The sequence below is a fragment of the Crocuta crocuta genome, unplaced genomic scaffold, assembly GCF_008692635.1.
Source record: "Crocuta crocuta isolate KB4526 unplaced genomic scaffold, BGI_CrCroc_1.0 scaffold102, whole genome shotgun sequence".
NCBI classification, from domain to species: Eukaryota; Metazoa; Chordata; class Mammalia; order Carnivora; family Hyaenidae; genus Crocuta; species Crocuta crocuta.
Genome location: NW_027530019.1, coordinates 2,629,837 through 2,687,438, shown reverse-complemented (window position 1 = coordinate 2,687,438; position 57,602 = coordinate 2,629,837). Strand labels below are relative to the sequence as shown.

The following is a 57,602-nucleotide window of genomic DNA, read 5'->3' as shown; positions in this document are numbered from 1 at the left end:
TGCCACAAAAACTTCTTTAGAACATTTTGGATCTCAACTGCAACTTTAGTCTTGATGAAGCCCAAAACAAACCTGTTTTATCAATGGCTGTAACGTCGGAGCCTTGAGAAATTCTCTGTCCCATGGGCATGTGAGGTTGGAAAACGGAATGATCAGGAATAGCTCATGACTTCCCTGCCTCACCATGAATGGGTCAGTGTGGTCTGGAATGCACACAGGGCCCACCAACACCCTTGAGCCTTTGTCCCCAAGGCTGAGAGCACGCCCTTGGATGCCTGCCTGCCCACAAGGCAGCCGGCAAGAGGCCACCACTTAGTAAGTATGCTGGTCTTGCTCTTGTGGCCTGGATCCCTGTCTCCAGCGACTTCCTGGACTTTGGAGTCAGCCAGCCCTGTTGGGCCTACCTCTTTCCTGCACCTCCCTGCGTTCACATTCTTCTCAGAACCCCTACTTGGTCTTTTAATGCACATCAGTGTCCACCACTCCCTTCGCACTTGGGAATAGTGAGAGCCCTGTTTTCTGCTTCCTTACAGATCCCGGACACTGACTATACTAATCAGCAGCTCTCTCCTTCTCTAATACATGCCTCTGCTTATCCCTGAACTCCTCATTCTGACCTCTCTGCCCTGACTCATCCCACAATTGCTCATGACTCGGCAGGAATATGCTCACTGAGCTATGACACTAGAGCTATGACCCTGGACTCTGGATCCTCACCTCTCCCCTGATACTGTCATGTAGGGGTGTGTGATGCCAGGGGAATAATGGGGTGGTTGAGAGCAAGAGCCGATGGGGAGAATGAAGTGAGCAGGGCCTTGCCAAACACCTCTCAGAGGCCAGACCCTCAGAGGAGCAGCCAGCGTGGGAGCTGGAAAAAGTGACTAGAGAGACAGATGGGAAATCAGGAGAACTTGGTGACTGAGAAGGCAGGAGACTGCTCCAGGGTGGAGGGAGAAGGCAGCAGCACCAAATACCACAGAGAGAGTTCTTGGAAAATGCAGGCTCAAAAGTGCCCAGTGGATTTGGCAACACAAAGCTCAGCAGTGACTTTTGCAAACTGTCAATGGTCAGGTAGACTGTTTAAAACCCTCAAGGCTTCCCAGCGCCCTCCGGATAAAGCAGCCTCCGTTCCCTCATTGCCTCTCACCACTTTCAGGTGTTGGCCCCCAGGCTTCAGCCATGCCCAGCTGCTTGTAGGGAGGGACACAGGCCACATGCTCTCTCACCGCTATGCGGTTCCCTCAGCCTGCAAGCCTTTCCTCCTCTCAAACTCCCCTCTGTCCTTGCCCACTAGCTCAAGTATCATCTCAGCCAGGAAGCCTTCCGAGACCACCGGGTTGCGCTGGGTGGGCCTTTTCTCTTTTCTCCTTCCCATCACACGCTCGCTCGCTGGGGCGAGAAAGGCACAGTTCCTCTTTGTCTCTGTCTTCCGGGGCCGGGCTGCAGCACTCAGTTTCTGAGCAAGCTGGAAAGCAAGCCTTGGCGATGGAAGTGGGGGGAGGCATCCAGCTTCCTGCTGACCAGGTAAGTAAACACCTGCAAGCCAAATTGGCAGGCCGCAACAGACGGACTGCGTCAGCGCCTTGAGCTACGGACGGTCTCTTTGCTCTTTGGTTTCATGGAGGTCAGGTTTGCTAAGAGATTGGGGTCAGGAGTACAATTTCTGATAACTGTGTGTGTGTGGGGGGGGTGTCATTAGGTTGCAAAATCTCCGGTACCCTCCAGGTCAGAGGCTTTTCACAGCGTTACCCTTGCCTCTGCTTCTTTTGCCCTCTCCCCCTGCCCCCCCCCCCCCTTGGGGACTCTTTCCATCTCTCTGCACCTGTATTTCCAGCATGGGAGAGCACCCCGCTGATTCACATTCCCTTCCGCACTGATTGATCTCTGTCAGATCCTCCCTTGCTCTCCAATCAGTCTTCCTTTTCTCTCCCAGCAATTGCTCCCGGGAAAACGGAACTGAGTTCTTGCTCTCTGGTTTGATGTAAAGTACCCTCGACTGAGAAGACACGTTGAGAGTGAAAAACAATACCAGCCACTCCTTGCCATTTACACCGAGTTTTATTCAGGGCAACTTACTGACAGGGGCAGGCGCAGGATCCAGGACACAATGCCGCTATTCTTCCCCCGCTAATCCCTCAACGGACCTCAACCCCCAGGTGTTACGGAGTGAGGGGCAGGGTGGTGCGGTTACTGGGTAGTTATCTCAAGTGGAGCCTTCCTTCTGTGCGCCGCTCTGGGCCAGAGCAGAGCAAGCCTTCCCTCTCTGGATCAGCTCAGACGTTAAACTCCCCCGCCGCCGGAACGCTTAGCCCCTGAGGTAGGTCACTGTGTGGGCGTGCAGGGACAATGATGGGGTCAGTGGCGTCAGCACGCCTACATTTGGTTAGTAACTCCCCCAGGGCAAGGAGCGTGCTCTTCCCACTTGCACTTGCTGAGCCCAAGTCTTGCTAACCTGTACGTACTGATTTCAGGGAAAGCAGACTGTAAGTTATTAGTGACCGAGGAGGCAGGCCTTAGAGTGCCAGAAGCTTTTGAAGCACTGTGTGCGCGGTTCCTAGGCGTGGAGGTGGAAATATGCACGATACAGCTTTCCACGTGGCTTCCTTAAAATCCGACCCCAACTCAGTACTCCGCTTGCTCTGTACTTGAAGGTCAGGCGCCCTCTTGTGGAAAAACGCTGTCTCTTCAGAAAGGTCAGACCCCTCACCACCTTTATTTTTTTTATGTTTGTTTGNCCTTTGCTGTGCAGAAGCTTTTAATCTTGATGAGGTCCCAATAGTTTATTTTTGCTCTTGATTCCCTTGCCTTTGGGGATGTGTCAAGTAAGAAGTTGCTGTGGTGGAAGACCCCTCACCACCTTTAAACCACACCTTGCTCCCTTCAGAAAATCCTTCCTGGGGTGAATGGGTAGATGAGCTGTGCTTTTTAAAACATATAATATCATATATTGTTTTATTCTTGACGATGAAACTGGGCCTGCTCATGTTAGCAGATACCGGAAACTATAAAAAAAGATAATATAAAAAATCACTACCACAATCCCATCGTCTCCACAGACAGCCACTGTTGACATTTTGTTTTTGTAGCGTTTTCCTTTTTAATATATGAGTTATGTAAAGAATCTACCTGAGTATACATATATAATATGGGTGTTAGAATATAAATTTAATAGGTGAGGTCATAGATGTACTCCTCTCTTTTGTACATAGGTATATTCCTCTGGCTATCAGTGTGGCTAAACCTTATGCCTTCTTTGTGTCCCTCTTATCCTGCTCTTATTTTGTGCCTTCAGCGCATCCCTGCTTTTTAAAAATTTATTCTTTAAATTTACATCCAAGTTAGCATATAGTGCAACAGTGATTTCAGGAGTAGAGTCCTTAATGTCCCTCACCCATTTAGCCCACGCCCCCTCCCACAACCCCTCCAGCACCCCCTGTTCTCCATATTTAAGAGTCTCTTATGTTTTGTCCCCCTCCCTGTTTTTATATTATTTTTGCTTCCCTTCCCTTATGTTCATCTGTTTTGTATCTTACGGTCTTCATATGAGTGAAGTCCTATGATGTTTGTCTTTCTCTGACTGGCTAATTTCGCTTAGCATGACACCCTCTAGTTCCATCCATGTAGTTGCGAACGGCAAGATTTCATTCTTTTTGATTGCCAAATAATACTCCATTGTACATATATACCACATCTTCTTTATCCATTCTTCCATCGATGGACATTTGGGCCCTTTCCATACTATGGCTATTGTTAATAGTGCTGCTAGAAACAGTGTGGTGCATGTGTCCCTTCGAAACAGCACACCTGTATCCCTGCAGCCTCGCCAACATCTCTTGTTGCCTGAGTTGTTAATGTCAGCCATTCTGACAGGAATGAGGTGGTTTCTCATTGTGCTTTTGATTTGTGTATCTCTGATGATGGGTGATGTTGAGCATTGTTTCATATCCCAGTTGGCCATCTGGATGTCTTCTTTGGAGAAGTGTCTATTCATGTTTTTTGTCCATTTCTTCACTGGAATGTTTTTTGGGTGTTGAGTCTGGTAAGCTCTTTATAGATTTAGATACTAACCCTTTATCTGATATGTCATTTGCAAATATCTTCTCCCATTCCGTCGGTTGCCTTTTAGTTTTGCTGATTGTTTCCTTTGTTGTGCAGAAGCTTTTTATTTTGATGACGTATCAATAGTTCATTTTTGCTTTTGTTTCCCTTGCCTTCAGAGATGTGTTGAGTAAGAAGTTGCTGCAGCCAAGGTCAAGGAGGTTCTTGCCTGCTTTTTCCTCCAGGATTTTGATAGCTTCCTGTCTTAAGTTTAGGTCTTTCATCCATTTTGAGTTTATTTTTGTGTATTGTGTAAGAAAGTGGTCCAGGTTCATTTTTCTGCATGTTGCTGTCCAGTTTTCCCAGCACCAGTTGCTGAAGACACTGTTTTTATTCCACGCACATTCTTTCCTGCTTTGTCAAAGGTGAGTTGGCCATTCGTTTGTGGGTCCATTTCTGGGTTCTCTGTTCTGTTCCATTGATCTAAGTGTCTGTTTTTGTGCCAGGACCATACTGTCTTGATGATTACAGCTTTGTAATACAGCTTGAAGTCAGGGATTGTGATGCCTTCAGCTTTGGTTTTCTTTTTCAAGATTGCTTTGGCTATTCGGGATCTTTTCTGGTTCCATACAAATTTTAGGATTGTTTGTTCTAGCTCTGTGAAGAATGCTGGTGTTATTCTGATAGAGATTGCATTGAATGTGTAGGTTGCTTTGGGTAGTATTGAATTTTAACAATTTGTTCTTCCTATCCAGGAACATGTAATATTTTTCCTTTTTTTGTGTGTCTTCTTCAATTTCTTTAATAAGCTTTCTACAGTTCTCAGTGTATAGATTTCTCACCTTTTTGGTCAGATTTTTTTCCTAGGTATTTTATGGTTTTAGGTGCAATTGTAATTGGGATTGATTTCTTGATTTCTCTTTCTGTTGCTTCATTTTTATATAGGAATGCAACTGATTTCTGTGCATTGATTTTATATCCTGTGACTTGGTTGAATTCACGGATCAGGTCTAGCAGTTTTTGGTGGAATCTTTTGGGTTTTCCATATAGAGTATCATGTCATCTGCGAAGAGTGAAAGTTTGACCTCCTCCTGGCCAGTTTGGATGCCTTTTATTTCTTTGTGTTGTCTGAGGCTAAGACTTTCAATCTATGTTGAATAACAGTGGCAAGAGTGGACGTCCCTGTCTGGTTCCTGACCTTAGGGGGAAAGCTCTCAGTATTTCCCCATTGAGGATGACATTAGCATTGGGTCTTTCATATACGGCTCTTACGATCTTGAGGTATGCTCCTTCTATCCCTACTTTTTTAAGGATTTTAATCAAGAAAGGATGCTATATTTCATCAAATGCTTTCTCTGCAGCTATTGAGAGGATCATGTGGTTCTTGTCCTTTCTTTTAGTGATGTGATGAATCACATTGATGTTTTGTGGATATTGAACCAGCTCTGCATCCCAGATGTAAATCCCACTTGGTCATGGTGAATAATTTTTGCAACGTATTGTTGGATCCAGTTGGCTAATATCTTGTTGAATATTTTTGCATCCATGTTCATCAGGGAAATTGGTCTATAGTTTTCCTTTTTAGTGGGGTCTTTGTCTGGTTTTGGAATCAAGGTAATGCTGGCTTCATAGAAAGAGTTTCAAAGTTTTCCTTCCACTTCTATTTTTTGGAACAGTTTCAAGAGAATAGGTGTTAACTCTTCCTTAAATGTTTGGTAGAATTCCCCTAGAAAGCCATCTGACCCTGGACCCTTGTTTTTTTGGGAGATTTTTGATTACTAATTTGATTTCTTTACTGGCTATGGGTCTGTTCAAATTCTATTTCTTTATTTTTCAGTTTTTATAGTCATATGGTTCTGGGAATTTGTCCCTTTCTTCCAGATTGCCCATTTTATTGGGATATAATTGCGCATAATATTCTCTTATTGTTTTTATTTCTGCTGCTTTGGTTGTGATCTCTCCTCTTTCATTCTTGATTTTATTTATTTTGTTCCTTTCCCTTTGCTTTTTGATCAAACTGGTTAGTGATTTATCAATTTTGTTAAATCTTTGAAAGAACCAGCTTCTCATTTCATTGATCTGTTCTCCTGTTTTTTGTTTGTTTTTTGGTTTCGATAGCATTGATTTCTGCTCTAATCTTCATTATTTCTTGTCTCTGCTGGTTTTGGGTTTTATTTGTTGTACTTTTTCCAGCTCTTTGAGGTGTAAGATTAGGTTGTGTATCTGAGACATTTCTCTCTTCTGTAGAAAGGCCTGGATTGCTGTATATTTCACTCTTATGACTGCCTTTACTGTGTCCCAGTAAGGGGATGTGGTGTCATCATTTCCATTGTCTTACATCTACTTTTTAATTTCTTCCTTAACTTCTTGGTTAGCTCATTCTTTCTTTAGCAGGATGTTCTTTAGTCTCCAACTATTTGTTACTGTTCCATTTTTTTTTCTTGTGGTTGATTTCAAGCTTCATAGCATTGTGACTTAAAAATATGCATGATATGGTCTCCATCTTTCGGTACTTGTTGAGGGCTGATATGTGTCCCAGTATGTGACCTATTCTGGAGAACATTCCATGTGCACTAGAGAAGAATGTATATGCTGCTGCTTTAGGATAATATGTTCTGAATATATCTGGTCCAGTGTATCATTCAAAGCCAAGATTTCCTTGTTGATTTTCTGTTTAGATGATCTGTCCATTGCTATATCTGGGGTGTGGAAGTCTCCTACTATTTTGGTATTATCATCAATGAATTTCTTTATGTTTGTGATAAATTGATTTATACATTTGGGTGTTTCCACTTTTGGAGCATAAATGTTTATAATTGTTAGGTCTTCTTGGAGGATAGACCCCTTAATTATGATATAATGCCCTTCTTCATTTCTTGATACAGTCTTTATTTTATAAAGTCTAGATTGTCTGATATAAGTATGGCTACTCTGGCTTTCTTTTGTTGACCATTAGCATGATAGACGGTTCTCCATCCCCTTACTTCCAATCTGAAGGTGTCTTTAGGTCTAAAGTGGGTCTCTTGTAAACAGCATATACATGGGTCTTATTTTTTTATCCAATCTGTTACCCTATGTCTTTTGATTGAAGCATTTAGTTAGTCCATTGATGTTTAGAGTGAGTACTGAAAGATACGAGTTTATTCCCATTATGTTTCTTGTAGAGTTGCAGTTTCTTGTGGTGGTTTCTGATCTTTTCTAGTCTTTGTTGCTTTTGGCCTTTCCCCCTCATCTTTTCTCTCCTCAGAGAGTCCCCCTTAAAATTTCTTTCAGAGCTAGTTTAGTGGTCACAAACTATTTAATTTTTGTCTGGGAAACGTTTTATCTCTCCTATTTTGAATGACAGCCTTGCTAGATAAAGAATTCTTGGCTGCATATTTTTTCTGATTCAGCACATTGAATATATCCTGCCACTCCTTTCAGACTGCCACATTTCTGTGGATAAGTCTGCTGTAAACCTGATCTGTCTTCCTTTGTAGGTTAGGGACTCTTTTCTTCTTGCTACTTTCATGATACTTTCCTTGCCTGAGCATTTTGTGAATTTAATTTTGATATGCCTTTTTGATGGTCAGTTTTTGTTGAATCTTCTGAGAGTCCTGTGCTTCCTGGATTTTGATGTCTATGTCTTTTCCCAGGTTAAGAAAGTTTTCCACTATGATTTGCTCACATAACCCTTCTACCCCTTTTTCTCTCTTTCCATCTTCTAGGACCCCTATGATTCTGATATTGTTCCTTTTTAATGAGTTACTGATTTCTCTTATTCTCAAATCTTGCTCTTTTGCCTTAGTCTCCCTCTTTTTTTTTTTTTTTTGGTTTCATAATTCTCCATAAGTTTATCCTCTATATTGCTGATTCGCTGGTCTGTTTCATCCTTTCTTGCTGCTATGGCATCCATTTGAGATTGCCGCTCAGTTACAGCATTTTTTATTTCATCCCGATTAGTTTTTACTTCTTTTATCTCCATAGAGAGGGATTCTAATCTATTTTTGACCCCAGCTAGTATTCTTATTATTGTGATTCTAAATTCTAGTTCAGACATCTTGCTTGTATCTGTGTTGGTTAAGTCCCTGGCTGTTGTTTCTTCCTGCTTTTCCTTTAGGGGTGAATTCCTTTGTTTTTTCACTTTGAAGGAAGAAAAGGAATTAATAAGGAAAAAAAATTTAAATTAAAAAACTGGAAACAACACACACACAGAAAATCAAATAAGTGATGCTAGATCCTAGGTGTGTTTTGGTCTGGTTACTGAAAGGTGCTTGATTGACTAGAGAAAACGTGGGAAAAATTAAAATTAAAGAATTAAAAACAACACAACACACACACACACACACACACACATACACACACACACACACAATCAAATAAGTTATGCTAGATCCTACCTATGTTTTGGTCTGGTTATTGAAAGGAGCTTGATTGATTAGGAAAAAAAGAGGGGGAAAGAAAGGAAAAAAAAGTTTGAAAACTAAAAAAAATGAATATGATGAAATAGAATAACTTGAAATGATGGAAGTAAAATAGAATTTGAAAAATTTATTTAAAAAAGTAAAAAAGTTTGTCAAAAAATAAAGAATATTTTTAATAAAATTGTAAATAAAAATATTTTTCAAATCTTTCTGTATTCAAATAAAATAAAAGAAACGAAAAAGAAAGAAAAAGAAAGAAAAACAAAAATTGAATAAATGGGCCAGTGAACAGACTGAAAAGGATTGATATTACATTGTCAAACCCAGTTGGTGGGGCTTAGTGTAACAGCTCTGTTCTCCACTAGATGGCGATGCTTAGCTTACTGGGGTGGATTGTTGTGGGACCTGTAGGTGTGTACGGACATGCCCAGGTGGGGTGAAAATGTCATCACCCAGTCTAGTATCAGTACTCTGTGGTCTCCCTGACCAGGAATCACACACCTGTCCTTTGTGTCTGGTTTCGGTCCACTCCCTGCCTTTACACTGTCCATGACCATGCTGTCAGGTTGCCAGGTGGCACCTCCCTCCTGAATTTTATCTGAGATGCATCTGTGTTTCCCGACCCCTCACTTCTGAGGGACTGTGGTTTTGACCCACTCAGATCCTCTGGAGGACGGTCTCACCAAGCAATGGCCAGGTGCTGGCTGCACCAAGGAAAGTTCATGGGATCTTGCTGCTGCCGATGTCCAGAGACTTGTGGCTGGGTGCCAGACCATTCCAGAAAAAGTTCACGCGTTCATGTAGCAGCAGCATTTCCAAGATTATGGAAAATCATGCGTGGTCCGATGACCTCCTGGACCCACTCTTCTCCTGGTAATTTGCCCTTCCACCAGAGCACCACTAGGTATTTGAGCTGTGGAGTTTCAAACTCTGTGCTTCCCTTGTTTATAGAGTCTTAAACAGAATTTAAACCCTCTCCTTTCTCCCTTTTTAGTTCAGTCCCTGAGGCTATTTCCACTTTTTCCACTTTCTCTCCATCTCCTTTTGTGGGGGGTGCTTTTCCCATATTCACCACCACCCCCTCCACCTCCTCTCAGCAAGCAGAAAAAGCTCCCTGCCTTCCACAGCTCCTCTCTCCCCCAGTTCACCTCTCTGTGCCATGTACTGGCTGAGTCTGTGGTTCAGGTTGTGCAAATTATTTTGTTAATCCTCAAATCTGTTTTCTAAGTGTGCAGGATGGTTTAATGTTGATCTGGCTGCATTTCATGTAGCGAGACAGAAAAAAGACTTCCATGCTGTCCTGCCATCTTGGCTACTCTTTCTGTTCTCTCCTTTTTAAAAATGAGGGAGGAAAAGTGAAGTAGCATCAGGCTGTAGCTCCAGGAGTGTCCTCTTAAGCTACTGGGAATTGAATGGTGGGTAGGCAGGTGGGAGAATTGGCCTTCCTAAGCCACAGGTGTGCTTCTGGTTGTGGAAGGGGCCATGAACTTGGACACACCCTCATGGGTTTCCTGAGTCAAATCTTCAGTTAGGTCAATTCCCTTAATTTTCTGTTTTTACAGAGAGGTTTGGATACAACTTCCAAACACATTTGTAAGACTTGGGAAGAAATCAGAAAATTTCACATAAAAAATCTCGATTTTCGACTTTTCTTGAAAATAACAACAGAGCATGAGAGAAAGAAGGTAGAAATAAACATCAATATAATTAAATAACAGACTTATAATCCTGTGTTGAAATTGGAAGTATCACTATAAACCCATAATGTGTTTTATTTATCCATCTTTATCCATATCAATCTCTATTTATGCATTATCTCTCTTGCTCTCTCTCTTTGATGCTGTGTTTTATAAGAAATAGCTATTGGGTCTTTGTCCCCATTTCTGGCAAAGAGCTTCTAGAGCTCTTGAGATTTCCTAAGCGATGAGAGGGTTAAAGATGTCTTTTAATGTCATGTTATGTTAAAGGGATGACTTTTGGACCCCCATAAGTCATGAAGACCAAAGGATGGGGCCCGGGGGAACCAACCATGTGATAAGGGGGTTAGAACTTTCAGGCCCACCCCCCTGACCACAGGAGAGGGGAGAGAGGCTGGATATTGAATTAATCGCCAGTGACCAGTGATTTAATCAGTCATGCCTATGTAATGAAGCCTCCATTAAACCCCAAAAGAATGGGGATCTCCACTATGTGGAGAGGTAGAGGGAAGGAGCATTCCAAGAGGACACAGAAGCTCCCCACCCCTTCTCCAGTACAACGTTAGTGTCTCTTCCATCTGGCAGTGCCTGAGTTACATCCTTTCATGATAAACCAGTAATCTAGTAAGTAAAATGTTTCTCTGAGATGATGCAGCGCATGAATCGAATCCAAAGAGGGGGTCATTCGAACCTCTGATCTTATTGGAACCAGCCCATTTATAGGTTGGTCAGGAGGTGATAACCAACTTGGTCTTGTGACTGGCATTGAAGTGTGTGTGTGTGTATGTGTGTGTGTATGGGATGGGAAGATAATCTTACGGGATGGAGCCCTTACCTGTGGGATCTGACACTGTCATCAAGTAGATCGTGTCAGAATTGAGTTGAATTGTGTGACACCCAGTTTGTGTTGCAGAGAATTGCATGGTATGCGGAAGTGTCAGGAGTGAAGTGTTTTGTGTGAGTAGTAATGAAGACTCAAGGAAAGAAAGATATAGTAAGGAAGAACTGGGTTTTCTCTCCACAGGGGGAAAACTGAGTCTTTCCTTTACACTATCTGTCATCTGTCATCTATTATCTGTCTATCTGTATATTGTCCTACACTGTATATATAAAGGGCTAAAAAAATATTTCTTAGGGAACCTGGCTGGCTCTGTCGGTACAGCATGCAACTCTTGATCTTGGGGTTGTAAGTTCGAGGACCACGTTAAGTGTAGAGGTTACTTAATAAAATCTTAAAGTTATTTCTCATTCTCCATGGAGTTTACTTTCTGTAGCTCTGTTCTCTGCTAAGAGTGGGATGCCGGCTGTGTTACTAGGCAACATTGCTTGTGGTAAAACTGGCCCAGCGTATCTGGACAGTGAGGACAGTGAGTGAATTAGAAAGACGTGATAGGAAGCTATGGTTTGGGAGTTCCCTGAGAATTATGACTTGGAACTGGACATGTCCATCATAGGGTCATGGAAGCAAACGAGTCCCATAACACTGTTACTAGAGATATTGGCTCCCAGTTGGGACAGGAGGTTTTTATTCATTGTTTATCTGAAAATGAGGTTTAACTGGGCATCCTGCATTTTAGCTGTCAACCTATGGTGGGAATGGGGGCGGGGGCGTTGGTTTGCAAACTGGCTCCTGTACATGGAGTGCCAGGAGATACTGAAGAAAGAGGCAGATCACTCCCGGTCAGTAGGGGGCAAGTTTAATAAGCAAGGGAACTTACTTGTGAGGCCTGTCTTGTGTGGCTGCAAGATGAGCACATCTCTGTCTGGCAGAAAAGTTTATACAGTGGCCTTAATTGGGTTCAGTTATATGCACAGTCCAGATGGTCTCCATAACACCTTGCACTCTCAAGGCTACGTCCTTGGAATAGCTTCCTTTGTGGGAAAGGTAGGCAGAGTGCACATCCCAAGGACTGGGGTGAAGGCAGGGGAATGGGGGAAGGGGATGTAAGGGGTGAGTGGTGGTGAGGAGCCTCTGATTTCCCCAGTCTAGCGCATGGCTCAATAAGCAGTCCACCCTCTCTCAATGACCTCCTCCAATGGGGGCAGAGAGTGTGGTGCCTAGAGAGATTCCTGCCACTGCCTGGCTGGTATGTTGTGTTTCCTGTCCTTTAATTCTTATTTTAGGCGAGGTCAATGCCAAGTGTGGCCTAGTGTAGTTATGCGAGACCACATGTTTAAAAGAGCCTGAAAAGAATGCCAAAGTAGCAATAGCAACCTGAGAACCCAGATTGGGGTCTCTAAATACTATCTAACTATCTATCTATCTATCTATCTATCTATCTATCTATCTTTCTAAAATTTTTAATGTTTGTTTCTTTTTGAGAGAGACAGAGCATGAGCAGGGCAGGAGCAGACAGAGAGGCAGACACAGAATCCAAAGCAGGCTCCCGGCTCTGATCTGTCAGCACAGAGCCTGACATGGGGCTCGAACTCACAAACTGCGAGATCATGACCTGAGCTGAAGTCGGATGCTTAACTGACTGAGCCACCCAGGCACTCTTAAATACTATATATTTAAAGGAAGTGGCTGAGTCCATTGGGACAGCAAAAGTACAGGATGAACCTGGGACCTCTTGTCATACAAGAAAGCAAGACCATGTGAAGACCACTATAGCATATTCATGTCAAAGAACTCAGGAGCTTGTATAGAGAGGCTAGGATTTGCTTATGTGAAGAGATAGGATATAAGGGAGGTATTAGGTATGTGAGGATATATTATGTCATTTCCTCCAAATTTTTATTTTTGGAATTGTCCGTAATAGAAATCTAAAAATAAAAAAATAAAAAGTGGCTGTGCCAGTTTCTATCCAGGAGCTGTAGAATCATAATTGTAGTAAAATGGCTACATGGAGTTGAAGTAGTATAAACTACTTATATGTCCTTCTATTATTTTAAATATACTTTAAAGATAAGTTGTGATTTAGGTTGGGAGTTTGAAAACTTCAAGTATAAAAAGGACCAAGTTGTAAAAAATCGCACAGACCTAATTGTCCATAAAGTTAAATGCATAAGTAGTCGAAAAACTAGCTTTAACAAGTAAAGAGCAAAGACTGAGAGAGAATTTCAATTCTATTCAACAGAAGAAGCCAGAGGAACCACACTGGCAGTCATGGGATGTGTGCACCTCTGAACTCCCTATTCTCTCCTCTGGGAGCAGAGATGGGGCAAACTGACGACCTGCATCCCCAGAAGACCAATTCAGTGAGTCTAGAGGTAAGGCAACCTTCCTGCTTCCGCATATACAGAGCTTCTAGGGTAAGTCATCACTCAGCCTCACCACAAGGGCACCCTCTGAAACAGTAGCCTGGGAGGGTTATGTGACCCCTATGAAGGAAGGTATTTCTTCATAGAGGAGCCAGGCTGACAAACTCATCTGTTTAGTGCCCATGAGGGAGGTGTGCTGGGACACAGGTGGAGAGCAGAACTGTTTCTGAGTGCCAGCTGCAGGCAGTGTAGATGCTGGCAAGCCCCATGCTGCACCAGGTCACCCAGCTGCCCTGAGCTCACAGGGTAGCCACCGCCTCAGTCCCTACAATGTCACTTGCCATCCTTTGTCCCCCTCTTTTATCCACCCCCTGCCTTCCATCTCCTTATGGAGCAGGCCCTGGACCTCAGCAGAAGGGACTCTGTGGTCAAAAACCTTCTGGACAGCTGCCAACTTTGAGGTCTGCTCACAGTTACTGGAAAGCAGCTTTAAAAATAGAAATAGCTGTGGTAAAAACTGTGGTCAGAGCTGTCAAACCACAGTAAAGCCAACTTCTGAAGACTCATTTCTGAGAAATGGTCTGTCTCCAGTGGGGGAAAAAACTCTAGTCCCTAAAGGTACAGGAGAATCCTTTGGTAGATGATGGCCCCTCTTTCTCTGACCCTACCTGACTTGTCAGCAGGAAATCAATTTCATAGCCAAATGGAATGTTTCTGGGCACATACATATCTTTTAAATCCCATTTTATCTTGCTTTAGCTCTTTGGTTTCTTAGGTAATGGAAACATACAATTACAATCATGCTGAAAAGCATTTGTTTCTCGAAGACTTCAATGTCTGGTTTTTAGAATGAAATAAGCTTTACTTTTTCTGCCATTCTTTTTCTCTCTGTTAAAACACTGGATGGCCTACCTTGGGAGCACAGATTACAGAGTAATTATTATTTTGGTTCAACACATATAACAGGCAAGAAGCACAAATGGATATGAATGTATTTTAGATAAAGTGATGTTCTGCCATACTTTTTAGGTCTTTTTCCTCCCTTGATGCTTAATAAATGCCATCCCTATTACCCAAATACTGTGGCTCTCTAAGCCTGTGAGAGAAAATTTGGTTTTGTGTGCAGTGGGGTCTTACATGCTCTTTCCCTGCCATGACATTGAGCTCTCATCATTCTCCCCAAACTCCTCTGGTATCTTTCTCTGCCCCTCCTTTTTTTGAGAGAGAGAGAGGGAGAGGGCACAAGTGAGCAAAGGGTGGGGGAGAGAGAGAGAGGAAAAGAGAGAGGGGAGAGAGGAGGGCGGCTCACTGGAAGTACGGCTCCAGCTCACCTGAAGCGGGGCTCAAATTCATATATGTGAGATTATGACCTGAGCTGATCTCACATGCTTAACCTAATAACCCACCCAGATGCCCGTCTCTGCCTACTTTGAAGAAAAGTTCCTCCTGGTCTTCCTAACCTTTTTCTACAATATTCTAAAGATACCAAGAGAGACATGAGTGCTTTCCTTTTTTTTTTTTTAGTTTTGTCCCTTGGAGAGGAGAGATTTTTACATCTGACATCCATAGGCTCACGTCTCTCATGCCTTCTATAAAATTCATCCAGACAAATATTTATCACATATCTACAGTCAGCAGGAATCTATCATGAATAAATTTGGCTGCATGTAACAGAAAAACTAAAAGAGACTTAAAAAATAGAGATTAATTTTTCTCATGTAACAAAAATTCAGGAGACATACATCTGGAATTGGTTCATTGGCTGATAAAAGAAATATTATGGATAACATCTATAATTGTTTTGGCATTTCATTATGAGTTCAAGATAACTATTTATAGCTCCATATTCATCTATTCATCCATATGAATTCATATTCCAGTTAGGGAGAAGGAAGAAAGGACCATGCTAGCATTGTCTGTGCCTTGATGTTAGGAATGCTCAAGATTTTCCAGACTCTTCCTACAGACTTTTGGTAACACCACATTGGCCAGAACTCTGTCACATGGCCACTTCCAGCTCCAAGGGTACCTGGGAAAGCAACTATTTAGCTCTTCTGATTCCAAATGTGGAGTCCATAGAAGAAGAAAGTTGGGAGTGGGCATTGGGTTAGCCAAACTACAGTGTCTATAATCAGACCTTTCCAACTGTATTTGGAAAAGTAAATGGCACAAAGGAAATAGCTGAGAGGATGATATCATCCATAAAATGATTCAAGAAAATCTTTGAGAACTGAAGGACATAAGTTTCCAGGTTGAAAGGCTCACGTAAATGCCTAGCACAATGGATGAATAGTATGTATCATACTACTGGGGTCAAAGAGAAAATCCTACAGGCTTCTGGAGAGAAAACAGACTGAAGAAAAAAAAAAAAGGATCAGGAATCAACATTGGAAGCTAAGAGAACAATGGAACAATGTCTTTAACAATGGAAGGTAGGGAGGCTGGGGGGCTCAGCCAGTTAAGCATCTGACTTCAGCTTAGGTCATGGTTTCATGGTTTGTGAATTTGAGTCCTGCTTTGAGTGAGCTCCAGCCCCACTTCAGGTGAACACAAGCCCCACTTTGGGATCTGAACACTGTTAGGAAATTTGGGGTGCCCCAAGATCTCTGTTGGTTGATATTGGCCATCAGGGAAACACAATCTCAGATAATTGTTGATGCATAAACCATCTACTTTAGGTGATGGTGGAGTCTCCTGAAACTTGATCTTAGGTGATTGTCAAGGGTGGGGGATGGTTGGGTAAGGGACAGGTATCTCTACATTTTCTGACTGTTGGGGTCAGGAAACAATGCCTTATATGATTGTAAGTACTCAGGAAACTCTCCTTAGCTGATTGTGCTACCCATGAACTCTACATTCGGTAACTGTGGGGAGGGTTGAGTCCATGAACTCTACCACTTGGTGATGATGGGGCCAGGGTACGTTTTCTTAGGTGATTGTGGATATCAAGGTTACTGTGACTTTGGTGATAGTGGGAGCCTAGGATTCTCTACTTAGGTGGTTGTGATTGTTCATAGATCTCTACATTAGGTGTCCTGGAACTCAGGAAACTAGAGCTTGGATGATTTTTGGGATGAATGATTATAACCTTAAGTGATTAAAGGGGGTCAAACAAACTCTGGCTTCAGTGATTGTGGGGGACCCAGGAAAATACAGCTTGGATGATTGCAAAGGGTCCCATAAAGTCTAGCTGAGGTGATGGTAGAGGTCCAGAAACACTCCCTAGGTTGATTTGGGGTTCCAGGTAACTTACCTCAGGTGATTCTGGATGCCCAGGAAATATTACCTTAGACAATGATGGGAAACATTAATGGAAACCTTTATGTGATTGTGTGGTCCCAGGAATCTTCTGTAGGTGAATGTGGGGGTCCAGGAAAGTCTAGCTTTTGTGAGTGTGGGGCACAGGAAGATGTACCTTATGTGTCTGTGGGAACTGGCAAAATCTACCTCAGTGAAATTTGAGGGGCCAGGATAGTACACCTGAGAAGATTGTGTAGGGCCAGTATCATGTGCCCTAGATAACAATGTGGGCCCTGAAAACCTGACCTTGTGTCTCTGAATGAGACACTAAGCTTTAGTGATTTTTACATTTGGAAAATATTGAGGGCCCTGGAAATTCTAGGTGATTGCAGAGCCTAGAATTTGTATCTAAGATGACTTGAGGAGACCAGAAAACTGTATCTTTAGGGGTTTTTGGGTTGCCCATATTTCTACCTTAGAGGATTGTGGTGTTCCGGAAGCAATACCAAAGTTGATTGTATGTGTGGGCTAGGAATATATCCCCTAGTGATTTGGGACCCCAGGAAATTCTGCCTTGGGTAATCTCGGGGGTCCATGATACTTTATCTTAGTTGATTATGGAAGGCTCAAGGCTCACAATATCTGTCTGAGGTGATTATGGGAGCCCAGGATCCTCCATGCTTAGTCAACTAAGGGTAGGTGTCCTAGGTCCCCCAGATCACCCAAGGGAGAACACTTCTGGCCCACAAATCACTAGGGGAGACATTCATAGCTTCCACTCATAATGAACTAAGATGTGTTTTCCTGGCATCCACAATTCTCTAATTGAGAGTTTCCTGGGCTCCTCTAATTACATAAGGCACACATTCCTGGTGCCCCTAAACACCCAAGGTATAGTTTCCAGGGCCCTCCATATTTCTGAAAGTAGAATTTGAGGCAATCTCAAAATCACAAAGGTTTATCCTGTGTGCCTCAAATAATTAAGGCTGAGTTGAGTTTCCTGGGCACCCATGACTACCTAAGGTCAATATTTCTGGCACCCTGGTAGCATCCTAAGCTACATTTTCCTGGCTCTCCCACAGTTGCCTAAGGTGAATTTCTTGGGTCCCAAACAATCACTTAAGGAGAGTATGTCCTGAGGTGACTGGGTGGCTCATTTCATTAAGTGCCTGACTTTGGTCCAGGTCATGATCTCATGGTTTGTGGGTTTGAGCCCCACATTGGGCTCTGTGCTGACAGTTGAGAGCCTGGAGCCTGCTTTAGATTTTGTGTCTCCCTCACTCTGCCCTTCCCCTGCTCATTATTTTCTATCTCTTAAAAATAAACACGAAAATTAAAAAAAGTATGTCCTGGCTTTCCTTAATCACCTAAGGTAGAATTTTATAAGCCCCCAACATTCTTCTAAAGTAGTATATCTTTTTTCTAATGTTTTATTTTTATTTTATTTATTTATTNTCTGACCGGCGTGAGGTGGTATCTCAGTGTGGTTTTGATTTGTATTTCCCTGATGATGAGGGACTCTGAGCATTATTTTCATGTGTCTATTGGCCATCTGGATGTCCTCTTTGGAGAAGTGTCTGTTCATATCTCCTGCCCATTTCTTCACTGATTGTTTGTTTTTTGGGTGTGGAGTTAGGTGAGTTTCTTATAGATTTTGGATACTAGCCCTTTATCTGATATGTCATTTGCACCTATCTTTCCCCATTCTGTCAGTTGCCTATCAGTTTTATTGATGGTTTCNTGTTGGCAGATAATTTTTCATAGTATTCCCTGATGATTGCTTGTATTTCTGAGGGATTGGTTGTGGTAAGTCTATTTTCATTCATGATTTTGTCTCTTTGAGTGCTCTCTCTCNCCTCAGGATGTAGAGTTCTAAATATATCTGTCAAATCCATCTGGTCCAATGTGTCCTTCAAGTCCATTGTTTCTTTGATGATTTTCTGTCTGGTTGTTCTATCCATTGCTGTAAGGGGAGTATTAAAGTCCCCTGCCTTTAGCACATTCTTATCCATAAGATAGTTTCTGTGATTGTTTTATGTATTTGGGTGCTCCCGTATTNATTTACCTCAGAGAGTCCCCCTCAGGATTTCTGTAGGGCCGGGTTAGTGGTGACGAATTTCTTTCAACTTTAAAAAAAAAATTTCTCTCTCCTATTCTGAATGACAGGCTTGCTGGATAGAGGATTCTTGGGTGCATATTTTTTCTGTTCATCACATTGAAGATTTCCTGCCATTCCTTTCTGGCCTGCCAAGTTTCAGTAGATAGGTCTGTCACCACTCTGATAGGTTTCCCTTTGTCTGTTAGGGCCCTTTTATCCCTAGCTGCTTTCAAAATTCTCTCTTTGTCCTTATCCTAGTGAAACTGGCAAAATATATGTCTTGCAGAATATTGATTCAAGCTACGTCTGAGGGGAGTTCTCTGTGCCTCTTGGATTTCAATGTCTGTTCCCTTCCCCAGATTGGGGAAGTTCCTGCTAAAATTTGTTCAAGGACTCCTTCAGCGCCTTTCCCTCTCTTTTTCTTCTGGGAGTCCTATGATATGGATATGGTTCCATTTGATTTTGTCACTGAGCTGTTGAACTCTCCTTTCGTGTTCCTGGATCAGTTTCTCTCTCTTTTTCTCAGTTTCCTCTTTTTCTATAATTGTGTCTTCTAATTCACCTATTCTCCTTTCTGCCTCTTCAATCCATTCATTGGAAGCCTCCATTTTATGTTTCTAGGAATTTGTCCATTAGTTCCAGATTGCTCATTTTACTGGTGAATAATTGCTCGTAATTCTTTTATTATTTTTTGTATTTTTGCAGTGTTCGTTGTGATCTCTTCTCTTTCATTCTTGATTTTATTCATTTGGGTCCTTTTTCTTCTTGATCAAACTGGCTAGGGGTTTATAAATTTTGTTAATTCTTTCTAAGAACCAGCTCCTGGCTCCTGTTTCTTTGGTTTTGTAAGCATTGATTTTTGCTCTAATCTTTGTTATTTTGCATCTTCTGCTGGTTTGGGGTTTTGAGTTTCATTTGGTCTTCTTTTTCCAGTTCTTCAAGGTGTAAGGTTAGGTTGTGTATCTGAGACCTTTCTTCCTTCTTAGGTAGGCCTGAATTGCTATGTACTTCCCTCTTATGACTGCCTTTGCTGTGTCCCAGAGGTTTTGGGCTGTGGTATTGTTATTTCATTGGCTTCCATAAACTTTTTAATTTCTTGGTTAGCACATTCATTAAGTAGGATGTTCTTTAGTCTTCAAGTATTTAACTTTCCAATTTTTTTTTTCTTGTGGTTGATTTCAAGTTATATAGCATTGTGGTCTGAAAATATGCATGGTATGATCTTGAGGTTTTGTACTTGTTGAGGGCTGGTTTGGGTCTCAGTATGTGATCTATTCTGGAGAATGTTCCATATGCACTCAAAAAGAATGTGTATTCTGCCTTAGGATGAAGTGTTCTGAATATATTAAGTCCATCCAGTTCAATGTGTCATTCAAAGCCATTGTTTTCTTGTTGATTTTCTGTTTAGATGATCTTTCCATTGTTTTAAGTGGTGTGTTGAAGTCCCCTACTATAATGGTGTTATCAAGGGGTTTCTGTATGTTTGTGATTGATTTATATATTTGGGGGCTTGCACCTTTGGAGGATAAATGTTTACAATTGTTAGGTTTTCTTGGTGGATAGACCCCTTAATTATGATATAATTCCCTTCTTCTTCTCTTGTTACAGTCTTTGTTTTAAAGTCTAGATTGTCTGGTATAGTGATTCTACTCTGGCTTTCTGTTGGCAACTATTAACATGATGGATGGTTCTCCATCTCCTTACTTACTTTCAATCTGAAGGTGTTTTTAGGTCTAAAATGGGTCTCTTGTAACAGCATATAGATGGATCTTGTTTTCTTATCCATTCTGTTATCCTATTGTCTTTTGTTTGGAGCATGTAGTCCATTGACATTTAGAGTCCTGAAAGATAGGAATTTATTGCCATTATGTTCCCTGTAGAGTTGGAGTTTCTTGTGGTGGTCTCTTATACTTTCTAGTCTTGGTTGCTTTTTTTTTTTTTTTTTTGTCTATTCTCCCCTCAGAGTCCCCCTTAAAATTGCTTGCAGGGCTGGTTTAGTGGTCACGAACTCATTTAGTTTCTGTTTGTCTGAGAAAGTTTTTATCTCTCTTTCTATTTTGAATGACCACCTTGCTGGATGAAGAGTTCTTGACTACATATTTTTTTTCCCTTTTCAGCACATTGAATATATCCTGCCACTCCTTTCTGGCCTGCCAAGTTTCTGTGGATAGGTCTGCTGTGAACCTGATCTCTCTTCCCTTATAGGTTAAGGATTTTTTTCTCTTGCTGTTTTCATGCTTCTTTACTTGCCTGAGTATTTTGTGAATTTGATTATGATATGCCTTGTTGATGGTTGGTGTTCGTTGAATCTAATGGGTGTCCTCTGTGCTTCCTGGATTTTGAGGTGTCTTTACACAAGTTAGGAAAGTTTTCCACTACAATTTGCTCACATAACCCTTCTACGCCTTTTTCTCTCTCTTCATCTTATGGGACCCCTATGATTCGAGTATTATTCCTTTTTAATGAGTCACCGAGTTCTCTAATTCTTGTGTTATGCTCTTTTGCCTTAGTTTCCCTCTTTTTTTCTGCTTCATTATTCTCTGTAAATTTGTCATCTTTATTGCTGATTCACTGTTCTATGTCATCCACCTTCGCCACTGTGGCATCCAATTTAGATTACAGCTCAGTTATAGCATTTTTAATCTTGTCCTGACTAGATTTTAATTCTTTTATCTCTGCAGAAATGGATTCTATACTTTTTTCAACCCCTGCTATTATTCTTATTACCATGATTCTAAATTCTGGTTCAGACATCTTGCTTGTATCAGTGTTGTTTAAGTTCCTGGCTGTCATTTCTTCCTGTTGTTTTGGGGTGTATTCCTTCATTTTGTCATTTTTGAGGAAGAAAAAGTTAGTAAAATCAAAATATAAAAATAAAAAAAACTAAAAACCTAAAAACACCACAGGAATAATTAAATAAGTGATGCTTGCTCCTAAGTATGTTTTGGTCTGGTTTTTGAAAGAAGCTTGATAGAATGGGGAAAAAAGGGAAAGAAGAGGGGAAAAAATGAAAATTAAAAAAATGAATACACTAAAATAGAATTTAAAAATTTACAAAAAAGTAAAAAATAGAAAAAAATTGAGTAAGAAAAAATTGAATAGATGGGCAGTAAACAGAATGAAATATGATTGAAACTACATCCAGTTTCCCCTAGAAGTCAAACTATGAAGTATTTTATAGTCCGTAAAGTAAGTAGGCGGAAAGATATGGGGTGTTCCTCTAGAGCACAGTGGCCCAGTTGGCTTGGGTTTGGTGTAGCGTCTCTGTTTTCCACTAGATAGCAATGCTTAGTTTCTTGGGGTGGATCATTGTGGTGTGTGTAGGTGGTGTGTGTAGGTGTGTATCTGCATGCATGGGATGGGTGACAATGGTATCACCCAGCTACCCAGTCTGTAGTATCAGAACTTTGTCCTCTCTGTGATCAGCAATTAAGCCACCCCTCCTCTGTCCCTTGCTTCTGTCCACTCCCAGCTTCTACAGTCCCTGACTCAGCTTTCAGCCTGTTAGGTGGCACCTGCCTCTTGAGGTTTACCTCAGATGGGGCTGTGTTTCCAAACCTCTCATTTCTGAGGTCCCTGCAGCTTTGACCCACTCAGACCCTCTAGGGGAGGGTCTCCCTGAACAATGTCCAGGTGCCTGCCCACCCCCTGGAGCATTCACATGACCGTGCTGCTACAGATGCTCAGAGACTGTGGCTAGGTGCCAGCCAACCCCAGAAAAATTCACGCGATTGTGTAGCAGTAGTGTTTCAGGGATTATGGTAAATCACAGCACACATCTGGCACCAGGCTTCACCCTTAACATTCTGTTCCAACACCACCAAATGTGGCTGTTCTCTGGCATCTGCTGGATTGTTTGCCTGTGGGGAGGCCACTGAGCCTCTACCACCTGTTATCCCAGCAGGGAAGCCACCTCTTCCCATGTGGTCTGAGGACCCCTTGGACCTCCCTGTCTGCTCCTGGGGATTTACCCTTCCCACCACAACTATGCCGGGCATTAAGCTGTAGAGTTTCGGACTCTACACTCCCCTTTTTATAGCATCTTAATGGAAGTTAAACCCTCTCCTTTCTCCAATTTTTTTTCTAGTCTATTCTTTCTCTTTCTCTCCAGCTGCTTTCAGGGGGTTGGGGGGAGTGCTTTTCCTGTACCCCCCCATCTCTGTCCTCTCTACAGCAGCAAAAATGACTCCATACCTTCTGTGGCTTCTCTCTGCCCCAGTTCACCTCTCCACACTGCATACCTGCCAAGTTCTGTGGTTCAAGTTGTGTAGTGCAGATTGTTGTGTTAATCCTCAAAGCAGTTTTCTAGGTGTGCAAGATGGTTTGGTGTTGATCTAGCTACATTTTAGGGATGAGAGAGGCAAAAAAAAAAAAAAGTTCCATGCTGCTCCGCTATCTTGGCCCCTCCAGGAGATGTCTCTGAAGTGACATTCTTAAATCACCTGGTAAGGCTGCTATGAACTCTGTAAGCAAGGTATCAAGCCAACATTTCCAACAGACTCCATTGGCTCCATAAAGTCAACCTTAATTCCTTAGAGATGTCTGGTCATATCTAAGTCTTTGCATGTCTCTCTCAAATATGACATTCCAATCAAAGCCTTGGTAATATAACCAAGGTTTCCAAATGGTGTCCTTTACAAGGAGAACAGGTTCTTATTGAACTTATGCACATATCTGTAATTGCCATGGAAGATAGAATACTCACTGATAGTTTCTAGATTCTGAAGAGTTCAGGTAGGGAAAAAAGTTAAACGTTTCAATTTGTTCACAAAGGAATATTTTATCCTTTTCAATTCATTCAGTCCTATGCTATTAATTTGTTCTCTTTGTGTTTTTAGCATTATTTCTGGAAATTCTTACCTAGTTTTGCTTTTAAAGATACCAAAAAGTATTTGACAAATGCCCTTTTTATGAACCTCCTTGAAGATGAAACACATTTTGCATGAGCGTCAGTACCATAACTATACAGGACAAAAAACTTAAAAATGGACATGGTTAAAGATCTGAGAGTTCATTATAATGCAGTTGATGAGGAAATCTGTTTATTTAATGTGTATTTCAATAATTAATGGCCATATACTAGGACATATTAAAACTTCAGGAATTTCATATATTTTCTTCAATAGTTATAGTATTTACCCATAGAATACAATCTAAGGCTTATTGTTGGGTTGACAGTGCTTTCCAAGTAACTTAACATACCAAATAACCCTAAGTCACAAAGACGTCATTTACCATTTCAAATCTCAAGGGAGTCTGTTAAACACCTCAGAAAGTTTTAAACATATGCCTAAACAGGATTACAGATTGTTATAAATTTAGCAATTATCTACTTACCCAAGCTGGCAATAAGAGATTCTACAGAAGGTTATATATACAGTTGTTAGCAAAACTTATCTCCTTTAACATTGAGAAATTTCAGTTCTCTTACATAATCAAAGACCTGGTAAAGACAAAACGTAGAAACTTCATGGAGTTTTTTTTTGGCAGATAAAAAATTTTGTTTACATTTTTTAAAAGTTTACTTACGTTTGAGAGACAGACAGAGAGTGAGAGAGGGCACATGTTCAAAGAGGGGCAGGAAAGAAGAAGATCAAGAATCCCAAGCAGGCTCCATGGTGTCAGTGCAGAGCCTGTCGTAGGACTCAGTCTCACAAACTGTGTGATCATGACCTAAGCTGAAGTTGGACATTTAACCAACTGAGCCACCCAGGCCCCTTACATTTTCTTATCAAGAGCAGACCAACAATCCAAGAAAATTTTGTCCTCTGAAGAGAGAGAAAAGCAGAATCTTATACCAATGTGCTTTTAAAACAAATTTTATTAATGTTTATTTTTGAGAGAGGAAGAAAGAGAATCCAAAGCAGGTTCCAGGTTCTAAGCTGTCAGAGCAGAGCCTGACATGATGCTCAAACTCAGAAACCATGAAATCATGACCTAAGCTGAAGCTGGGCCCTTAGCTGACTGAGCCACCCAGGTTCCCCTACAGGAGTGTACTTTTATTATTTTTTTTAAAAATTTTTTGTATTTATTATATTTTGAGATAGAGAAACCACGTGGGCAGAGAAGGGACAGACAGGGGGAGAGAGGATCCAAAGCAAATTCCATACTGACAGAGAGCCCAATGTGGAGTTCAGCCTCACAGCAGAGAGCCCAATGCAGGGCTTGAACTCACCAACTGTGAGATCATGATCTGGGCCAAAGATGGGAGGCTTAACCAACTGAGCAATCCAGGGACCCCTACCAGTGTACTTTTAAAATCAATCCTTTTCAATCTTTATCTGTCCTGACCACACATAAAATTCTTCTTTAAAACTTTCCCTTCACAAACTTTCTACAACTTTCTTCTGCATTCAGATTTTGTCATAAGTCTTTTCTTTCCAAACAAACAACCGGTTTCATTTTAGGACAAAATTATATTCCCATTCCTTATCTTTCTTCTTAAAAACATATCTTTTCTTATATATGGAAAAGATCTTTTCTTGCTTTCCTTATTTTCAGTCTTAATTACATTAGAATTTTCACTTGTAGAAGCCTTACTCTCCAGTGAAAATTGTGAACTCTTTTACATCAGAATTCTTTAGATCAGCAAATTTATAAATACATTTCACACTTTCTAAAAATGTTTTTCCATGCCACAATATTTCAGTTAAGCATAAAGTATGTTTACCAACAGACCCAAGTATCTCTGCAACAGGAAGCCAAAAGCAGATAAGCCTTATCTCATTTGCAAGACTTAGATAGCCAATGAATTTAACCCAGTTTTTCATCTAACCTAGCAAAACTTCAAATTTTCAGGTTACCAAAGATACTGAAAGCTAGCTTAAAAATTGCCGATGAGAACTTTGGCAGAATAAAAGTATATATTAAAATTTTTAAAAAATATTTCTGGGAGAGCATAAGCAGGGGGTGGGGGGTGGGGTGGGGAACAGAGAATGTGAAGGAGGCTCTGCCCTTGCAGGCTGACAGTGAACCCGGTGTGGAGCTCGAACTCAGGAACTGTGACATTATGACCTGAGCTGAAGTTGGGCACTCAACCAACTGAACCACTCAGGTGCTCCAGAATAAAAGTATATGTAATGTGAATAACTCTAAAGTCAGGTCTATATTAATTAAGCTAAATTAAATTAGCTTAAATAACCATTTTGTTGCACCTGGGTCCACTTAAGTCAATCAGTTTGTTCCCCATTGTCATTTTTTACCTGGGGCATCATTGGGGAAGTCTGAAGTGGATGGTTCCAGTCCAGGGAGGGGTTCTCCTTGCTCCTTGATAGCGTAGGAGCAGAAGCTGATGGTGCTTGAGGCACAGAGGATGGTATAGGAGCTGGTGATATAGGCTGCACCCATGATGGTGCAGAAATGGGAGGAGGAGGAGGTGGAGGCAAAAGAGGTGAGGTGCCACCACCAAGGCTGGAGGATGATAAAAGCCCAGAGGGCAGAGAAAGGGGACTCCCTGTTGTACAGCTCATCAGCTTAGACAGATGAGCAGGCACATTTTTTGACCACCAACAAAAAGTGAAACTAGGCAGTCCACATCATGCCAGAAAAGATTTAATATTCCTTAAGGTCCCCGTCCGGAGGTAGACTAATCACATACAATTGGGTCCAATTATCAAAGCTATTAACCCAAGAAATGAATGAGGGAGAAGTCCCCACATACAACAAGAGTAACCTGGGCCTATCAGAAGAATGGACAGTGAGAAAATCAGCATCCCCTTCACTGGATAATCATCACTCAGTATGTCAGGAGAGGGTTTATTAGCTCGGTTAGTGGCCAAACATGTTCTGCAAGAGGCCCTTAGGTCAGGGTCCTGATTTAAGGCCATGAAGGCCTCAGTCCATTTGCCCTGTTTCTTGTAGCAGAGATCTGATAAATGTATTCAAATTTAATGTCTCATTAATGGGTCATTTTCCCTCATCTCTTAACGAGTACTGAGGCCACGTAGTGTTATAGAAGATCAGTCTCTTCTTTCTTAAATCTTAAAATTTGAATTGTTTCCGCTGGATTTAAGGGAATTCCAAGGGAGAGTCCATGGGGACTGAGAGAAGAAGGTCCATTAGCAAGGAAATCCCCTCTGTGACTTCGGGGTGGTGTCCCATGCTGGGTATGTCAGAGGTTCCTAGTGTCAAAGTGACTGAAAAGGACTATGGGCATAGCCTTACACTATAAGAAGGATGCCTGCATCCTGCCCCCCTCCCCCACTTCCCCATTGCATCCTAGGCTACAAATGGGTGGTAGTGAATATACCAAAATCTCATGCCATGAAGAACCCACTATTTTGAACCTATGGAAAACGATAGAAAAATTTTACAAGGGGAAATTACCCAATGTTGTCATTTAAGTAGTTGGGAGGGGACACTGATGAAAAAACAGTAAAGACAGATATCCATCATGATGTAAGTAACATTCCAATACATGCAGTCTTTAAAGCTGACTTCCCTAGAAAATGGTCCCCAGTTTTTTTGTTTTTGTTTTTGAGAGAGGGATAGAGAGAGTGAAGCAGGCCCTGGACTGACAGCAGAGAACCTGATACAGGGCTTCACCACAGAAACTGAGATCATGACCTGAGTTGGTCAAATGCTNGTTGTTGCAGCTAGTTCCAAGCAGAGCCCTGGCCAGAAGTCGCTAGACCAGGGATGTGGAAGGGATCACATTAGAACATGAGGAAGAAACCTAACCCGGAACTCTTAATATTGGCAGCTGTCCCAGTGACGTAAGTGGCTCTCCTGTGCCCAAGACAGCTTTGTCAAAGGATAGGAGTAAAGAGAAGGTGTTCAGTTTCTGGGTCTCATTATCATTCTGGCCAGCATACTAGCTTCTAGTCAAAAGGTAGGCTTTCTCCTCCCCATAAAGCAGCCACAGGCTAGAGGATTGCAGCCTGAGCAATGGACATGAAAGTATTTCCGTAAGACCATATTCCTTGAAAAGCCCCTGAAATCAAAGTAAAAGAGGAAGAAATACTCACCAAGTTTAACTCAAGCTTATAGTACAGATGAGAAGACAGGCCCCATGTTCGGTGCCAAAATGATGTGGGGTCAGGAATCAATGATCAAGAAAGAATCCTGGAGACATTCTCAGTGCAATAAGGTATTATAGCCTGGGGATAAGACCCATGGGCAGAAAGAACTTACTTTTGCTGTGTGAAACTGGTGTTTTTATGCCTAGTTGCTCAAGGGAGAGGGACGTTCAGGGAGTATTAGATCATAAATGTCTTTTTCAAATTTCTACTCATAAAAATACTTTTTAAAAAATATTTTTGAGAGAGAGAGGGAGGGAGAGAAGTCAGGGGAGGGGCAGAGAGAGAGGGACAGAGTATCTGAAGTGGGTTCCATGCTGACAGACAGCCTGATGTAGGGCCCAACCTCAAAAACCATGAGCTCATGACCCGAGCCAAAAGAAGTTGGATGCTTCACTGACTGAGTCACCTAGGCGCCCTCCAGTAAAACTACTTTTGCAAGATTTCTTTGGTGCTTATCGTTCAGTTTGATATTAACTATTGGTGAGATGTACTGGCAGTCATGAGACCCTTTAAGAACATAGCAGCCAGCACGTATTTGATCCTTATGAGAACTATGGAGGCTATAGGTCAGCCTTTGCAGCTAAAGGTGAATATATATTTTGCTTCTGTCCCTTATCAGTGAGGACACAGAAGATGGCCATATGCTGCAAGCCAAGGAGAGAGGCCTTGGGAGAAACCTACTGTTGACACCTTGAGACTCCAGCACTGTCAGAAGTAAATACCTGTTGTTTAACTCGCTGCCCACCCCTCCCTCCAGTTTGTGGTATTTTATTATGGAAGCCCTAGCAGTGTTGAAATACAACACTTTTCACTATGAATTTTAGAGGTTGTGGACAGTGATCCTGCACCTAGGTTGCAGGTCAGGAAGGCTGAGCGTCCTAAGCAGGTCAATGCTAGGTAACTGAAATATTGAAAAATATGCACAATCATCTGTGTGTTGGATTAGCATTATGCAGGGACTGTCAGAAGCCAATTTAGATGTTACTGTCAAATCTATTTATACATTCAGACTTGTTGGTTTTAAGATGCTTCATTTGCACCTACCACTTTATATTAAAAAAAAAACAACCCCTTGGCCCACTAAGGAAGGGCTCCTTTCTCCTGCCCATCACCTATCCATCCACTTGACGTCTAGTGTATTGGTTAAGATTCTTTCAGTTGCAGTAGAGACCCATCTGATAAATTTGAAGGGATGAAATCTTTCTGGTAAAGTTCTGGTGCCACTCAGTGACTCTATAGTAGTGCCAATAACTAAACCTTGGGAGAAGCAGGCAAGAGCATATCTTACTTGTTCGTGGCAGGCACATCATGCCACTGAGCTTATATTTGGTGCTGCCACCTACAACAATTGATTGATCTGCAGTACACTGTACCCCATTCTGTCTGAACTGTCACACTCACTCCTGATGCCACATGTCAACAAGATATAGAGAATACATCTAGCACCTCACCGTGCCATTGCCTCATTGGTGGTGGGGAGGTACATAGTAGGGGAGCCAGTCAAGACCCAGTAGGAGAATGAGGCCCTCCACTCCAGGAGGGAGCTGTTTGGGTCAATCAAAAGCAATTCATCTCTACATTACTCCTGCAGTTTCTGTCATGTTGATGTTAAGGAGTTCTGAGATTTGTTTTGTTTTAAGTAGACTTCACACCCAGTGTGGAGCCCTATGCAGGACTTGAACCCAGGATGCTGAGATCAAGACCTGACCTGAGGGACACCTGGGTGACTCATTCAGTTAAGCATCTGACTCTTGATTTTGGCGCAGGTCATGGTCCCTATGTAGGGCTCTGCACTGATAGCATGGAGCCCACTTTGGATTCTCTCTCTCCTCTTCCACTCACACATACACTCTCTCAAAATAAACATTAAAAAGTAAAAGACCTGGGGCACGTGGGTGGATCAGCATCCATCTCTTGGTTATACTTAGGTCATGATCTTACAGTTTGTGAATTTGAACCCTGCACTGTCAGTGCAGAGCCTGCTTGGGATTCTCTGTCTCCCTCTCTCTCTGCCTCCCACTTGCTCTCTCTCTCTCCAAATGAATGAATAAACTTTATCTCAGCTCAGGTTTTTTTTTTTTTTTTTTTTTTTTTTTTTTTTTTTTAAAGAATTGGACACTTACTTACCCAACTGAGCCACTCAGGTGCCGCAAGGAGTCCTGACTTCTTAAAGCACAGCCTCCTTTTGGACTTTGTCACACTCCTGGTTTTCTTTTCTCTACTCAGGTTTCTACATTCGTTCTGGGTCTCTTCCATCACCTCCACAGGACGACCCTCCTGGAGTCTACAGTCTAGGATAGTCCAGATGGTCACATTCTCCGAGCACAGCACTTCATTTTGTAGAATTTCTCAAATGAGGAAAGAAAAGCTATGTATGTTTTCTTCAAGGTCCCAGCTTTTATATGGTTTGGTGGGTTCATGGTTCTTATTTCAATGTTTCATTAAAAATAAACAAGTCAATGCAGGCATAGATCAATGATGAATGTTTCAATAGCTAATGATTGTGATTTATGTGATTCTCTGCACCTAATGGCCATTAAAAGGCTAATGAAAAAGATAGCTTAATAAAATCAGAAACAAAAGAGGAGACTTTACAAATGATACCGTGGCAATAAAAGGATCGTAAAAGTATGAACAATTACATCCAACAGATTGGACAACCTAGAGGAAAGGGATAATTCCTATGAACATATAAACTTCTGAGACTGAATTAAGAAGAAATAAAATATCAGAACAGACTGATTACTAGTAAGGAGAGTGAATCAGTAATTAATCTCTACAAGAAGCAAAAGTCTCATCCCAGATGGCTTCACTGATGAGTTCTACCAAACATACAAAGAAAGGTTAATATCAATCTTTCTCAAACTTTTCCCAAAAACAGAGGAGGGAACAATTCCCAATTTATTTTTACAAGTTCAGCATTACCATGATACCAAAACTAGATATTGTACAACAAAAAAATCATAGGCCAATATCTCTGATGAACATTGATGCAAAAATCCTCAACAACATATTAGCAAACCATATTCAACAATACATTAGAAGGATCATATACTATGATTTACTTCAGGGATGCAAAGATAACTCAATATCTGCTAATCAGTGTGATATACGACATTAATAAAATGAAAACAAAAGTCATCATCTCAGTATAGAAAAGAATTGGACACAATTCAACATCCATTTAATAAATTCTTAACATAGAAGGTCTAGAGGGAATGTACGTTACCATAATAAAGACTGTATATGACATGGCCACAGCTGACATCACACTCAGTGGTGAAAAGCTAAAAGGTTTTCTTCTACGATTAGGACAAGACAGAGATGCCCACTCTTGCCATTTTTATTCAACATAATATTGGAAGTTCTAGCCAGAGGAAATAAGCAAGAAAAAGAAATAAAAGTCTTCCCAAATTGGAAAGTAAGAAGTAAAATGGTCACTATTTGCAGATAACATGATACTATAGAAAATCCTAAAGTCTACACCAAAGAACTTAGAATAAGTGAATTCAGTCAAGTTGTGGGATAGAAAATCAATATATAGATATCTAATATATTTTTATTAGCAGAAGAAGAAAACAATCTTTTACAACTGAATCAAGAAGAATAATATGTCTAGGAATAAATTAAAGCAAGGAGGTGAAACACCTATATACTGAAAGTGGTAAGACACTGTTTAAAGAAGGTACATTCTGTGCTCATAAATTGGAAGAATACTGAAATATTCATCTTACCTATATTATGTCTCTGATAAGGGTTAATATCCAAAATATATGAAGAACTCATACAACTCAATAGCAAACAAAAAACCCACAAAAAACAAACCAACTAGTTAAGAAATTGGCAAAGGATTTGAACAGATATTTTTCTAAAGAAGACATATAGCTGGCCAATAAGCACATGAAAAGATGATCAATGTCACCAGCAGGGAATACAAATCAAAGCCCCAATGAGATATCCCCTTATACCTATTAGAATGGTTAGTATTCAAAAGTCAAGAAATAACAAGTGCTGTTAAGGATGTGCAGAGAAGGGAACCCTTGTGCACTATTGGTAGACATGAAAGTTGGTGCAACCACCATGAAAATGATATGGAGGTTCCTCAACAAATTAAAAATTGAACTTACATATGACCTAGCAATTCTATTTTTGTGTTTTTACCTAGACAAAATGAAAAAAAAAATTAGAGAAGATATATGCACTCCCATGTTTACTGCAGCATTATTTACAATACTCAGGATGTGCAAACAACATACATGTCCATCTATGAATGAATGGATTAAAAAAAATGTGGTGTCGTCCTGGTCCAAAATGGCGATGTAGGAAGACCCTAAACTCCAATCATCCACAGAACACCCCAAATTATACCTATTAATAGAACAGCTCCTCCTGAAGACAAATGGAGGACTGACTAAACAGCTATTAAGAATCTAAGAACAGCAAGAGGACATCAAGAGAGATGGAGACATGATAACCAAAGGAACTCCCACCCATGACACTGAATGGCAGTGTATTTGGGGGAATAGTACTGAGGGACCAGGAACAGATCCTTCTGTCCTCGGGCACAGGAAAAAAAAAAGCTGTGATATAAAAGAACAACTAGGATATAAAAGAGACAACACTAGAACTTTGTCAAGTGGCTCAGGAGCTGCAGGAATGTTTTCTAGGTCAGAGGGACTGGGAAACAACATGGCTTATGTTCCCACCCCACCCTAAAAGCCCACAGTGGAGCAGGGTCTGGACACCATAAACAGCTGGTCCAATAGTCACAGTGAACTTGGGACCTCAGCAAACCCAGGGCACACAAGCCCACACCAGCCTCATTTGTGCTGGGACACAGAAAAAGCTGTGGTTTAAAAGGGCCAAAGACGGGGCGCCNCGCTGTCTCTCTCTCCTAAAAATAAATAAAAACATTAAAAAAAAACTAAAAAATAAAAATAAAAAAAATAAATAAATAAAAGGGCCAAAGAGCTGCAGGATGCTTTCTCTCCCCCTCCCCACCTTTAAAGAAATGAGCAAGGTCTGACTCACAGGGAGCTTAAGACTTCACTGAGCCCAGGATCTACAGTCCCACAGCAGCCCCTATGATGTGGGGGCACAGAAACTAAGCCACTTAAAAAAAAATTAAAAGTCCAGGGGTACCTGGGTAGCTCAGTTAAATGTCTGACACTTGATTTCAGCTCAGATTGTGATTTTACTGTTGTGAGATTGAGCTCCACGTTGGACTCCATGCTGACAACACGGCCCTTGCTTCAGTCTCCTTCTCCCTTTGCCCCTCCCCCACTTGTGTGGCGCCTGTGTGCTCGCACTCTCTCTAATAAACATTAAAAAAAAAATAAAAGTCTTAAATTTTTTCTTTTTAGAATTTGTCATGCTTTTGGGTGTTCCCCTCTTTTTTCTTATTTTTTTCCTTTATGACTTTTTTCTTCTTTCTGTAAAAAGCAACAGTTTAAAAGAGTAACTAGCATATGCAGCCACAGCTCCAGAGAAAGTCACCAAGCATACACATTCTACATAGAAGATACCCACACACATAACCATTTCTTCAAGGATAAGTAGTTCTTCTGCCTAACCCATAGAAACAAACACAGAAAGTCAAGCAAAGTGGGGAGATAGAGCAAAATAAAGAAGAGAAAACCTCAGAAAAAGAAGTAAAACAGGTAAACAATATGTCTGTAGATAATTCAAAGTAATGATTATAAAGATGTTGACTGAGGTAGAGAAAAGTACACAGTAAGAGAATAAAGAGAAAATAAATTCAATAAAGAGAAAAAAATTCAAAAGAACCAGAGTTGAAGAACACAAAACAGAGGAAATCAGCAGATTAGAAGATGCACAAGAGTCTGTCAGCAACCTAGAAGACAGAGTAATGGAAAGCAAACAAGCTGAACAGCAAAAATTTAAAAATTTTTTAATAGATGAAGAGGTCTCTTGGACGACCTTAAGTGAACAAACATTTGCATTATCTGGGTCCCAGAAAAAGAACAAAGAAAAAAAAGGTGCAGAAAACTTATTTGAAGAAATAGTAACTGAAAATTTCCCTAACCTAGGGAGAAAACAGACATCCAACTCCAAGCAGAGTTCCAAACAAGATGAACCCAAGGAAGAACACACCGTGACACATGACAATTAAAATGTTGAAGGTTAAAAAGGAAGAGAATAGTAAAAGCAGTGAGGGAATCAACTATGTTACCACAAGGGACAATCTAGAAGGCTTTCATCTGATTTTCAGCAGAAACTTTGCAGCCCACAAGGCAGGGGCATGATATATTCAAAGTGCTGAAAGAAAAAAACCCTACAACCCAGAATACTTTACCAGGTAAGATTACCATTAAGATTTGAAGGAAAGATAAAAAGTTTCCTAGAGAAATAAAGTGGGTATAATTAGACATAAAATTATTAATAAAAAGATGCAAAAATGACAACATACACAGAAAACATGGAGAAGGGAGTAAAAAGGCAAGAGAAGGGTAAATGTTCTTTTTCTATTTCAAGAATGCGTTTGAATTTAAATGATCATCAAATTAATAGAGACCTATTTACTTAGGATGTTATATATAAACCCAATACCTATGACAGATGTAACAAATAAAGAGATAGATAAAAAGCAAGCTAAACACTATAGAAACTCATCAGTCACAAAGAAAAAGAGCAGGACAAGAAAAAAAGAACCAAGAACTACGCAAACAATCAAAAACAACAATTGCAATGAGTACATACCTACCAATACTTCCTTTAAAATGTAAATGACCTAAATGTTCTAATCCAAAGACAGAGGGTTGTAGAATGGATTAAAAAAAAAGAAAGACCCATCAATATACTACTTACAGAACATTTACCTCAGAACTGAAGACAGATACAGAATGAAAGAGAAGGGATGGAAAGACGTTCACCATGCAGATGGAGGGGGGTAAAAAGCCAGGCTTGTAACACATCAGAAAAATAAGACTATTATATTTTAAATTTTTATATAAATTCTAGTCATTTAACATACATAATATTAGTTTCAGGTGCTTCAATACTTTCATACAACCGCTGATGCTCATAACAAGTGCAGTCCTTAATCCTTATCCTTTGTTTAACCCATCCTTCCACCCACCTCCATTCTGTAATCATCAGTTTGTTCTCTATAGTTAAGAATCTGTTTGATTTCCTTCTTTTTTCCCCCACCCTCTTTTGCTTGTTTTGTTTCTTAAATTTCACACATGAGTGAAATCATATGGTAATTGTCATTCTCTGACTTCTTTGACTCAGCATAATACTCTCTAGCTCCATCCACATCATTGCAAATGGCAAGATTTCATTCTTTTTTATGGATGAGTAATATTACACACACACACACACACACACACCATCTCTTCTTTATTCACTCATCAATCAAAAGGGCTCAAATTTTTATGGATGAGTAATATTACACACACACACACACACACACACACACACACCATCTCTTCTTTATTCATTCATCAATCAAAAAGGCTCAAAAAAGAAAAGTTTCAAATAAATAATGTAACCTTAAGCCTAAAGGAACTAGAAAAAGAACAAAGTTCAAGGTGAGCAGAAGGAAAGGAAAGGAAATGGTAATGATCAGAGCAGACATAAATGACAGAGACTTAAAAAAAAAAAAAAAAAGGTAGGAAATAAAGGCCCCTGTTCCCCAGAAGACCAGGGCAAAATCCTATGAATGCCACATCTCCTGACCCTGGTGTTGTGCAGGGCCTCAGTTCTGGAGGGAGACAGGTCACATTTCACGAGCATACCACTACATACCTTGTTAAAATGTGCCTTACCCCTACTGGGGACCAAAGACCACCCATAATAGGCAAAGAGAACCTCTGATGACAACTGAGCTGGAAGAAAAAGAGGCTAAAACTGAAGGGCAGAGCAAGTGAAGCAGACTTAAGGGACACTCTCAAGTGCCAGGCCCTAGGGAAGAGCGACACTGCACGGTAGGGCACTACTGGATCTATTTTTCATAAGGCAACTATTGTTAAGAGCAAGAGAAGTAACTGGCTTTCCTAACACAAATAGACACAGAGAGACAAAAAAAAGGAGACAAAGAAATATGTCCAAAATTAAAGAATAGGACCAAACCACAGCAAGAAACCTAAGCCAAACAGATGTAAGTAATATGCCTGACTGACTCCATCTTGTGTAATGATACTTGCATTATAGGGATGTTAGAAGAAGAGAAAAAAGAGAGCAGAAAATTTATTAGAAGAAATAGTAGGTGAAAACTTCCCTAATCTGGGGAAGGAAGCAGAAATATATATCCAGGAGGCAAAGAGAGCTCCAACAAAAGCACTGAAGAAGGTCCACACCAAGACACACAGTAATTAAAATGGCAAAAGGAGTGATAAAGAAAACAATTTAAAAAGCAGCAAGAGAAAAGGCGACGATTACATATAAGGGAAACATCATAAAGCTATCAGCACAGGCTTCAGCAGTAACTTTGCAGGCCAGAAGGGAGTGGCATCATATATTTCAAGTGCTGAAAGGAAATAATCTGCAGCCAAAAACACTCTATTCAGCAAGTGTATCATTCAGAATAGAAGGAGAGATAGTTTCACAGACAAACAAAATGAAAGGAGTTCATGAGCACTAAACCAGCCCCTCCAGGAAGTATTAAAGGGGATTGTTTTGAAAGGAGAGACTGAAAGTGACAGCACAGAGGTAGGAAACACAAAAGCAGTAAAACTAAGTATTTCTGTAAAAACCAGTCAAAGGATTCAAAAAATTAAAGGAGGTAAACATGACACCATATACCTAAAATATAGGGGGGAGAGGAGTAAATAATGGATTCATACTTAAGTGGCCATCAAGTTAATACAGACTGCTGTAAGATGAGGTTATATACAAACCTAACGTTAACTACAAAGGAAAAACCAGTAATAGATATGCCAAGAATTAAGATAAAGGAGTCCAAGTCGATCACTAAACAAAGCCAACAAACCATGAAGGAATGAGAGAGGAAAGCATCAGAGAAAATCTGTAGAAACCACCACAAAACAAGTAAAAAATGGCAATGAATATGTATTTATAAATAATTAGTTTGAATGTAAATTGACTAAATGCTCCAATCAAAGGCCATAGGCTGACAAAGTGAATAAAAAACAAGACCTTTCATTATGCTGCCTATAAGGGATTCATTTCAGACCTAAAGACAATTGCAAATATTAAGTGAGGAGATGGAAAAGCATTTATTGTGCACATGGGTGTCAAAAGAAAGCTAGAGTAACCTACATCAGACAAAATAGACTTTAAAACAAAGATTGTAACAAGACCAAGAAGGACCCTATACAGTCATAGAAGGAACAATCCAATAAGAAGCTCCCAACATAAAGGCACCCAAATACATAACAAATGATATAATCGATAGTGACACAAAAATAGTAGGGGATGTTAACAACCCACATACATAGATGGAGAGAACATCCAAACAGAAAATCAAAAAGGAAACAATGGCTTTGAATGATACTCTGAAACAGATGATTTTAACAGATATTTCCATCCTAAAACAGTAGAATACACATTCTTTACAAATGAACATAGAACATTCTCCAGAATAGATCACATATTACACCATAAAACAAGTCGGAATAAATTAAAAAAATTTTGAAGTCATATTATGCATCTTTTCTGACCCACAATGCTACAAAATTAGAAATCAACCACAAGAAAAAATACGGAAAAAGCATAAATACATGCAGGTTAAATAAGATGCTACTAAACAACAAATGCGTGAACAAAAAAAAATCAAAGAATAAATTAAATGGAAACAAGTGAAAACGAAAACACAATGGTCCAAAAATCTTTGGAATGTGGCAAAAGTGGTTCTAAGAGAAGAGTTTAGAGCAATACAGGCCTACCTCAAGAAGAAGAATCTCCAGTAAACAACCTAATTTTACACCTAAAAAGAAGAACAGAACTCAAACCCCGCAAAAGGAAGGAAATCATAAAATAAAAGCAGAAGTAAATGATATAGAAACTAAAAAAAACAGGGGCACCTGAGTGGCTCAATTGGTTGAACATCCTACTTCAGCTCAGGTCATGATCTCACTGCACCTGAGTTAAAGCCCTGTGTCGGGCTCTGTGCTGACAGCTCAGAGCCTGGGGCCTGCTTCAGATTCTGTCTCTTTCTCTCTCTCTCTCTTTCTGCTCCTCCCCCACTTGCTCTCCCTCTCTCTCAAAAATAAATAAAAACTTAAAAACATTAAAAAAAAAAAGAAACTAAAAAACAGGTCAATGAAACCAGGAAGTGGTTCTTTGAAAAGACCAATAAAGTTGATAAACCTCTAGACAGACTCAATAAGAAGAGAAAGAGAGGACTCACATACACAAAATCAGAAATGAAAAAGGAGAAATAACCATCAACACAATAGAAATACAAACAATCACAATAGATTATTATGAAAACCTATATGCCAACAAGTTGGACAACAGAAGAAATGGATAAATTTCTAGAAACATAGAACCTACCAAAACTAAAGCAGGAAGAGAAAATTTGAACAGACCAATTACCAACAATGAAGGTACATCAGTAAAAAAAAAAACCCAAACAAACAAAACCCCAAAAAACTCCAAAAGTCCAAGACGAGATGGCTTCACAGGTGAATTCTAACAAATATTTTAAGAATACTTATTTTTCTCAAACTGTTCCAAAAATAGAGGAGGAAGGAAAACTTACAAATTCATTCTACAAGGCCTGTAACACCCTGATACCAAAACCAAACAGACACCACAAATAAACAAACAAAAGAACTACAGGTCAATATCCCTCATGAATATAAATACAAAAATCCTCAATAAAATATTAGCAAACTGAATCCAACAAGACATTAAAAAAAATCACTTACCAAGATCAAGTGGGGTTTATTCCTAGGATGCAAGGGCCATTCAATATTTGCAAATCAATCAACATGACACTTCACATCAACAAGGACAAAGACCACATGATCACTTCAAGAGATGCAGAAAAAGCATTTGACAAAGTACAATATCCATTCCTGAAACCTCAACAAAGTAGGTTTAGAAGGAGCATAACATAATAAGGGCCGTTTATGAAAAATCCACATCTGACATTATACTGAAAGGTGAAAAACTGAGAGCTTCTCTCCTAAGATTGGGAACAAGACAAAGATGTCCATTCTCACTATTTTTATTCACAAGTACAGAGCCTGATGCAGGGCTCGAACTCATGAACCACAAGATCATGACCTGAGCTCAACTTAACCAACTGAGCCACCCAGGCGCCGCACCAATAGCATTTTCCACAGAAATAGAATAAGTCTAAAATTTGTATGAAACCACAAAAGACCTTGAATACTCAAAGCGATCTTGAAAAACAAAACTGGAGATATCATGATTCCAAACTTCAAGTTATATTACAAAGTGGTAGTAATTAAAACATCATGGTGTTGGCATAAAAAAGACACATGAATCAGGGTGCCTGGGGGTTCAGTTGTTTAAGTGTCTGACTTTGGCTCAGCTCATGATCTTGCAGTTTGTGGGATTGAGCCCTCCATCGGGCTCTGGGCTGATGGTGTGGAGACTTCTTGGGATTCTCTGCCTCTCTGTCCCTCCCTGACTCATGCCTTCTCNAATGAGCAAATCAGAGGACTCTAGATGCTGGCGAGGATGTGAAGAAACGGGTACCTTCCTACACTGTTGGTGCGAATGTAAGCTGGCACAGCCCCCCTAGAAAACAGTGTGGGAGTTCCTCAAAAAATTAACAATAGAACTCCCCTATGATCCAGCACTAGTACTCCTAGGAATTTACCCAAGGGATACAGGAGTGCTGATGTATAGGGGCACATGTACCCCAATGTTCATAGCAGCACTCTCAACAATAGCTAAAACATGGAAAGAGCCTAAGTGCCCATCAATGGACGAATGGATCAAAAAGATGTGGTTCATCTACATGATGGAATACTACATGGCAATGAGAAAGAATGAAATCTGGCCATGTGTAGCAACATGGATGGACATTGAGGGTGTTATGCTGAACAAGATAAGTTAGGCAGAGAAGGACAGATATCGTATGTTTGCACGTATAAGAGGATTAGGAGGAACTTAACGGAGGACCATGGGGGAGAAGAAGGGGGAAAATAGTTGGGGAGAGGGAGGGAGGCAAACCATGAGAGACTCTTGAATGCTGAGAACAAATGAGGGCAAATGGGGGTGGGGAGGAGGGGAAAGGGGGTGATGGGCATGGAGGAGGGCACTTGTGGGGATGAGCACTGGGTGTTATATGGAAACCAACTTGACAATAAACTATTAAAAAAAAAAAAGACACATGGTTCAATGGAATAGAATAGAAAGCCCCAAAATAAACTCACAATTATATGGCCATTTAATCTTTGACAAAGGAGGGATGAATATACAATGGGAAAAAGACAGTCCCTTCAACAAATGGTGTTGGGAAAGCTCGACAGCTACATGCAAAAGAATAAAACTGGACCACTTTCTATCACCATACACAAAAAATAAACTAAAAATAAAGATGTAAATGTGAGATCTGAAACCATATAACTCCTAGAAGAGAGCACAGTCATTTCTCTGACATTGCCAATAGCACTCTTTTTCTAGATATGGCTCCTGAGGCAAGGGACATAAAAGCAAAAATAAACTATTGAGATTATATCAAACGAAGATTCCACTCAGCAAAGTAAAACAATCAACAAAACTAAAAGGCAACCAACTGAATGGGACAAGATCTTTGCAAATGACATCCAGTACAGGACTAGTATCTAAAATATAGAAAGCATCTGACTCTTGATTTCAGCTCAGGTCATGATCTCATGTTTTTTGAGTTTGAACCCCATGTTGGGCTCTCTGCTGACAGTGCTAAGCCTGTCTGGGATTCTCTCTCTCTCCTCATCTCTCTGTCCCTACCCTGCTTATGCATGAACTCTCTCAAAATTAAAAAGAAAAGACCATACAACTCAATACCCAGAAACAAATTATTAAAAAATGGGCAGAAGACATAAACACTTTCCAAAGATGAGATACAGCTGGCCAACAGACACATAAAAAATTGCTCAACAACACTCAAAGAGATTCAAATAACAACTACAATGAGGAATCACCTCATACCTGGTAGAATGGCTAAAATAAAAAACAAGACATAAGTGTTGGTGAGGATATGGAAAAAAAGAAACCCTCCTGCACTGCTGGTGGGTATGCCAACTGGTGCAGCCACTGTGGAAACAGTATGGAGATTCCTCAAAAAATTAAAAACAGAACTATTCTATGATCCACTAATTGTACTACTGATATTTACCCAAAGAATACAAAAACACAAATTCAAAGGGATACATGTATCTCTATGTTTACTACAGCATCATTTACAATAGCCAAAGTATGGAAGCAGCTCAAGCATCCATCCATAGAAAAATGCACCAAGAAGATGTGGTATATATGTACAACGGAACATTATCCAGCCAGAAAAAACAGAATCTTGCTATTTGCAACAACATGGATAGAGCTATAGAATATAATGCTAAAGGAAGTCAGCCAGAGAAAGGCAAATACCATGTGATTTCACTCATGTGGAATTTAACAAATGTGCAAAGGGGGGAGAAAAAAAAGCATAGCTGACAAACCTTAGCCAGATTCATCAACAAAAAAAGAGAAAAGATCCAAATAAAATCAGAAAAGACAGAATTAACAACTGGCACTAGAGATATACAAGCAATTATGAAAAATTATATGCCAACAAATTGGACAACTTAGAAGAAATGGATAAATTCCTGCAAAAATACAATCTTTCAAAAATGAACTAGGAAGAAACAGACCATCTGAACAGACCAGTTACTGGTAATGAAATTTAACTGGTAATCAAAAAACTAACACAAAATAAAAGTCCAGGACCAAATAGATTCACAGGTGAATTTTACTACTCTTTTAATGAAAAATACCTATTATCTGCAAACTATTGAAAAAAGAGGAAGGAAACTTCCAAATTCATTCCAGGAGGCCAGCATTACCCTGATACCAAAACCAAAGACCTCACACAAAAAAAGAAAAATACAGTCCAATATCCCTGAAGAACATAGATGCAAAAAATCAACAAAATATAAGCAAACTATATTCAACAAGACATTAAAAAGATCATTCACTATGATCATGTGGGATTTACTCCAGGGATGCATAAATGGTTTGCTATTTGCAAAAAAAAAAAAAAAAANTTTTAAAAAAAAAAAAAAAAAAAAAAAAAAAATCAGTATCATATACTACATCAATTAAACAAAGGATTAAAATCTTATGATCATCTCAACAGATTCAGAAAAAATGTTTGACAAGATTCAACATCAAGTCATGATAAAACTCTGAACAAAGTGGGATTAGAACATACATCAACATGATAAAGACATGTATGAAAAACCCACAGTTAACATCATACTCAATGATGAAAAACTGAGAGCTTTTTTCTGTAAGGTCAGAACAAGACAAGGATGTTCACTCTCACCACTTTTATTCAACATAATACTGGAAGCCCTAGCCACAGCAATCAGACAGCAAGATATAAGGTTGTATCCATATTTGTAAGGAAGTTAAACTGTCAACTATGTCAGACTGTATAATATACAAAGAAACTCCTAAAGATTCCACCAAAAAACTATGAGAAATGAGAAATGAATTTAGTAAAGGGACAGGATATAAAATTAATACACAGAAATCAGTAGCATTTTTATACACTATTAACAAAACAAAGAGAAATTTTAAAAAATAATACCATTTACAATTGTACCAAAAAGAATAAAATACCTTGGGATAAAATTAACTAAAGAGGTGAAAGACCTATACTCTGAAAACAAAAACACTGATGAAAAAAATTGAAAGTGCCACAAATGGAAAGAATTCTATGCTCATGGATTGAAAGAATACTGTTAAAATTTCTATCATACCCCAAACAACCTATAGATTCAATGCAATCCCTATCAAAATAACCAACAGCATTTTTCACAAAACTGGAATAATGCTAAAGTTTGCATGGGATTACAGAAGACCCCAAATAGCCAAAGCAATCTTGAGAAAGAAGAACAAAGCTGGACATACCACAATCCCAGATTTCAAGATACACAAGAAAGCTATAGTACTCAAAACAGTATGGTACTGGCACAAAAACAGATACATAGATCAATGAATAGAAATAAACTCATTATATGGTGAATTTATCTATGACAAAGGAGGCAAGAATATACAACAATGAAAAGATGGTCTTTCAACAAATGGTGCTGGGAAAATTGGATAGCTGTATACAAAAGAATGAACCTGTACCACTTTCATATACCACACACAAAAATAAACTCAGAATGGACTGAAGACCTAAATGTGAGCCCTGAAACCATAAACATCTTAGAAAAGAACACAGTGATTTCTCTGACATTGGCCATAGCAGCATTTTTCTAGGTATGTCTCCTAAAGCAAAGGAAGCAAAAGCAAAAATAAACTATTAGGTCTACATCAAAAGCTTTGGCGGAGCAAAGCAAACTATCAACATAACAAAAAGGCAACCTACTGAATGGGAAGAGATATTTGCAAATGATACATCTATATATATCCAAAATATATAAAGAACTTACACAACACCAAAAAACCCCCAAAAATCCAATTACAAAATGGGCAGAGAACATGAATAGTCATTTTCCCAAAGAAGCCATACAGATGGCCAACAGACACATGAAAAGATGCTCAACGTCACTCATCAGAGGGATGCAAATCAAAACTACAATGAGATAACCCCTTGTACCTGTTAGAATGGCTAAAATTAAAAATAAGAAATAACAAGTGTTGTCAAGTAGGTGGAGAAAAAGGACCACTTGTGCATTGTCAGTGGGAATGTAAATTAGTATAGCCACTGTAGAAAATTGTGTGAAAGCTCCTCAAAAAGTTAAAAATACCATATGAGGCAGTAATTCCACTACTGGGTATTTACCAAATGTAAATGAAAACACTAATTGGAAAAGATATATGCACCTTTATGGTCACTGCAGCATTACTTATAATATCCAAATTATAAAAGTAGACCAAGTGTCCATGAATAAGCAAATGGAGAAGGATAATGTATTATGTGTATTTCTATGTCTGTACATAGGTGTGTGTTCATATATATGTTCATGTATAATATGTACACATATGTATCTACACAAACACACACATACTGGAATATTATGCATCCATAAAAATGATGAGCTCATTCCATTTGAAACAACATGGATGGACCTAGGAGGTATTATGCTTAACCAGCTGAGCCACCCAGGCATCTCGAACCTAGGTGGTATGATAAGTGAAATAAGTAGGGCAGAGAAAGAAAAATAGTGTATGATTCCACTTTAAGTAGAATATGAAAAAGGTGAATAAAACAAAAAGCAAAATCAGACCTATAAATACAAAGGTTCCTGAGTATTTATGGTTCCTGAGGGGTGAGAGGTGGGCTAAATGGGTCAAGGAGAGAGGGCTATACAGGCTTCCAGTTAGGAAATTAGTTAAGTCATGGGAATAAAAGGCACAGCATAAGGAATACAGTCAATGTAGTAAGACAGATGGTAGCTCTACTTGTAGTGAACATAGCATAATGTATAAACTTGCCAAATCACTAAGGTGTACTTGTGAAACTAATGTGACATTGTATCAACTATACTCCAAAAAAACCCATGAAAAAATGTGGTATATATGTAATGGAATATTATTTAAAATTCAATATTATTAGTAGAATATTATTTTTAATAAAAGAATAAAAGCTTGCCATTTTTAAATTGTTTTTAATGTTCATTTACTTTTGAGAGAGAGAGAGATTGCAAGCGGGAGAGATGTAGAGAGAGGGGGAGACATAGAATCTGAAGCAGGCTTCAGGCTCTGAGCTATCAGCACAGAGCCTGACCCAGGGCTCGAACTCATGGACTGTGAGATCATGAACTAAGCCAAAGTCAGATGCTTAACTGACTAAGCCACCCAAATGCCCCAAAACTTGCCATTTGTGACCAACATGGTGCTAAGTGAAAAAAATCAGAGAAAGACAAATACCCTATGATTCCACTTATCTGTAGAATTTAAAGCAAAACAAAAACCCAAATTCACAAATACAAAGAAGAGATTGTTCATTGCCACAGACTGGACATAGAAGGGGTGGGAGAGGGGTGTGTGTCGACAAAATGGGTGAAAGTAGTCAAAAAGTACAAACTTCCAATTATAAAATACTTTAAGTCATGGGGATGTTATGTATAGCATGTCAACTATAGTTAAAATAGACATTTGTTGAGATAGGGTAGGTTCAGTTCCAGATCACTACAATAAAGTATCACAATTTAGTGAGTCAAATAATTTTTTTTGTTTTCCAGTGTGTATAAAATTATGTTTGCACTATAGTCTATTAAGTGTGCAACAGCGTATCTAAAAAAAAGCACTTATCTTAAAAACACTTTATTGCTAAAAAAAATTGCTAACCATCATTCGACCTCTTGAGTCCTCATCACGGATCATAGGTCACTCTAACAATGTAATAATAATGATGAATAAGTGTGAAATACTTTGAGAATTACCAAAATGTGGCACAGACCTGAAGTGAGCAAATGCTGTTGGGAAAATGGTGCTGATAGACTTGTTCAATGTGAGGCTCCTACACACCTTCAATTTTTTAAGAAATGCATTATCTATCAAGTACAATAAAGTTAAGCACAATAAAACAAGTTTTGCCTGTACTGTATTGCATATTTGAAAATTGCTAGGAGGGTAAATCTTCACATGAAAACAAACTTTGTACCTATGTATGGTGATGGATGTTGACTAGGCTTTGTGTTATGATCATTCTGCAATATATTCAAATGTAGCATCATTTTGTACAACTGAAAGTTATATAATACCCTATGTCAATTATACCCCAATTTGAAAAAAAAAAAACTACTTATATCTCATTAAGTATTCTGAACACTTTATATTCTTGCCTGTGTGTTGATAATGAATTGGGGAGGGTAGTAATCATCACGGATGTGTGCTTATTTTAATAATTTATAGCCCATTTGATGGAGATGAAAGAAGAGAATGGGAGTAGTAAGAATCAAAGTGTAAAGAATCAATTTAAGTGACCTGTGTAGGACAAAGTGTGCTTATAAACAAGAGGGAAAGTGGTCTCTTGCACATTCACTGAAGAGATAAAATTTAATTTGGGTATTGAAATATTTTGACAAATGATTATGGTAGATGAAAAGAGTGGTATTGTTGGGGAAATGTCATAAACAAAAATTGGTGCAAAGAAAGTATAATGTAGACTGGCAGCAATATCAGGGAAGAATGAGGGAAAACTCTTCAGGAGATTTAGACTGATTTCATTATATGCCATATGATCCCATAAAGATTCTTCAACAAGGATATATCCTTTTTATTTTAAACATTTTTTGAAGTTTCTTTCTTTTTGAGAGAGAGAGAGAGAGAGGGAGAGAGGGAGGGAGCAGGGGACGGGCAGAGAGAGAAGGACACACAGAATCTGAAATAGACTCTATGCTCTGAGCTGTCAGCACAGAGGCCAATGCAGGGCTTGAACCCATGAACCACGAAATCATGACGTGAGCTGAAGTTGGATGCTTAATCGACTGAGACACCCAGGCACCCCAAGGGTATATACTTGAGAAATATTTTATTAGTCACTCCAGGTAGGAAAGTCACAGATGGGTTTGCTATGTAAGGATGAAATGTGGTAAGAGAGTGGAAGGTGGTAAAGGAATGTGTGGGCTGGGAACAGCTTGTAGAGGAAGAATGGAGGGCATTTTTATCAATAGAAACAATAGACTTGTAGGAAAGATGGTGGAGTAGGAGCATCTTAAGCTCACCTGGTCCTACCACATACCTAGACAATACCCACATCAGTGTAAATAGCCCAGAACATGACCTGAAGACTGGAAGAACAGACTCTCCAGAGCTAATTGTAGAGAAGAGGCCACATGGAAAAATGGTAGGAAGGGTAGAGATGCAGCCAAGAACCAACCAGACCCAAGACTGTCTGTGGGAAGGAGGGACACTGCAAGCACAGAGAAGAGAAAGAAACAGATCCCACACCAGGCATCCCAGACATGGGGGACCTGTGCTAGGAAGATAAATCCCTATGACATTTGCCTTTGAAAACCAGAGGGGCTTAACAATCAGTGGGGCTTACCACCTGAAATTTTAAAAAATCAGTGGCTCAGCTTTGGGAGATCTCCACACTTAAAGAGACAGTATAACAACCCTGCTGGGAGCACAGAAGTAGCAGTTTGAAAAATGCCTGGGGTATATGGAAAAGAGATTTATTTACTAATCTTAGAGAAGGCACTGGAAAAGCAGGGATATTCAGGAGACTTCTTTAAGAACAAAAGAGGTAATAGGCACTATTTAGCTCCCCTGCCCCCAAGCCTAGATACATAGACAGCTGTGGGAACCAACATAGCACAAAACTTCTCCATCTAGATTGCTAACAGTGTGCCCCACCCCTGAGCTCTACTGCATACTCATCCCCTCCCTCTCCAACCACCTCCCTCACCTCTCCACCCCCACCCCCCTAAATCTCCAAAGCAACTCCAGGTCTCCTCTCATAGCAAACCCACACAAACCTGGCTAACAGCATGTGCCACTCCCATGCTCTCCTGTGCTCCCACACTATCCAACTGCCTTCCACAGGAGTTTTCCAAAGTACTGAGACAAGCATGGCATTGTGCAAGCAGTGCTGACAGTGGTTCAAGTGACGCTGTCAAGAGGTTCAAGAGGGGATGAAAACCACACATACCAGCTCCACTGTAGTGCCAGCAGTAGGCTGAGGACAGTCATCTGGTCTGACTGCAGGCCCCTCCCAAAAATGAAAGCCTCAAGGGAAAACACACCGAGAGCACCCTGCAGCTCAGTACCACTGCAGCTCTGACAACTGTCTGGTCTGACCCAACTTAAGCCCAGGGCAGCCCCAGATTGATCAATTAACAACACAGGGACCAAACTCTGCCCCCAACAGGCAAAGAGAGCCACTGAGGATGACTGGACTAAAGGCAAGAACAGCTCAACCAAAACAGTAGGGCACATGTGACACACATAGGAGACAGCCTTGAGGTGCCAGGTTCTGGGAAACAGGGGAGATTGCACTACAGGGCACGACTGTGCCTCTTCCCCCTTTTTAAGTTTATTTTGAAGGAGAGACAGTGTGCAAGTGCAAGAGGGGCTGAAAGAGGGGGAGAGAGAATCCCAAGTGGGCTCCATTCTCAGTATGGTTCAGGGTGGGGCTCAATCCCATGACTGTGAGATCACAACCTGAGCAAAAATCAATCGCTTAACTGACTGAGCCATCCAGGTGCCCCAGGGCCTCTTCTTCAAAAAGCCACTGCTTCCAACAGCAGGAGACATAGCTGATTTCTGTAATACATAGAAATAGACACAGAGAATTTGACAAAATAAGGAGAAAGAGTAATATGTCCCAAATGTAAGGACAAGACAAAATCACAGCAAGGGTGAAAAATGAAATGGAGAGAAGTAATATGCCCAATAAAGAATTTAAAGTAAGAATCATAAAAATACTCACTGGACTTGAAAAAAGAGAGGAGGATCTCAGTAAGACCCTCAACAAAGAGTTAGAAAATATAAAAAGAGCCAATTAGAGATCAAGAACCTAATAAATGAAATTAAAAACACACTAAGAGAATAGGAGACTACAAACCAGAAAAAAAGCAGAAGAACAAATCAGCAACCTGGAAGACAGAGTAGTAGAAAACAATCCAGCTGAATAGAAGAAAGAAAAAATAATAAAAAATGAAAACAGATTAAGGCAACTCAGCAACACCATCAAGCAAAGTAACATTTGCATTATAGGGATACCATAAGGAGAAGAAGGAAAGAATGGGGTAAAAAATGTTTTTGAAGAAATAATAGTTGAAAACTTCCCTAATCTGGGAAGGAAATAGAAATTGAGATCTAGAACATACAGAAAGCCCCCAACAAAATCAACCCAAGGAGGTCCACACCAAGACACATGGTAAGTAAAATGGCAAAAAGTAGAAGAGAATTTTAAGATCATAAGAGAAAAAGAAAGCCATTGTATGAGAGAGAAACCCATAAGCTATCATCTGATTATTTGGTAGAAACTTTGTAGGCCATAAGGGAATGCCATTATATATTCAAAGTGCTGAAAGGGAAAAAAAAAATGCAACCAAGAATACTCTACCCAGGAAGCCTACTATCCAGAATAGATGGACAGATAAAAAGTTTCCTAGACCAACAAAAGTTGAAAGAATTCATTGTCCTATAAGAAATATTAAAGGAGTAAGAAAAGCGGGAAGTACAAAAGAAGTAAAATCATGCACATCTATAAAAATTGGTCAAGGGATTCACAAAATAAAAGGATATAGAGTCTAAAATCATATACTTAAAACATGGGGGAAGGAGTAAAAATTTAGAGCTTTTCAAATTGGTTCAAACTTAAACAATCATCAACTTAATATAGGCTATTACATATGCAAGATGTTATATATACACCTAATGGTAACCACAAATCAAAAACTGGAAGTAGAAAGGAAGAGAGAAGAACTAGAAAAATAACCATAAACAAGTAACAAAAAGGCAGTAAGTACACACCTTTTGATAATTACTTGGAATGTAAATGGACTAAACTATCCAATCAAAAGACATAGGGTGACAGAATAATTAAAAAAGCAATACCTATGCTGCCTAGAAAGAGGCTCATTTCAGACCTAAAGACATTTAGATTGAAGTGAAGGGATGGAAAATCATTTATCAGGCAAATCAAAGTGAAAAGAAAGCTGGGGTGGGAGTACTTTCATCAGACAGTTAGACTTTAAAATAAAGACTGTAACAAGAGACAAAGAATGACATTACATAACGATAAAGGGAATAATCCAAAAAGAAGATATATTAATTGTAAATATTTATACGCCCATCAGGGAAGCACCCACATATATAATGCAGCCATTAACAAACATTAACAAGCAATCAAAAGTAACACAATAACAGTATGGCACTTTAACACTCTACTTACATTAATGGATAGATCACCCAAACAGAAAATCAACAAGGAAAGAGTAGCTTTTAATGACACAACGATCAGATGGATCTAACATATATTCAGAACATTCCATCCTAAAACAGAATACACATTCTTTTTAAGTGCACATAAAACCCTCACCAGAGTAGATGTTACCCCACCAAACAAAGCTTAACCAATTCAAAAACATAAGTCTTATCAGTCATCTTTTCTAAGCACAACAGTTTGAAACTAGAAATCAACCAAAAAAAAATCTAAAAACAACATGAATATATGAAAGTTAAGTAACATGCTACTAAACAATCAACAGGTCAACCAGGATATTGAAGAATTCAAAAAAATATATGGAGACAAGTGAAAATGACAACAATGATCCAAAAATCTTAGGGATACAGCAAACCTATTTGAAGAGTGAAGTTTATAGCAATATAGGCCTACATCAAGGAGAAAAATTCCAATCAACAACCTAACTTTATTTACCTAAAGGAGGTAGAAAAAGAAGAAAAAACAAAACCCCAAACTAGCAGAAGGAAGGAAAAAAAAATAAAGATTAGAGAAGGAATACATGGAATAGAAACTAAAACAAGTAACAGATCAATGAAACCAGGAGCTGGTTCCCTGAAAAGATGAACAAAAAGCCAGACTCAGAGAGAGAGAGAGAGAGAGAGAAAGAGAGCACGAGAGAGAGTGTGCACATGTGAGCAAGTGCACAATCAAAATCAGAAATGAAAGAAGAAAAACAACCAACACCACACAATACAAAGGATTACAAGATTATGAAAAATTATATTGCAACAAACTGGACACCTAGAATAAAGGACAAATTCCTAGAAACACATAACCTCCCAAAACTGCATCAGGAAGAAATAGAAAATTTGAACAGATTACCCACAATGAAATTGAATCACTAATTGAAAAACTCTCAAACAGAAGTCCAGGACCACCTGGTTTCACAGATGAATTCTATCAAACATTTAAAGAAGAGTTAACACAGGGGTGCCTGGGTGGCTAAGTTGGTTAAGTGTCTGACTTTGGCTTAGGTCATGACCTTGTGATTCATGGGTCCCATCCTCACATAAGGCTCTGTTCTGACAGTTCAGAGCCTGCAGCCTGCTTTGGATTCTGTGTCTCCCTAGCTCTCTGCCCCTTCCCCATTCGCACTCTGTCTCTCTCTCAAAGATAAACATTAAAAAAAGAAAAAAAGGAAAGAAAAAAGAAAAGTTAATACCTAATATTCATGGAGGCCAGTATCACCCTGGTACGAAACCCAGATAATGACACACAACAAAAAAAGAAAACTGTAGGCCAATATCACTGATGAACAGATGCAAAAATCCTTAAAAAATATTAACAAACCAAACCCAACAATACATTTAAAAAAGTCATTCACCAAGATCAAGTGGGATTTATTCCTGGGATGCAAGGAGGTTCAGTATTTGCAAATCAATGTGATACTTCACATTAACAAGGATAAGAACCATAGGATCACTTCAATATATGCAGAAAAAGCATTTGACTAAGTCCAACAACTATTCATGACAGAAACCCTCAACAAAGTGGGTTTAGACAGAATGATAAAGACCATATATGAAAAACCCACAGCTAACATCATCAAAACCTGAGAGCTTCCCCCTAAGATTGGGAACAGGACACAGGTGTCCACTCTCACCACTTTTATTCAACATCACATTGGAACACCTAGCCACCACAGTCGGATAAGAAATAAAAGGCATGTGGGACACCTGGGTGACTCAGTCAGTCAGGCGTTTAGCTTCAGCTCAGCTCATAATCTTGCGGTGAGTTCGAGCCCTGCATTGGGCCCCGGGGTGACCGTGTGGAGCTTGGTTGGGATTGTCTCTATGCTGACAGACCATAACCTGGAATCTGTTTCAGATTCTGTGTGTCTCTCTCTCTTTGCCTCCCACCTGCTTATGCTTGCTTGTTCTCTCTCTCTCAAAAATAATAAACATTAAAAAAATTTTTAAATAAAAGGCATCCAAATTGGTAAACTAGTAGTATAACTCTTACTATTTGTAGATGACATGACAGTATACACAGAAAACCCTAAGGTGATAGAGGTGGGGGAGAGGGGAAAATCGGTGATGGGCATGGAGGAGGGCACTTGTTGGGATGAGCACTGCATGTTATATGAAAACCAACTTGACAATAATAGTGTGTGTGTGTATATATATATACACACACATATACATATACATACTATTTACAGGGAAGGTACCGTTGGGAGAAAATGGGGTATGAAGCAAACATTTACCCAGAAGAGCCCCCTAGATTCTAAAAATGCAGGGAAAATTTGAGAGAAGATAGTAACAGACATAGTGTTCTTTCAGGTAGGCAACAGATAAGGCAAAAATTTGAGAGTCCCAATGCTTTACTGGCTGATGGGAAAGATTATCACTTGAAAATGCGCTTCAACCCAGTACTCCATGAGTATCTTGAATGGTCACATTCATCAGTCACACATTATGATAATTTTCTTCCTCTTAGGAGCCCTAACTACTTAGTTTATGGAATAAGCATCCACATGCTAAAACCAATGAGAAGATGATTTCTTTGTCTTGTGGCTAGGTACTGCAGTAAGAAAACACTCTCCTAGGGTGCCTGTGTGGCTCATTTGGGTAAGTATTGGACTCTTGGTTTCAGTTCGGGTAATGATCTCATGGTTCCCAAGTTCAAGCCCCTTCTTAGGCTCTGCACTGATATTGCGGAGGCTGGTTAGGATTCTCCCTCTCTCTCCTGCTCTCTCTGAAAATAAATAAACTTAACACCACCACCACCACCAACACGTTCCCAAGTGGAATGCCTCACCACTCAGCAATGTCAGTGCTGCTCACCTTTAGGATATTGTTTCTCCACAGATGATTACACGTGTATCTAATCCTTAACTTACTCAAAACCCAGACAGGTCCTAGGTTGAACATTCAATGATGGTTGGAACAATGGCTCCACAACTCCTCCTAAAATGCTGTAAAAGTGAAAAAAAGTGCTGGAAGAAAGGAAGGCCATCAACCAAAATTCAAATGAATTTTCTAGTACGTAGAAAACAACTATCACACCCATTCACTAACCTATACAATTAACCAAGAAGAGAGTGAGAGATAAATATTAGGGAAGAAACATTAGCTAGAACTAGTGAGTGTTGAAAATAGCTGGATTTAGAATCCACATTAAATTTCTGGGAGGAGTGGGGAATGGGCACGGAGGGGGGCACTTGTGGGGATGAGCACTGGGTGTTATATGGAAACCAACTTGACAATAAACTATTTAAAAAAAAAAAAAAAGAATCCACATTAAATTTCTTACTGATTCTCCACATTCCATCCTACCCCAAATCTCTGACCTCTGTCCTGTGAAGTCTTTTCTTCCAGACAGCTCTCTCCATGCACTGAACACCACCCATTCAAGAAAGAGTCTCAATTAATATTGTCCACAGAAACCTGAAATTGAGTCCTGAGTCATTTTTGTGAACTTGGGATAGGGCCAAGGAGGGAGGAGTCAATCCCACCAGAACCACAAGTTTTAAGAACAAACTTAGGGCAGTTTCCCCTAAGAAAACTGAAGGTTGTCAGGGGAAATGGGGAAGACAAAATATCCTCTCTAGATTCCATTCTCAATAGCAATAGAACCCAAAATGTTAGAAAACACCTAAGAATATAGGACCTATTTGAAGGAAATCACAGGAGATCTAAAAAAAAAAAAAAAATGAAAGAAGAGTTCATGTTCTTAGAAGGGAAGACAAAATGTTGTAAAGATACTACTTATTTCCAAATTAATATATAATCCAACCCCATTCTAATAAAAATCCTAAAGCAGTGTCTTAAGGGATTCTTTATAAAGTGTTTTTCAGAACTCACCTTAAGCAATTCACAAAAATTGTCAAGGATATTTTTTTTTTGCCAAGGATATTTTTAATGTTTGTTTATTTTGGGGGGGAGGAGAGAGAGAGAAAAGGAGAGAGGGAGGGAGGGGATCTGAAGTGGGTTCTGTGCTGATGACAGAGAGCCCAAAGTGGGGTCAAAGTCATGAACCATGAGATCATAACCTGAAAGGAAGTCAGACACTTAAGTGATTGAGCCACCCAGGCACCCCCCCCCCACCTTTTTTTTTAAGAACAGTGGGGAAGAGATTAGATTTAGACCACTAGATATTCAGGCATACATTAACATGTGGTAATTCAGACAGTGCTATTAGTCAAGGAAAAGGCAAATCAACAAAACAGAACACAATTTCAAATCAGTTGGGGAAAAAGTGGACTATCTGCAATGCTGACATATTTGTACCAATTTTTAGAAGAAATTAGACCTGTTTCATACTGTACTAAAAATCCCAAAATTGATCAGTGGCCCAGAACATAGAAGATTTCCTTTATAATCTTTGGACAAGGATGACCTTCCCAAAAAAGACCCAAACTCAAAAAGCCGTAAGGCAAAAATTTAGGATGATTTAATACTGGCAAGAGTGTACAGAGCAAAGCATTCCCTACCCTGGGGTAAGTTTAATGTATATAAACTAATGCAGAATTTCTCTCTAGGATTCTCTCCTACAGACATAGTCATGCATGGCTATGCATAAAACATCTGTGAGACACTGTTTCTCATAACCCTTAAAGAAGAAACACCCTAAAATACAGAGCAATGAAAGGTTACATCAGCTTGTCCTGCAATGCACAATACACTGGGATGGAACAGTGAGGCAGAGCCACACGTTCTGAAGACAAAGGACTCATAAGACTAGTCACAAGAGCAGGTCCAGTTTTTGTAATGGCCAGTAAGCCCTGGAGGGATACCATACTATTTTTTGAAACCAAGTGTTTAGTATTTTCATTAGATTGTATAAATACCATTTCAAGCAAATGCCAAATGGAAGAACAAGGAACACCAAGGCAGTCTCCTGCTCCAGCCACACTATCAGTGGCCATGACGATGCCAGGCAGCCAGTGTTACCTGGATTACTCTTTGCCACATCATCACTTTGTACAATGTTGCAGAGTTTCAGTAGCTAGAATCAGTGCACTGACTTAAACCAGCAATGGGTGGACAACAAGTTCTTCCAAAATTGGAAATACCACCCTTTTGGACATTAGTGCCTATAGTTTTTCTCCTTGGGCATGCTGTTTTTTCAGTTCTGGTACTGCAGAAATGGGATTCGGGCCAGCAGCTTCAGTTAGTGTAGATGGAATGACTTCCATTACATCTACATTAGAACACAGCATTCCATACCACTCAATGTTCATGAATATTCAGTTAACCATAGTGCCAACTCTGTTTCTGGAGCACCACCTCCCGTAAGAGCTCTTGCTTCACTAAACAGCAAATAACACATAGGGCATCATGAATAGAGCACTGGGCTTCTTCAATCACCATTTTGTTAGAACCCGCACAATGAGAACTTTTTTCCAGTGATGTTGAATAGTTTGACCCCTCAGCTAGCTCAGCCAAATCTAGCATGTTATCAGGGAATTGGTCAATATGAGCAACTGGCTTGGATCCAGTTGTCTAACAGATGAGGTCAGTGTCTTCTCTTCCAATATCCCCAGCAACCGTATCTTCATCTGTTTAGGAAATATAAGGCAAGATCACTGAGAGCATCTCTTAAGAATAGACTTCTATAGGGGCGCCTGGGTGGCTTAGTTGGTTAAGCGTCCGACTTTCACTTAGGTCATGATCTCACGGTTCGTGGGTTCGAGCCCCGCGTCGGGCTCTGTGCTGACTGCCAGCTCAGAGCCTGGAGACTGTTTCAGTCTGTGACACCCTCTCTCTCTGGCCCTCCCTGCTCACGCTGTCTCTCTCTCTCTCCTAGAAATAAATAAAACATTAAAAAAAAAATTAAAAAAAAAAAAGAATAGACTTCTGTATGAGAACATTATATCCAGCTTTAAAATTTTGCTTCATGGAATTTAGAATACAGGCTTTCTTCTTAGCACTGGGCCCATATGGGCATATTGGAAACTATTATGTGATTATCCATATCCGTTTTGAGAGCAGATAAGGAAAACTACATAAGCCCCATCTTAGCTTTTTCAACTCTGGTTAGGTCATCTTTTGGGTGAGAACCAGCCCTTCCACCAACTTGCAGTCATCATTTATCCCACCCAGTTTCTTTATATATTTAACCCATATATAGTTTATAAATAAACTATACATACCTCATGTATATGTAAACCATACACACATGTCCCTGGTAATTACCAACCTGGTATCCATGATGTTGTTTTTTTCAATTTTTAATTACACCTAGACGAGAGATCATCAGTATTTGTCTTTCTCCATCTGACTTATTTTACTTGGCACAATGCCCTCAAAGTTTCTTGACTACTTTGGTATCTTTAAGATCTACACCAGCAGCAGTGGCTGAGTCCATCAGTTCCCTTGCTGCATTTCTACTTACTGGAGAAAGAAGACTTAAACACAGAAAACCTTGGAGATCAATAAAGTGGCTGCACTATTTCTCTGTCACACAGTTCCATGGGTCAAGACATGTTAAGATTTCAACACCCTCCTTTCCTGATTCCATCTGGAATGACTTGGAAATGATGGTTGGGTGAATCCCTTTCTGAAACAGCTTGATACTGAAGTCTAAGAGAACCAGCAGTGATGACCACCCATGTGGTGCCACCTCGTGCTTCTTTATCTTGAGCCTTAGCTCCCTCAGCATTCTGGCTGCTGGATGGAACACTTACATTTGTTTCAGAATGGTGGGGCCATTGATAGGAATGGTCATATCACCTTTCCCGTCTTCTATCATTTTATCCTTTTGGTCCCAGGCTTGTTCTGATAGCATCGGCAACAGCTTTCGTCATGGAGAGGTTGAAGTAGATTTGGATTAGCTTGTTGTGGTCCTCATTGGTGCTTTTCTTGAGGCTGCTGGCAGCTCTGGTGAGCACCTAGTCTGGAGTACCCCTGCTTGGATGTGGCAAGCTTAGCAGCGCTGGGTGGGCTCAGAAAGGACAGATGGATGTGGATTCCAGCTGGCTGCAGAATAATGGTGTGTGCTGTTAACCACTGAAGTGGATTACAACAGGTCACTCCAAAATATGAAACTTTGGCATAGTATTTTGAAGTGAAGGCAACTGAGAAATGGCACATACAGGAAAGGTTCCCTGCCCTCCACTTTTCTGCCTAAAAGTATGGCATAAATTTTCTGTGAGAAAGGTGACCTTTCTATAAAGAGTTTTTGAAGTAATCTCTACCCCCAACATGGGACTCAAACTCACAATCCTGAGATCAAGAGTTGCATGTTCCACCAACTGAGCCAGCCAGGTGCCCGGAGAAAGGTGCCCTCTTATACCAAGAAGGGAAGAATGCTCATCACTGGAGATAGGGATCCACACCAAGAGGAGTCTGAATGAACTTGACTAAAGTAATGCTTATCTTCTACTAGTTTTCCGCCAATCACTTTCCCCAGAATATACCACCTCTAGAAGTCCAACCCCTTTCCTTTGCCTACTTGCTTCACAATTTATCACTCTTTGTGCAAATGGTATGTAAGCCCTGAATCTACACAATCCTTTTAAGTTTTCACTTATTTTCTATTAAGTCTCCTATAAAAACATCAAATAAGATCCATATAGCTTTTACATGTTAATCGGTCTTTTGTCTGCTAAATTCACAGTCCTCAGCTACAGAACCTAAGAGGGTAAAGTTTTCCTCTTCATCACCTGGTTGACTGCAGAGTAGAAGGTGGAAGAAAAGGACTTTTTATGAGCTCCTGTATTGATTAAACATTTAAAATAAATAATTATATGTATATTTAGGGGCGCCTGGGTGGCTCAGTCAGTTAATCGTCTGACTTCGACTCAGGTCATTATCTCATGATTCGTGGGTTCGAGCCCCGCATTGGGCTCCATGGAGCCTGTTTCAGATTGTGTACCTC

The 57,602-nt window shown here is 39.9% G+C and overlaps 1 long non-coding RNA gene and 1 pseudogene across 1 annotated transcript; one reads left to right on the top strand and one right to left on the bottom strand.

Moving 5' to 3' along the window:
• The first annotated feature begins 1,430 nt into the window (after positions 1-1,430).
• Positions 1,431-30,160, top strand: LOC144231742 (uncharacterized). The gene is made up of 3 exons (XR_013335167.1): positions 1,431-1,524; positions 13,219-13,351; positions 29,927-30,160. It is a non-coding gene; the product is annotated as an uncharacterized LOC144231742 (long non-coding RNA).
• Positions 30,161-54,696: 24,536 nt separating this feature from the next.
• Positions 54,697-57,038, bottom strand: LOC144231800 (T-complex protein 1 subunit delta-like; annotated as a pseudogene).
• Positions 57,039-57,602: the final 564 nt, after the last annotated feature.